The 51,445-nt window shown below is 42.2% G+C and overlaps 2 protein-coding genes across 14 annotated transcripts; one reads left to right on the top strand and one right to left on the bottom strand.

The window, feature by feature from the left end:
* The first annotated feature begins 20,064 nt into the window (after window positions 1-20,064).
* si:ch211-288g17.3 (RNA polymerase-associated protein CTR9 homolog) lies at window positions 20,065-30,458 on the top strand. Of its 8 annotated transcripts, XR_010014964.1 has the most exons (4): window positions 20,065-20,328; window positions 24,584-25,924; window positions 26,812-26,947; window positions 29,393-30,458. XR_010014964.1 is itself a non-coding variant. In XM_063010952.1 (3 exons), exons 2-3 carry the CDS (start codon window positions 24,652-24,654, stop codon window positions 26,826-26,828), a joined length of 1,209 nt encoding a protein of 402 aa, XP_062867022.1. In that variant the 5' UTR covers window positions 20,065-20,328; window positions 24,584-24,651; the 3' UTR covers window positions 26,829-26,900. The 8 variants fall into 8 exon arrangements, 7 of the variants coding, with proteins under 7 accessions (XP_062867022.1, XP_062867020.1, XP_062867021.1 ...); XM_063010952.1 differs by lacking the exon at window positions 29,393-30,458 and having other exon boundaries at window positions 24,584-25,843; window positions 26,812-26,900; XM_063010950.1 differs by lacking the exon at window positions 29,393-30,458 and having other exon boundaries at window positions 24,584-25,855; window positions 26,812-26,894.
* A 3,693-nt stretch (window positions 30,459-34,151) lies between these two features.
* On the bottom strand, window positions 34,152-47,607 carry vamp1a (vesicle associated membrane protein 1a). 6 transcript variants are annotated; one of them, XM_063010956.1, is made up of 9 exons: window positions 47,513-47,607; window positions 47,325-47,426; window positions 47,056-47,102; window positions 42,665-42,779; window positions 41,025-41,183; window positions 37,781-37,832; window positions 35,114-35,410; window positions 34,710-34,867; window positions 34,152-34,344 (listed from the first exon to the last, which is right to left on the bottom strand). In XM_063010956.1, coding segments are annotated over exons 3-7 (345 nt in total). In that variant the 5' UTR covers window positions 47,058-47,102; window positions 47,325-47,426; window positions 47,513-47,607; the 3' UTR covers window positions 34,152-34,344; window positions 34,710-34,867; window positions 35,114-35,393. The 6 variants fall into 6 exon arrangements, with proteins under 6 accessions (XP_062867026.1, XP_062867024.1, XP_062867027.1 ...); XM_063010954.1 differs by having other exon boundaries at window positions 34,710-35,410; XM_063010957.1 differs by having other exon boundaries at window positions 34,710-35,410; window positions 47,056-47,099.
* Window positions 47,608-51,445: the final 3,838 nt, after the last annotated feature.

Raw genomic sequence — 51,445 nt, 5'->3', positions numbered from 1 at the left:
AGCTTATCTCTCATTGCTGCCGCCACCCCGACATCAATCGAGAAGAGCCGAGGCTTTCACGCGACCCCTTTGGCATGCGTAGAGATCGCTTCTTTTCACCTGCCAGGTATGGCGTCTTACAGAGAGTAGTACTGTGTGAGGTGAGCCAGCTGCCCTTGTGCAGGCGCCTCGACCGGTCAGCAGAGGACGTAATTGCTCAAGCAACAAGGAACCACCTTGCTCAAGCAACAGCCAATCGGGTGTCTGTGTAGGTGCCCAGCTGGCTGATAGCAGAGCTGAGAATCGAACTTGAAAGCTCGCAATGGTGGGCTAGAATATTTTATTATTCGTTGTAAATGTCTTTTGGAGCAATACCTTTCAGCAGCATAATCTATTCTTACCTTTGGTTACTCCAGCCTCGCATCCAATGCTTCCAAGATGGACTCTGGTGCCACCGTGGCCCTGACCACGATACAGTAATGACTGATGAATAAAGCTTTCACTGCACCCTAAATACAAGACAGAGAGGAAATACAAAATGTTCCATATTCTACTAATATAACATATTAAGCAGCATAATGCAAAGGCCCCCTTCTCACACACACACACACAAACAAAACCAGACACATATACAACTGCCATAGCACTTGGCTGTCTCTGACGGCAGTGCCCTGGCAACTGATGGGCATTTTGCCAAACCAGGAATGTTGCCAGGCAGCAAGTTCCCATAGCAACTGGGCATTTTGGTGGTCTTGAAATAAGGTATGGGCAGAGGTTGACAACTGAGGTGAAAAAAAGAAACCAAAGACCACAACATACACAAGTATATTCTAATTTTCATTGTTAAGATGCGGTGGATTGTAGATAGAAGGATGATAATTTTGTTTATGTTTTAACATTAAAGTTAAAGGCATAACATTATGACCACCTTCCTAATATTGTGTTGGTCCCCCTTTTGCGGCCAAAACAGCCTGCGAGCAAATCATTTAACTCCTCTAAGTTGTGAGGAGTTACAGATGCTTGATTGGATTGAGATCTGGGGAATTTAGAGGCCAAGTCAACACCTCAAACTCGTTGTTGTGCTCCTCAAACCATTCCTGAACCATTTTTGCTTTGTGGCAGGGAGCATTATCCTGCTGAAAGAGGCCACAGCCATCAGGGAATACCGTTTCCATGAAAGGGTGAACATGGTCTGTAACAATGCTTAGGTAGGTGGTACGTGTCAAAGTAACATCCACATTGATGGCAGGACCCAAGGTTTCCCAGCAGAACATTACCATAGTGCATCCTGGTGCCATGTGTTCCCAGGTAAGCGACGCACACGCACCCGACCGTCCACGTGATTCATCAGACCAGGCCACCTTCTTCCATTGCTCCGTGGTCTAGTTCCGAAGCTCACATGCCCATTGTTGGCGCTTTATGTGGTGGACAGGGGTCAGCATGGGCACCCTGACTGGTCTGCAACTATGCAGCCCCAACACAACAAACTGTGATGCACTGTGTATTCTGACACCTTTCTATTAGAACCATCATTAATTTCCTCAGCAATTTAAGCTACAGTAGCTCATCTGTTGGATCGGACCACACGGGCCAGCCTTCGCTCCCCACGTGCATCATTGAGTCTTGGCTGCCCATGACCCTGTCGCCGGTTTACTGCTATTCCTTCCTTGGACCCCTTTTTATAGATACTGACCACTGCAGACCGGGAACACCCCACAAGAGCTGCTCAAATCCTTCTATCACATCAACTTTGAGGATAAAATAATCACTTGCTGCCTAATATATCCCACCCACTAACAGGTGCCGTGATGAAAAGATAATCAGTGTTATTCACTTTACCTTTCAGTGGTCATAATGTTATGCCTGGTCAGTGTATATATCTGTTAGCAACCAGCTAAAATGTTTTACAACCCTATAGCTAACCCACTGAGCTTTATCATATTGACAAACACAGGCTAGCAATAGTGTGGAGGCAAACTGAAGTGTTTGCAAAGGCTTAAATATTTAAAAAGCTCGTTTTTACATGTTAGCAAATAGAATTATGACCGTATCAGAACCTAGCTGCCAACATTAAAAGAAAAATATGACAAAAGGGTGGCATAACAGCTTTAACTAATATTCCTGTGTTATTTTGTGTTCACAAAAGCTTTCTTCCAAAGCAAGGGATCTTCTATATTAGATATTGGACAGGCTAATCAGACTGGATTCAACAAGCATGCTCACACTCTGTGTTGCTGGCACTGCCACAACCATGCCGCATTTACACGTGATCAGACTGATAATAAGATACACTATCTGACCAAAAGTGTTTGGACATTACATTTCAAAAACAAATTGTATTAGAATGGAGTGACATCTGTGTGATCTTTTTAGCTAGAACATGAGTCACTAGACTTGTCATGTCTGTGGGAATTTGTGCCCATTCAGTCAGCTTTGTATGGTTGGGCACTGATGTTGGTCGAGAAAGCCTTGATTGGTGTTTCAGTTCAGTGGGGCTGAGGTCAGGGCTCTGTGCAGGAGTTTCTTTGAACCAATCTTGCTTTGTGAGCTGCCTTGTTGCCTTATGTCTACCTGGGCAGCTGCCTAAGTAGAGAGGATTCTTCGACCTTATAAGGTAGATTATTTAGACGCACTACTTAGACAGCAATTATGGCGATTACGTCACCACAGTTTTCGCTTACTAAGCTAACACAGTTAGCCTGAAACCATTCAAACCAATGGGCTAAAGCGGCACAACCGAGAACAGTTGACAAGCATGAATTTGTAAATTAATTACAATTGTGCACCTTTATACAAATGAAAACTCAACGAGAATGTATTTACATTTAAAACGAACTCCGTTTGTTGCTCTTCATTCGTCCGCCATATTTGTAATTGTTTGTGAGAAGTTGTGCCGCACTGAATGCTGGGATTGCCTTCACTGCTAAGGAAGCATTGGATGCTCCCTTGTTATTCAGTCAGTTTATACCTTTGAAATAAGGCACCTCAGTAGGCAGCATTTTAAGGCATTGAAAAATTGAGACAGACTTCTTCTTAGGAGCACGGAGGATGATGTAAAATGTGTCTATGTAGAGAGCTCACTAGGTTTACAGACAGACCCTGAGTCATCAGATTCTCCTCTTCACCCTTGGGGTTCACTCTCTTGCTTTGTTTATGTACAACATAGATCCTACAAGAAAGCATGAAAAACCTCTGTTTTATCACCTCACAACCTCACTACAGTTCCTCAGGGAGCAGTACTTGGTCCACTCCTGTTTTCTTTACACATTAAATCAAATTGGTTTATGTTCCAGGAACACAGATGATGCACAACCTCTCATTCCCAGTCCACCTCCCATTTCAACAGTTGGTAATGTGAGCAGGCTGGGCGTCCCAAGGGAACCCAAGACTGTCGGAAGAGAAACTCTTTGTCGCGGTGTCGAACTTTCTCAAATAGGCCGCAGCAATCGCAAAGAACGAACACAGTTCTCTAGTCATGTGAACTGCACAGACAGTGATGGACTATACATGGATGGAATATATAGATGTGCAATTTCCCTTCAGGAATTTAATTTTATTTTTTTTAATTATCTATTTTGCCCACTTTTTCCCCCAATTTTTCTCCCCTATTCTAGTCATGTCCAGTTACCCTGATTGCGTCCTCTATACTGGTTCGACCCTTCACCACTGACTGAGGACGCCTCTCAACTGACATACTGACAACTGAGGGTCACACCCCCATTAGCATTATTCCCCAGCCCTGTGCAGGCGCCATCATTCAGCCAGCAGGGGCCGCAGTTGTACCAGTTATGAGGACCTAAGATCCGACTCTCTACCCTCTAACCCTGAACAACAGTCAATTGTTGTTCATGCTGCCGCCCAACCCAGTCGGGAGGGTAGAGTCGAGATTCGATGCGATGCACACAGAACTCCAACTCTGGTGCACTAGCGTACTTTACCGCTGCGCCACCTGAGCGGCAGGAATTTTATTTTGAGCGAAAACATGTCTTATTTGTGGTAAAACTGGGTGGGACAGAATATGGTTTGTGATCAAATTAGTTTTTTTCTACACACTCTGTAGATACTAGCCTGTAAAGTACGTTGTACTGCCGTGGCATTTGCTCTTTTCTTGCTTGGCGCCAGTTAAACTATGCAAACCAAACACGCACAGACAATGATGACACCATATGAATCTATAAATCTAATACACCTGGATCATACAGCCACTGAACTGTGGGCCAATTTCTGTGCACTACGGGGTGAGGTAGTTGGTTGTATGGTTTTGCATCATAGTAGCCCTGGAGTTAACTGTACGACCATCTAGCTTACTCTGCGGTGTTCTCACCACGACACGCCCTACCTGTGACTGACTCTTTTCAGACTTCATAAAAAAACCTTGATGGCCTCTTGTGTTTTTTGTGGGGTTCACATTTTGCACATAGCATTATCAGGGGAGAAACAGAAAGAACCTATTTTAGACTTTTGCAAAAAAAAAAAGACAATCAAGTGTGTAAAGTCATCCTACAATGTAGAATTAGGATTTTTTTTCACTAAAAAACGTTACCCATATGTAGGGCCCTATTAAATTCACAGAGAAAAGGGGCTTAATTTCACAGATCTCATTCTTAAAATCACAGATTTCACAGAATTTTACAGAAGTCATTAAATAACACTCATAAATTCAATGAGGGAACAAATAGAAGCTACTACACACAACACAGCCTACCTTAATGGTTAAATGTAAACCAAGAACATCCAGAGACGGTGCGAGGCTTAATGTTAGAAAATTCTCGCCTGTGTTTTGACACCCCCCCCCCCCCCCCCCCCTCCTGCGTCCACAGAATTGGTTACCCGAGTCGTCTTTTTAGCTGCTTTAGATTTCATCTTGGACATTTTGACTAATTGATTGCTAACTGAATTGCCGTAGGATTGCTAGGGCTGCCTCAATTGAATGCTACACAAATAAAAAATTTTAAATTGCTAAACAAAAACCAGAAATATTGAACTTCAGATCTGGGCTGCAGACAGGCCATTCAAACACATGCACTCTGTGTCTACAAAGGGCTACTCTTTTGTAGCCCATACAGAATCAGACTTGGCATTGCCTTGCTGAAAGTCACCCATGTTGTGGGCACTGATACACTCCCAACATACTTTTGCATGTTTTGCTGATAACAGTATGGATGGTCATTTTCATCATTGGCACAGATAACTTGATGTTGCTTTCTCCTGGAAACAAGATGAAACGTGGAGTCATCTGACCACAGCACACATTTTCTATCTATCTATCTATCTATCTATCTATCTATCTATCTATCTATCTATCTATCTATCTATCTATCTATCTATCTATCTATCTATCTATCTATCTATCTATCTATCTATCTATCTATCTATCTATCTATCTATCTATCTACCTACCTACCTAACAAATGTTCCAGTGTTTTTGGAAATGGGCTTTTATATGTTCCCAATGTAACATTAGGCTCCCTTTTTTTACCCATTTTTACCAAGAGTGGCAGTAATTCTGTAGCTGACCGTATAGTAGAGCAACTGGCAGAGCAGAATGCTTGCTTTGCGCAGTTCACTGATAAATGATAAACGACAAATGACCCCTGTCCCATCTTCCAGACTGTCTGTCATTCCAGCAGTGCCTGGATCCGCATTGCGCTGTCCTGCTCCAATAAGAGGAGAAAGAAGTCTATATTTGCAGCCTCGGGTTGTTTTGCCACACACACACACACACACGCGCACACACACACACACACACACACACACACACACACACACACACATTCAGACGGCAAGACCTACATACACCAAAAAGCAAGCATCCCCAGACATAGATCTTGGTGGTGTATGGTCGAAAAATGAGCATAATGTTTCATTTATTTGTCTTCATGGTTGCGATAGGTCCAGAGACTATACCAGGAATACTGATTGAAAGGAAATACACCCTGGACAGAGCGCCCATCTTCTAGACCTTCATCAGTGGTCACAGGACGCCGCCCACTGGGCGCTGTTGGCTGGATATGTTTTTGGTTGGTGGACTATTCTCAGTCCAGCAGTGACAGTGAGGTGTCTCTATCAGCATTGCTGTGTCATCCACTCATACCAGCACAACACACACTAACACACCACCACCATGTCAGTGTCACTGCAGTGCTGAGAATGACCCACCACCCAAATAATACCTGCTCTGTATTGGTCCTGGGAGAGTCCTGACCATTGAAGAACAGCATGAAAGGGGGCTAACAAAGCATGCAGAGACAAAGTACTCCTATATGGTAAGTGGAGCTGGTAAAATGGACAGTGAGTGTAGAAACAAGGAGGTGGTTTTAATGTTATGGCTGATCGGTGTATGTGCACAGTCAGAGTAAGACTGCAGAGTGGGCTAAAAATAAAATCGTTTGTTAAGAAGTTCACTGGGTTCATCTGGCATGCTTACTGTCTCTAAGAGCTGTCAAATTAAACACAACTGGAAGCTGCTGTAGTTAATCTGGTGCCACATTTTCAGAGGTGGTACAACTACACAAACTCTTTACTTAAGTACAAAATTCATCCAAAAATACTCTCTTGTGGTGGGCGTTCTAGCCCAAATCAATTATTATTGTAAGATGTTCGAACGGACAGTGAAAGCTTGTTCCACCACTTGGGTACTTGTACAGAAAAGAGCCGTGATGCCTGTCTTCCTTGAGTCCTGGGTGGAGGATCAAGATAAACGAGACTAGTGGTACAGAGTGGTATTTTTTGAGTTCTCTAAGGTAGCTTGGGGCTGGTTCATTTTTGGCTTTGTTGGCAAACGTCATTGTTTTAAACTGAATGCCAGCAGCTACATGTAGCCAGTGAAAGTAGAGAGAGTGTAGCAGTAGGGTAATGTGGCAGTGGTTAGGTTGGTTGAAAACCAGGCAGGCAGCTGCATTTTCAATAAGTACACGTCTCTACAAGCTTTAAACATGTGAATCTGGGCAGTTTATCCCATTTGTCATGGCAGATCCTCTCAAGGTCCATCAGATTGGATGGCGATCTGTAAACTGTCATCGTTGGATCGAAGTGGAGATCAGATGACGCTAAATCCAGACTATAAGCTCTCTACCTCTGAAAATGATTGGCTTAACATTTGGTTTTTGTATTTACGTAGTTATATTAAAAACTCCACTAGACCCCTGAAGGTGTGCTGTGGTATCTGACACCAAATGTCAGCAGCAGATCCTTTAACTCCTCTAAGTTGTGAGGTGGGGCCTCCATGGATCGGACTTGTTTGTCCAGCACATCCCACAGATGCTTGATTGGATTGAGATCTGGGGAATTTGGAGGCCAAGTCAACACCTCAGACTCAATGTTGTGCTCCTCAAACCATTCCTGAAGCATTTTTGCTTTGTGGCAGGGAGCATTATCCTGCTGAAAGAGGCCACAGCCATCAGGGAATATCGTTTCCATGAGAGGGTGTACATGGTCTGCAACAATGCTTAGGTAGGTGGTACGTGTCAAAGTAACATCCACATGGATGGCAGGACCCAAGATTTCCCAGCAGAACATAACCCAAAGCATCACACTGCCTCCGCCGGCTGGCCTTCTTCCCATAGTGCATCCTGGTGCCATGTGTTCCCCAGGTAAGCGACGTACACACACCCAGCCATCCACGTGATGTAAAAGAAAACGTGATTCATCAGACCAGGCCACCTTCTTCCATTGCTCTGTGGTCCAGTTCCGAAGCTCACGTGCCCATCGTTGGCACTTTCGGCGGTGAACCGGTGTCTGCATGGGCACCCTGACTGGTCTGCGACAATGCAGCCCCATACGCAACAAACTGTGATGCTCTGTGTATTCTGACACCTTTCTATCAGAACCAGCATTAACTTCTTCAGCGGTTTGAGCTACAGTAGCTCGTCTGTTGGATCGGACCACACGGGTCAGCCTTCGCTCCCCTCGTGCATCAGTGAGTCTTGGCCGCCCATGACCCTGTTGCCGGTTTACCACTGTTCCTTCCTTGGACCATTTTTGATAGATACTGACCATTGCAGACTGGGAACACCCCACAAGAGCTGCAGTTTTGGAGATGGTCTGACTCTGGCCTTGGCAAACTCACTCAAATTCCTACGCTTGTTCATTTTTCCTCCTTCTAACACATCAACTTTGAGGATAAAATGTTCACTTGCTGCCTAATATATCCCACCTACTAACAGGTGCCGTGATGAAGAGATAATCAGTGTTATTCACTTCACCTGTCAGTGGTCATAATGTTATGTCTGATCCGTGATTTTTGCATTTTGCACTAATTTCCTCATACAAAATGTTATATAAGACAAGGAGAACATAGGTGTGACTTCTTCAACATTAATAACTGCAACCGAACGCCAGCTTTTATTCTTTTTAAGAAATGATGTCCCACTTTGTTCTTTGCAGAACTGCTTCAAGTTATTTAGCCAAGATGGAGCCAAGTTCTTTTCACAGCAATGTAAGTATCATGCCTGAAGGATCATATCGTGAATAAGTATGACTCTGTGTCCCTGAGACCCTTATCCTGTGATGGATTGTGAGGTCACAGGTAAGGTCCTTGGGAACATGGTGTATACATGTAGCATCCACAAGTCCTCTGTTAATTTACCTTTGTTAAAACTGGAGATAAAAGGGCCGCTCAGGTGGCGCAGCCTGGGATCTCGAATACATCGTATCGAATCTCACCTCTGCCTTGCCGGCTGAAGGCTGAGCGGCCACATGAACAACGATTGGCCGGTTGTTCAGGTGGGCGGGACTAAGTCGGATATGGGTCTCTCTCTGTCAGAATGGTGCAATTACGACCTCTGCTGGCTGATTAGAGGCGCCTGCACAGAGATGGGGAAGGAGTGCTCTTAGGGTGTGTCTCTCCGTACACAACGCTAGGTGGCACAACACTCATCAATGTGTGGGTGATAAGATGCATGCGGCTTGCTGCCCACGTGTCGGAGGGGGCGTGGGTTAGCTTCGATCTCCTCGGTCAGAGCAGGGATCGGCATAGGCAGAGAGGAAGCGTGATGCAAATGGGCAATTGGACGCTCTAAAGAGGGAAAAAAAAGGGGAGAAAATGCATAAAAAAAAAAAAAACTGGAGATAAGAACAGTCATTGCGTGTATGTATTTTGACAATGTGTATAATATCAGAACTATTATTCTGAAATGCTGAAAACTGAGAATTGTGCACTGGGTGGCTCGGTGGGTAGCACAGTCACCTCTCAGCAAGAAGGTCCTGGGTTTGATTTACAGGTGGCGCGGTCCGGGTCCTTTCTGTGTAGAGTTTGCATGTTCTCCCCGTGTCTGTGTGGGTTTCCTCCAGATGCTCCGGTTTCCTCCCACAATCCAAAGACATGCACTCAGGTTAATTGGAGATACTAAAGGGCCACAATCATGCTGAAGGGCCACTTCTTGACTAATGTCATTGCATTACATGTTGTCTTACATGCTCTTTTACAGAATGAGCACAAGTTCACACATATTGTGGAAAGTCTTCCCAAAAACAATGGCCACACAGTATGAGATCAACCATAAATTATAGCCTATATTTTTGGAATGGACTGTGTAATAAGCATGTGGTCATGTGTCCAGAAACACTGATATTTATTTATTTTATTAGGATTTTAACATCATGTTTTACACACTTTGGTTACATTCATGACAGGACAGGTAGTTACTGGTTACACAAGATTCATTCATTGATGTATAGACATTAGACAAATATTCATGTAACTGACAATAATACATATGCCATAAGGTTATATAACCAAGGATCAGCTGCATTACCATTATCTGAATGCACTAAGGTTTGGTAATACAACAAAGCTAATACTACTGTCAGATTAAATGTTTAAGATTAAAGCTTTTAGTATTATTATGCTAGACTTTGCTTATGTTGTTGCAGGGGGCAGTTCCTGTTGGCTGGCTTTGTAACCTGACATTTCAAAATCAAAAGCCAGCTCAGGTACATGATCCCTATTCATATCATCTGGACTAGGGGTGTGCATCAGATCTGAGGAACCAAGCACCAACTTTTTATTAGGATGCATCTAATAATCATAGATTTTCTCAAACGTCGGCCAAATAAATCTGTGTCTTTTTCAACACTTGTTTGTTACATTCGTTACATTTGTTACAGGTATGTTGTGGCCGAGCTGCAGGCTACCAACCGCGTCCTCAGGTGGCGGATAGAGGAACAACCTTCAGATATGGAGGTTCACTGTGAAATAAGCAAAAATTTTACCTGAAGAATAAACAGTCGTGGACCAACGGTGGCAGAGCCAACTGAACGTGGGGGTGGTAGACGGGTGGTGCCGCCTACCGCTAGAAAATGCCCACATGTATTCTATGACGGTCTCTGTGCTCAAAGCTCTCACCTCTCTGTTGAGGTCACACGATAGGCGGTTTTCCTCATAGTTGGAAGCTTCCGGCAGACCTCTGCAGCCACAGTCAGCACAGGTCGTCTTGGATTCTAATCCTCGCCGTCAGGTTCCTGTTGATCGTGGCAAAGTCTTGTGGGCTGTGGATTACGCAACCATTTCCCACGTTAATCTTCTTCTGCGTTAATACTTGTAATACTGTTGTCGTCATCGATAATCGATGGACTACTATATCATATCATCATGTTACATTACTTTTCCATGTTTGAGCAGAAGTGTTAAGTTCATTTCTTTAAATCATTACCTAGCAAATAGCAGGGGCTATTTAAGGAAAGCATTGGTGATTGATTATATTACACTATTATATTATATTATTTTTAAACATTTGTTTCCAGTTTAATGTACGTAAATACCAAAGGTCTTACAATGAGTGATAGCAGAATTGCTGAATTGACTGGAGGAAGTTATATTGTGTTCAAGTGTTTTGTGTCCTATGTTAAAACATTACATTATAACATAACATTAAAACCACCTCCTTGTTTCTACACACATTGTCCATTTTATCGGCTTTACTTACCATATAGAAGCACTTTGTAGTCCATCTTTTACTCTGCATGCTTTGTTGGCCTCCTTTCATGCTATTCTTCAATGGTCAGGACTCTCACAGGACCACCACAGAGCAGGTATTATTTGGGTGGTGGATCATTCTCAGCACTGCAGTGACACTGACATGGTGGTGGTGTGTTAGTGTGTGTTGTGCTGGTATAAGTGGATCAGACACAGCAATGCTGATGGAGTTTTTAAACACCTCACTGTCACTGCTGGATTGAGAATAGTCCACCAACCAAAAATAAATCCAACAGTGCGCCGTGGGCAGCGCCCTGTGACCAATGATGAAGGTCTAGAAGATGACCAACTCAAACAGCAGCAATAGATGAGCGATCATCCTTGACTTTACATCTACAAGGTGGACCAACTATTTAGGAGTGTCTAATAGAGTGGACAGTGAGTGGACACGGTAGTGCTGCTGTGTCTGATCCACTCATACCAGCACAACACAACCTAACAAACCACCTAAATAATATCTGCTCTGTGGTGGTCCTGTGGGGGTCCTGACCATTGAAGAACAGCATAAAAGGGGGATAAAAAAGGATGCAGAGAAACAGATGGACTACAGTCAGTAATTGTAGAACTACAAAGGGCTCTGAAATGGTAAGTGGAGCTGATAAATTGGACAATGAGTGTAGAAACAAGGAGGTGGTTTTAATGTTATGGCTGATCAGTTTATTTTCACTATGGACAAGTACAAACCTTTTTCACAACCTATAAAAGGATTTCCAGTACTAATGGAACTCTATAATAGTGGGCAGAGCAGCACCATGGTAAAGCTAGTAATTATTTTACACTGAAATGATGAGAGACATTAACCCATTAATTAAGCTACATTAGATTAAAAATAGCGGTGTCTCTGCGTGTATTACATTTAATACTGTACAGACTTTTCTTTTCCAACATTCTTGTTCTAATGCTTTATAAGATTGTAAGAATCTCTCTAGATCCTCCAGGCTTTGTAGTTTAAGTACTTCGGGTCCTCTTCCATGCTGGTTCATTACCATTCCTGTTTAAAATTCTCTATTATTAATCTAACTATGGACAGGCGAGTAGCTATTTTACAAGATTAACTCATTAAAGATAATTAATTCTGATCAAGGTCACATTTTAAGTGCAAATGGATTCAAGTTAAAGAGCAGCAGCATGGATCAGAATTATGCACAAATGTCCGAGGTCAAGAGGAACCACGATTACAACGATGGTACTACCATTGAACTCTATTAGACAGGACTGCAGCAGTACATATAGCACTAAACAATAGAGGTAACAGCTTGCTGGAGATTGTGGAAGCACTGAGCAGCCATGACATTAAAACCACCTCCCTGTTTCTACACTCACTGTTTATTTTATCAGCTCCACTCACCATATAGAAGCACTTTGTAGTTCTACAATTACTGACTGTAGTCCATCTATTTCTTTACATACTTTTTTAGACTGCTTTCACAGGACCACCACAGAACAGGTATTATTTAGGTGGTGGATCATTCTCAGCACTGCAGTGGTGGTGTGTTAGTGTGTGTTGTGCTGGTTTGAGTGGATAAGACAGCAATGCTTCTGGAGTTTTTAAATACCGTGTCCACTCACTGTCCACTCTATAAGACACTCCTCCTTAGTTGGTCCACCTTGTAGATGTAAAGTCAGAGACGATCGCTCATCTATTGCTGCTGTTTGAGTTGGTCATCTTCTAGACCTTCATCAGTGGTCACAGGACGCTGCCCACGGGCCGCTGTTGACTGGATATTTTTGGTTGGTGGACTATTTACAGTCCAGCAGTGACGGTGAGGTGTTTAAAAAGTCAATTAGCACTGCTGTCTGATCCACTCATACCAGCACAACACACACTAACACACCACCACCATGTCAGTGTCACTGCAGTGCTGAGAATGATCCACCACCCAAATAATACCTACTCTGTAGTGCTCCTGGAAAAGTCCTGACCATTGAAGAACAGCATAAAAGGGGGCTAAGAAAGCATGTAGAGAAACAGATGGACGACAGTCAGTAATTGTAAAACTACAAAGTGCTTCTATATGGTAAGTGGAGCTGATAAAATAGACAGTGAGTGTAGAAACAAGGAAGTGGTTTTAATGTTATGGCTGATTGGTGTTTATGGTGATCACAAGGGAAGCATCTCTTTTGCTGGTCTAGTTCTGAGCCGAATATAAAAGGGGCGCAAAATGGTAGCACAGAATTGAAGACACCCTGGGACAGCAAAACAATTACTTCAAAACATTGAAGTAATTGTGTTAAAAGTTTACAGCATCAACATCATAACTCTGTTTGTCCTGTGTGGTTAAAAAAGTATGTTTATTGTCTGTTTTACCATCACTTTATTGTAGTCAAGGTTGTGGTCCATCACAGGGCACATGCACACACTTGTTTAATTTTAGTTGACCTAACTGCATGCCTATAGATATGTGGGGGGAAACCCACAAAATGCAAACTCCACAAAGGAAAGGACCAGACCCAGGCCCTTCTTACTGTGAGGTGACAGCGTTATTTAATGCACCACCGTGCTGTCTCGTTATGAATTCCAAACTCTTATCCAGACACTACATGGTGAGCACTGTTTTAATGCCTCTTCTATCAAAAAAAGTAACAGAAAAAGACAAAGAGAACAACAACCAATCAAACACTGCTTTCAGGTAAAATAGTGTAATGTCCTGTACAAAAAAAGCTAAACATAACAGAACAGTTTTTACTAGATTAAATGCACATTATAACCCTCAAGATAGAGTTACCATGTTGTAAGTGTTGGTCATGATCTTGCAGACTTTCCTGGACTAATACAAGTAGTGGGAATGGGCAACAAATAAATCTCTATGCATGGGCGGGCGGCACGGTGGCTCAATGGGTAGCACTGTCGCCTCACAGCAAGAAGGTCCTGGGTTCAATCCCCAGGTGGGGCAGTCCGGGTCCTTTCTGTGTGGAGTTTGTATGTTCTCCCCGTGTCTGCGTGGTTTTTTTTCCGGGACCTCCGGTTTCCTCCCACAGTCCAAAGACATGCAAATGAGGTGAATTGGAGACACCAAATTGTCCATGACTGTGTTCGATATAACCTTGTGAACTGAAGAACCTTGTGTAATTAATAACTAACGTTTCTGTCATGAATGTAACCAAAGTGTAAAACATGACGTTAAAATCCTAATAAACAAACAAACTATGCATGGGCATAAGGTGTGATGTTTCTGATGGAAAGTGCCCTTTTACTGTAATAATTAAAACAAAAGAAACAGAATATCTGACACTCGTAACAAAATGATTATTTACATGTAGTTAATAACTCACTCTCAGCCTATCTCAGCTTTTTAATGGGCTCAAGGCACACAGTAACACCCTGGACGGGGCGCCAGTCCATCGCAGAGCAGACACACATACACACACACACACACACACACATTCATACACACACTCATTCACCTATAGGGCAATTCAGTGTCTCCAATTAACCTGACTGCATGTTTTTGGACTGTGGGAGGAAACCACAGCTCACAGGGAGAACATGCAAACTCCGCACAAAAAGAACCCAGACCGCCCCACCTGGTGATTGGACTCAGGACCTTCTTCCTGTGAGGCGACAGTGCTATCCACTTAGCATTTAAAAATACAATAATCCAGCAAACTTCCAGCAAAGTCTTAATTTAGATTGCACAGCATGAGAAGCCATGTTACTGCTGCCACAGCATCTTGAATTGCATTTTTGTGCAGAACCATTGCTAAGTTCTTGAGCCCTTTTGTTTGTACTTCCAATAAGTGTTGCTTCTGGTTTTGAGTTTTGCCCAGATATAATGTATTAAGACTGGCATTTTTATGACCAGCAGTATCACACAACAATCAGAATAACCTGGCCAATTTGTATGAGTGTGTTTGCCCTCTGATGTACTGGCGACCTTAGCCCAGTGAATTGGACCCACCATGACCTGAAAAGAATAAAGCCGTGGTCAAACAGGCAATAAATGAATGGAAGTTTTGTACACAGACAGACGTTTTAGCACACGTGTCAAACTCAAGGCCTGCGGGCCAAATTCGGCCCGCCATGTCATTTTATGTGGCCCGCAAGTGCTTAAAAGACGTATGATTGTCTTAAAATACACTGTAAAATCGTACATAAACTGCATCTCCCACAATGCATGTCGATTTTGTGACCCGCAAAGTGACCGCATCCCACCACTAGATGACCGTGTTCCACATCAGCGTTTAACTGAAACGATTTTCCAACAAGTGATGTTGAAAAATGTTTACAAATAATCCCAACATGTACAAGAAGAGAAAATTGAAGCAGAAGGAGGAAATTTTATGAAAGATGGGAACGTGAATACAAGTTTGTGCTTCAAGAAGAAAACCCGGTACGTCTCTTGTGTTATGAGGCCGTGTCTGTGGTAAAGGAGTACAATATAAATGTAGATATGCAGTGTATCACAAAAGTGAGTGCACCCCTCACATTTCTGCAGATATTTAAGTATATCTTTTCATGGGACAACACTGACAAAATGACACTTTGACACAATGAAAAGTAGTCTGTGTGCAGCTTATATAACAGTGTAAATTTATTCTTCCCTCAAAATAACTCAATATACAGCCATTAATGTCTAAACCACCGGCAACAAAAGTGAGTACACCCCTTAGTGAAAGTTCCTGAAGTGTCAATATTTTGTGTGGCCACCATTATTTCCCAGAACTGCCTTAACTCTCCTGGGCATGGAGTTTACCAGAGCTTCACAGGTTGCCACTGGAATGCTTTTCCACTCCTCCATGACGACATCACGGAGCTGGCGGATATTCGAGACTTTGCGCTCCTCCACCTTCCGCTCGAGGATGCCCCAAAGATGTTCTATTGGGTTTAGGTCTGGAGACATGCTTGGCCAGTCCATCACCTTTACCCTCAGCCTCTTCAATAAAGCAGTGGTCGTCTTAGAGGCGTGTTTGGGGTCATTATCATGCTGGAACACTGCCCTGCGACCCAGTTTCCGGAGGGAGGGGATCATGCTCTGCTTCAGTATTTCACAGTACATATTGGAGTTTATGTGTCCGTCAATGAAATGTAACTCCCCAACACCTGCTGCACTCATGCAGCCCCAGACCATGGCATTCCCACCACCATGCTTGACTGTAGGCATGACACACTTATCTTTGTACTCCTCACCTGATTGCCGCCACACATGCTTGAGACCATCTGAACCAAACAAATTAATCTTGGTCTCATCAGACCATAGGACATGGTTCCAGTAATCCATGTCCTTTGTTGACATGTCTTCAGCAAACTGTTTGCGGGCTTTCTTGTGTAGAGACTTCAGAAGAGGCTTCCTTCTGGGGTGACAGCCATGCAGACCAATTTGATGTAGTGTGCACTTTCTCACAGCCTTGACTTCCTGGCACTGACTGAGACGTGGATCACCACCAAGAACTCAGCAACACCAGCAGCCTTATCCTCTGCCTACACCTTCTCTCATACACCGAGAGGATCTGGTAGGGGTGGTGGTACAGGTTTGCTCCTGACCAAGAAATGGCAATTCACTACTGTGAATGTTTCTCACCTTAACATTTCATCTTTCGAATTTCATGCTATTACTGTTACTTTTCCGATTACTCTTAATGTCATTGTTATTTACAGACCACCTGGCGCACTGGGAGACTTCATAGGAGAGCTGGATGTTCTTCTGAGTTTCTTCCCTTCAGATGGTACTCCTCTGACTGTTCTTGGTGACTTTAATCTCCCTTCACTTCAGTCCTCCTGTCTTCTTCCTCTTCTTTCATCTTTCGACCTCCTCTTTAATCACAGCCCTCCGACACACAAAGGAGGCAATCTTCTGGACCTGGTCTTCAGCCGTCCAGCTTCTGTTCTGGACCTCACTGTCACCCCACTGCACCTCTCTGACCATCACTTTGTGTCCTTCTCTCTCTGTCTCACAACTCTTCCTACCTCCAACCACACTTTCACCCTTACAACACGCCCCAATCTTCACTCTTTATCTTCCTCCCTGTTGATCTCCACCATCCTAACTTCACTACCTAACCCTGACATTCTTGCTACCCTTCCACTTAACTCTGCAACTAATACTCTACTTTCTTCTCTTTCAACATCTCTCGATCAGCTCTGTCCTCCTACCCTCAAACGAGGAAAACCTTCTCACCCTGCTCCTTGGCTTTCAGACGCATTGCGCAGCAACAGAAGAGAATTGAGGGCAGCTGAGAGAAAGTGGAGGAAATCTAAGCTTGGTGTTGATCTCCACTCCTACCACGATCTGCTGTCCAGGTTCTCATCTGATGTGACTGCTGCAAAAACATCTTTTTACAAAGCCAAGCTTGAACAATCTGCTGCTGACCCACGTAAGCTTCATGCTATCTTTTCCTCTCTTCTGAACCCTCCTCCTCCTCCCCCTTCTGCCTCTCTCACTGCTACTGACTTTGCAACATTCTTCCAGGACAAGATTGACAAAATCAATCAATCCTTGTCTCCGACTGACCCACTTTCAACTGACCCTCAACCCACCAACACACTCACCAGCTTCACCCCACTCACCATGGATGAGGTTACACAGCTCCTCTCATCCAGCAATCCCACTACATGCACACTTGACCCTATACCATCCACCATCCTCAAAGACCTCTCGCAGGACCTAATCCCCTCCATCACACCCATCATCAACCACTCCCTGACATCAGGTGTTGTCCCTACTGCTTTTAAGAAGGCTCAGGTCATTCCCCTTCTTAAGAAACCTACACTAGACACTATAGACATTAACAACTACAGACCTGTCTCACTCCTCTCTTTTCTATCCAAAATTCTTGAACGTGCTGTCTATAACCAACTATCTGCCTTTCTTACTCAGAATGATCTCCACGATCCGTACCAGTCTGGCTTCAAGGCAGCACATTCTACAGAAACAGCACTTGTAGCTGTTACTGAGAAGCTTCATGCAGCCAAAGCAGCCAAACTGTCAACTGTTCTTATTCTTCTTGACCTTTCTGCAGCCTTCGACACAGTGAATCACGGCATTCTCCTGACCACTCTCTCCAACCTTGGAGTAACAGGTTCAGCATGGCAATGGATGGCCTCCTACCTGGAAGGGCGCTCCTACCAAGTGTCATGGAGGGGATCCATATCTACCCCATGCACTCTCTCAACCGGTGTTCCTCAGGGCTCTGTACTTGGCCCACTTCTCTTCTCTATCTACACCCGCTCTCTGGGTAAGGTCATAGCCTCCCATGGCTTCTCCTACCACTCCTATGCAGATGACACTCAGCTTGTTCTGTCATTTCCTTCTTCAGACACGCAAGTCTCAGCTCGCATCTCAGCATGTCTGCGAGATATCTCACAATGGATGTCAGCTCATCATCTAAAACTTAATCCCAGCAAGACAGAGATGTTGCTCATTCCTGGAGATCTGTCTCCAACCCAGGACCTAGTCATTTCTCTGGATGACTTCCAGATTAGACCATCTGATAAGGTAAGAAGTCTTGGTGTTGTCCTGGATAACCAGCTGACCTTCTCTCCTTATATAGCCAACATGACGAGATCGTGCCGGTTCCTCCTGTACAACATCAGGAAGATTCGGCCATTTCTCTCCAGAGAAGCTACCCAGATTCTGGTGCAATCACTTGTAATCTCTCGGTTGGACTACTGCAACTCCCTCCTGGCAGGAGCTCCCATGGTCACTATTAAACCCTTACAGCTCATTCAAAATGCAGCTGCCTGTCTGGTCTTTAACCAACCTAAACACTGCCACATCACCCCACTGCTGCGTTCTCTTCACTGGCTTCCTGTAGCTGCACGCATTCAGTTTAAAACACTGACGCTCGCCTACAAAGCCAAAAATGGACCAGCCCCAAGCTACCTTCGGGGTCTAATCAAACCCCGCTCTGTACCACGCAACCTCCGAGCCTCTAGTCTAGCTCGACTTGAGCCTCCATCCAGGACTAAAGGAAGACAAGCATCAAGGCTGTTCTCTGTTCTAGCGCCCAAATGGTGGAACGAACTTCCTCTGTCTGTCCGAACAGCTGAGTCTCTTGCTGTCTTTAAAAAACTATTAAAAACTCACCTTTTTACTAAACACTTAGGCTGATTTGTACTTATTTACTAACACTTTATTCCAATCTTTTCCATTTAAAAAAAAAAAAAAAAAAAAAAGGCACTTTGGTTCTAACAGGTTTTAGCAGAGTTGTGTTCTTCGACTGTTGTCTATCTAAACTTAAGGAATGAAATGTTCACTATGGAAGCACTTCTGTAAGTCGCTCTGGATAAGAGCGTCTGCTAAATGCTGAAAATGTAAATGTGTGCGGCGTATGGTCTGAGCACTGACAGGCTGACCCCCCACCTTTTCAATCTCTGCAGCAATGCTGACAGCACTCCTGCGCCTATCTTTCAAAGACAGCAGTTGGATGTGATGCTGAGCACGTGCACTTAGCTTCTTTGGACGACCAACGCGAGGTCTGTTCTGAGTGGACCCTGCTCTTTTAAAACGCTGGATGATCTTGGCCACTGTGCTGCAGCTCAGTTTCAGGGTGTTGGCAATCTTCTTGTAGCCTTGGCCATCTTCATGTAGCGCAACAATTCGTCTTTTAAGATCCTCAGAGAGTTCTTTGCCATGAGGTGCCATGTTGGAACTTTCAGTGACCAGTATGAGAGAGTGTGAGAGCTGTACTACTAAATTGAACACACCTGCTCCCTATGCACACCTGAGACATAGTAACACTAACGAGTCACATGACATTTTGGAGGGAAAATGACAAGCAGTGCTCAATTTGGACATTTAAGGGGTGTAGTCTCTTAGGGGTGTACTCACTTTTGTTGCCGGTGGTTTAGACATTAATGGCTGTATATTGAGTTATTTTGAGGGAAGAATAAATTTACACTGTTATATAAGCTGCACACAGACTACTTTTCATTGTGTCAAAGTGTCATTTTGTCAGTGTTGTCCCATGAAAAGATATACTTAAATATCTGCAGAAATGTGAGGGGTGTACTCACTTTTGTGATACACTGTACATTATAAATATACAGTATAAGTTTTACATTTTGACAACAAAAACAGAATTTAGCCTCCAGAAAAACAACACATTGTCCAAGACTTAAAAGGCGGACTGCAATCACAGCAGGATACGTTACAATCGGCCCTTTGAGGGCCACCATGATGCAGATGTGGCCCTCAGTGAGAATGAGTTCGATACCCCTGTTTTAGCATGACACTCATAGCTGCTAGTGCATCTAATCACCCACGAGAACAGGGGGCGACATGTTCACCCAAACCGCACAGCTACACAGAGGCGAAAGGAACCGGAAGAGACGCTCGCATTCAAATAATCACAACAGCCCGCTCGCTCCGTACTGCTGTCTGCAGAAATTATTGTTGAATGCATGAGAGAAAACTGCACATTTCTGCTCAGAAAAGGTAACTAAGTAAGTAGCTTTATTTTAAAAATATTGTGGTATTTAATAGTGAATTGCTAGCGGACCGTTTTCTTCGAAGAAAAGTTATATTAGTTCGCTACCGTTGAATAAGCTAGCCAGCATGCTAACTGCAGTTCTTTCATTAACTGAAACTACGGCCGTTATTTACTGGAGCTGGGTGAATAAGTCATGTATTATAAATATGTTAAGAATTAATGTTTTCGCTATTTATTAAGCCTTTTTATTATTTTTTTAATTTAATAAAGTAATTTAGCACCACAAAAAACTGGTATATAAAATACCGCGCGCAGTGTTTTCCACTACTGTATTTACACAGACGTGCATATATCGTATATCATATATTATATTATATATATATATATATATATATATATATATATATATATATATATATATATATATATATAATTATAATTTAAAAATTATATATATAACAATATTATTATATATAAATAATATATGTATAAATTTAAGGAATATCAACTAAACAAAAAAAATACATAAATATGTATTTATAAATAGTTTTGTTTTTGTTAATTTAATATATATTTATAAATGTATATTATATATATTATATATAAAAATATTATATATATTTATAAATGTAAGAAATATAAACTAAACAAAAAAAACTAAACAACAATAATACATAAATATGTATACATAAATTATGTTTTTTGTTTTTGTTAATTTACTGTGTGTGTGTGTGTATATATATATATATATATATATATATATATATATATATATATATACAGTGTATCACAAAAGTGAGTACACCCCTCACATTTCTGCAGATATTTAAGTATATCTTTTCATGGGACAACACTGACAAAATGACACTTTGACACAATGAAAAGTAGTCTGTGTGCAGCTTATATAACAGTGTAAATTTATTCTTCCCTCAGAATAACTCAATATACAGCCATTAATGTCTAAACCACCGGCAACAAAAGTGAGTACACCCCTAAGAGACTACACCCCTAAATGTCCAAATTGAGCACTGCTTGTCATTTTCCCTCCAAAATGTCATGTGACTCGTTAGTGTTACTAGGTCTCAGGTGTGCATAGGGAGCAGGTGTGTTCAATTTAGTAGTACAGCTCTCACACTCTCTCATACTGGTCACTGAAAGTTCCAACATGGCACCTCATGGCAAAGAACTCTCTGAGGATCTTAAAAGACGAATTGTTGCACTACATGAAGATGGCCAAGGCTACAAGAAGATTGCCAACACCCTGAAACTGAGCTGCAGCACAGTGGCCAAGATCATCCAGCGTTTTAAAAGAGCAGGGTCCACTCAGAACAGACCTCGCGTTGGTCGTCCAAAGAAGCTGAGTGCACGTGCTCAGCATCACATCCAACTGCTGTCTTTGAAAGATAGGTGCAGGAGTGCTGTCAGCATTGCTGCAGAGATTAAAAAGGTGGGGGGTCAGCCTGTCAGTGCTCAGACCATACGCCGCACACTACATCAAATTGGTCTGCATGGCTGTCACCCCAGAAGGAAGCCTTTTCTGAAGTCTCTACACAAGAAAGCCCGCAAACAGTTTGCTGAAGACATGTCAACAAAGGACATGGATTACTGGAACCATGTCCTATGGTCTGATGAGACCAAGATTAATTTGTTTGGTTCAGATGGTCTCAAGCATGAGTGGCGGCAATCAGGTGAGGAGTACAAAGATAAGTGTGTCATGCCTACAGTCAAGCATGGTGGTGGGAATGCCATGGTCTGGGGCTGCATGAGTGCAGCAGGTGTTGGGGAGTTACATTTCATTGAGGGACACATGAACTCCAATATGTACTGTGAAATACTGAAGCAGAGCATGATCCCCTCCCTCCGGAAACTGGGTCGCAGGGCAGTGTTCCAGCATGATAATGACCCCAAACACACCTCTAAGACGACCACTGCTTTATTGAAGAGGCTGAGGGTAAAGGTGATGGACTGGCCAAGCATGTCTCCAGACCTAAACCCAATAGAACATCTTTGGGGCATCCTCAAGCGGAAGGTGGAGGAGCGCAAAGTCTCGAATATCCGCCAGCTCCGTGATGTCGTCATGGAGGAGTGGAAAAGCATTCCAGTGGCAACCTGTGAAGCTCTGGTAAACTCCATGCCCAGGAGAGTTAAGGCAGTTCTGGGAAATAATGGTGGCCACACAAAATATTGACACTTCAGGAACTTTCACTAAGGGGTGTACTCACTTTTGTTGCCGGTGGTTTAGACATTAATGGCTGTATATTGAGTTATTTTGAGGGAAGAATAAATTTACACTGTTATATAAGCTGCACACAGACTACTTTTCATTGTGTCAAAGTGTCATTTTGTCAGTGTTGTCCCATGAAAAGATATACTTAAATATCTGCAGAAATGTGAGGGGTGTACTCACTTTTGTGATACACTGTGTATATATATAATGTACAAATTTGAGGAGTATCAAGTAAACCAGGGCGACACGGTGGCTAAGTGGGTAAGTTCCTCCCACAGTCCACAGACATGCATGTGAGGTGAATTGGAGACACTAAATTGTCCATGACTGTGTTCAATATAACCTTGTGAACTGATGAATCTTGTGTAATGAGTAACTACCGTTCCTGTCATGAATGTAACCAAAGTGTAAAAAACATGACATTAAAATCCTAATAAACAAACAATCAAGTAAACCAAAAAACTAAAATTTTAAATTTATATATAACATACTATTATTATATATAAATAATATATGTATACATTTAAGGAATATCAACTAAACCAAAAAACTAAACTATATGAACTGCTATTAGTTTTTTGGTGTTCTCTCTCTCTCTCTCTCTCTCTCTCTCTCTCTCTCTCTCTCTCTCTCTCTCTCTCTCTCTCTCTCTCTATGTATTTAAATTTAAGTAATATATAACAAAACCAAAATAACAGTTCGTATACGTATTTATGCATTATTTTTGTTGAGTTTATTTGGTTTAGTTAATATTCCTTAAATTTCTTAATATAGAAAATAATAAAATAAATGATTTCTATATAACATAATATATTATATATACTGTACGTATGTGTAAAGCAGTCGCAAACAGTGTGCGTGGTATTTTATATGCCATTTATATATATGTATATTTATATACACACACAGATAGATAGATAGATAGATAGATAGATAGATAGATAGATAGATAGATAGATAGATAGATTTTTTTCACACTTTTTTTTAAACTCTATTTCTCTAAGAACTCTAAGAATTTCAAAAACAAATTACATCACTTCTCTACATAATCACCTTTCGATGCATTATTCCCAGCGTCGTACCATCTTTTTTAATGCCATCAGCAAGAAATGTTTTCAGTTGAGCACGTAGCCACTAATGCACCACTTCCTTCACATAGTCACATGAAAATCTTCTTCCTCTTAAAGCTTCTTTGAGCGCCCAAAAAGGTGGAAATCAGATGGCGCAAAATCCGGACTATAAGCTCTCTCTCAGACACGACCAGTTACTACTCCTCCTACCCTCATCGTTTCCATTCAAAATATAAAATCAGTATTGCTCCCTCTCACCATAAAAGGTGTGCATGGTGATAAATATCGAAAAAGTCATCTTAATTTATTGATACTTACAAGCAATTTTAATAAGATACATTTTGACCATTATGTCCATGTGCTCTATTAGACTCAGTACTTTGTGAAACATTATTTGACTTCTTCTAAGCAATTTCACTAAGTTTCTGACACCTCTTGTGTCAAACCTTCACTTATTCTTTTCCTGCAAAAGGTTTGATGGCTTTTGTGCTACTTCTATAAAGAAATTCTATAAATAAAAAAGATTTACTGTGTGGTATAAATCTAGAGACTCAGAAGGTTACTTCAGATTATTACAGGACTGATTCCTTAACCAAGCTTTGATTGACCTGGAAAGTTTAAATTTACCACAGAAGGTAAATTTGCTTAGGTGGTGGTGGCGGTGGTGGGGCTTGTACCGGCAACCTGCTAATTACTAGTCCAGTACCTTAACCACTAATATACCTCTGCCCAGCGAATGCTATGTAAAACTCTCAATGTTAATTAACATGCATTAACTTTTCAATAAAGAATCTGTTTTTCTTGTACCATAGGCTAACAATAAAACATAAGTCAGAATGAAATAGTTTCTGTGGCAGCCTCATGGTTTGTAAACAAGTAAAAAAATTGCGGTGGGGGCATTTAGGATTTCTATATTTAGAAATTATTGTTAAATTCTTAATATGAGCTCTTTTTTGTTTACAGATCCTAACAGTTGGAAAAGGCGAGCCTGGGTGAAGGTCCCAGACCCTCAGTAAGCCTAAAATTACATCATGATGGAAGCCGAACAGAAGGACGATTCTGACAACACTCTGTCTAACAGAAATTCCAGTCCTGGCAAACGTGGCCGCGGTAGACCTCGCGGGTCTTTTAAGAAAAATGTCGTTTTTGTAAAAGAGGTTGACAATAATGTCAGAACATCGAAAAAAGTGGATTTCTTTTCACCTGAACTATTGATAAGACCGAAACACAGGAAGCGTGGCCGTCCTAAAAAGATAAGGATTCCGGGAAGGCCGAGGAAGATCCCCCTTACGCCAGAAGAAGAAGCAGAGAGAATGTCACGATTAGGAAGGAAACGAAAGCTCTCAAAGCCTCTTGGAAGACCACGCATCCATCCAGTCGTAATCAAGTCAAAGATGAAAAGGGGTAGAGGCAGACCACGCAAAACTGAATCCAGCGAAAGAGTTTCCACACACAACAGTTCAGATGACGATAAACCGACCAGCCTACAGAAGGCCACTAAGCCTGGTGAAGACGCGCCTCGAAAGAGAGGACGGCCGCATGGTTCGTTTAAGAAGAAGCGAGGAAGGCCTCAAGGTTTCAGTCCAGCAAAACGATTGATCGATGGGGTCCCTGTAAAAAGAGGACGACCCCCAGGATCCGGAGTCAAGCTACAACCCAGGCAGGATGCAAGCGAAACCCCTCGAAAAAGAGGAAGACCCCCAGGCTCTGGAAACAAGCTGAAGAGTTTACCCGAATTAGTAGACGGGACTCCTAGAAAGAGAGGACGCCCACCAGGATCTGGTAATAAGGTCAAGGTTGCAAAGCAGACAACAAACGGAGTTCCTAGAAAAAGAGGGCGTCCTCCAGGTTCCGGAATTAAAGTTCAAGTCAAATCACAGGACTCAAACGGAGCTCCTCGAAAAAGAGGCCGACCACCAGGATCAGCAAAAGCCAAGCCTGCTGAGAGCGTGAGTGAAATCGAACACGCCGAGCTCAGTAGCAGCAGCAGTGTCGTCTCCGTTAGCGCCCAGCCTCGCAAGAGGGGCCGTCCCAAAAAGGTCAGCCACCACAAAGCCTCGAAATCGGAAGAGGACAGTGAGGTGAACGATGCCCCCTCTCCTAAACGAGCCCGTAGCTCTTCTGCCTCGGAGACGGAAGCAGATGCCGAAGACCAAAACTCCAGCGAGAATGAAGCTGACCACGGCGAGGAGACTTTGGACGATGAGGAGGTGTTAGATGAGGGTGAGAAACATGGTAAACAAGCTTTAGTTAAGGATGTTCATGAGAGTAACAGCAGGAAGAATGCTTTCTCGAGGGTTGGAGGTAAATCCCAAAAAAAGAAGTAAAATATTGCTTGAGTCAGAGCACAGAATATTTTTGAACATGTTTTTAATCGAATTCTTACAAGTTGATTGCCATCTGCTTAAGGTTCTGTCACAAGTTAACAGCACAGTTATCCCCTGTACTTTTGTGTTGCTTTTTTTGTATTTTGTTTTTAATTGAATGACGTTTTCATTATTTGAATGTAAACCCTAAGTATGTGCAAATACAGATCCAGTCCCATTCTGAAATAAATGTAATAGTGGTAAACCTTAGGCACTTACCTGAGTACATACAGGCTGATTGCATGGATACTTTTAAGCTGTTTATTAAAATAAGCATTTTATTATTAAACCTTTTTTTTCAGTGAAGAAGACTTTTTGACACCTAATACAAGACTTCAGACACAATTCACTTGTTTTGTAACTTTTCAGCTGATAGGGCATATGAACAGCATGATCTAGATCTATAGGAGGTGATGTTCTTTATACACTAGTGTGAATTGATTAAAATAAAGTGAAACCTAAACGCTTAAAAAAAGGACGATTATTGCTTTATACCTGTTTTTAAAATTAAAAAAAGCATTTGGCCAAAAGATGTTACAGGTCCCATCACAATACAGCACTGCTGTGACTGTTATGCTACAATTTTAGCTTGTAATAATCGAATACCTTTAATTTGCTTACAATTAATACTCAGCTCCCACTTTGCTTGGATACATTTTGTGCAGTTCAGATTTAAAGTATCCAAAATAAGCTACTCAAATCTGACATTTAATGAATATGTACTATGGACTTAATAGTAGTACTAAAACGTTTGTGTTATCTCAACTCAGGTGTCGTCTGAACTTGACTCAACTGTATTTAAATCCTTTCAGTTTCTGTTTTCAGGTCTATTCTATAGGTAGCGCTGTCGCCTCACAGCAAGAAGGTCCGGGTCCTTTCTGTGTGGAGTTTGCATGTTCTCCCGTTGTCTGCGTGGGTTTCCTCCGGGAGCTCCGGTTTTCCTGCAAAGCATGCAAGCGAGGTGAATTGAAGATACAAAATTGTCAATATTTGTGTTCGGTATAACTTTGTGAACTGACGAATCTTGTGTAACGAATAACTACCGTTTCTGTGACGTTAAAATCCTAATAAACAAACAATAAACAGACTATTCTATAGGTTATAAGCATCCCGGATTTATTTAAATACGTTTAAATAGCTTTAGGCATGTCAGTGGATCTGATCAGGACATTCCAGCAGTCTTGAATCCTTGAGAGTTCTCAAAAGCAGTAGGTAATACAGCAAAAGCAGTAATACAAAAGCAGTAGGTTAAGAAATGTTCATAAATAATTGACAAACTGACAATTGGGCGTGAGCTGTCAAATTCAAATTGAGATCAAAACCACGACACGTTACCATTAAGGCAACAAAGCTGAGGGTGTACCGAAAACATGCCCACATGCATCTAAAGAGGATCTGATTTTGCTGGAGACTTAGATTTTGCCTTTTTAGCTTTATCTTGCTGGTGCTGATGTTAATCTTGGCTTATTTTGTTTGCATTGAAATTATCGTGGATATGTTGGTGCAACATCTACCAACGGGGATCTGTTGGTATTTCGACACAGTGTTAAGGTAGGACAGGATAATGTTAGCTAATGTTAATTCTGTACTGGAATAGCTGACGTTAGATTAGTCAACATTAGGTTAGCATTTCTAGATAGTCCCTTGACAAAAAGCTCAAAAGGGACTGCAGACGGTTGTTTTTTCGTATGTACGTTTTGAATATTATGTAGCTGTGGGCATTGCATTTACGTTTGATTTAACCTGACCTAGACTACAGTACGTCCATGTCTAACATTCATGTTTGTAAAAAGACAGACAGACAGACAAATCAACTTGGCAAAGCAGTTGTAGTTAATTGGTGTTTAAAGTGGCTTCCCTCTTCTCCTTTCTTTCTGATCTGCCATGTACAGTACAGTTAGAATTTTGTAGTGGCTTGCTTGTACTCAATTGTGTGTTTGTAAGGCTGATTCTGGTATACGAGTATTTCTCCTAAATATTGGTTTAACGTTTCCGTTTGTTAAAGGTAACACGGTAATTGTATGTAATATCGATCTATAAAATGCCTGTGATGTTGCATTTCATGATTGTGTGATTTCTGCATGAATTAACAACACTTGCCCTGATTTATGGTGTCCAAAATGAAAACGTTCCATGAACAGGATTTTACAGTGTATGTTTCCCCCCCCCCATGTGAATAGAAAACGTTTAGAGTTTGTTAAGAGTCTATTTTTTTACACCACCTCTTAGTTAGATTTTAGATATTTAATCGTTCTGGGCTACAATTCTTCACAAATCCCTCAGACAAGCCGACTACTGAAAATGCAAATCATCAAACGGTTATCAGCCATAACATTAAAACCACCTCCTTGTTTCTACACACACTGTCCATTTTATCAGCTCCACTTACCATATAGAAGCACTTTGTAGTTCTACAATTACTGACTGTAGTCCATCTAGTTCTCTGCATGCTTTTGTTAGCCTCCTTTCATGCTGTTCTTCAATGGTCAGGACCACTACAGAGCAGGTATTATTTAGGTGGTGGATCATTCTCAGCACTGCAGTGACACTGACATGGTGGTGGTGTGTTAGTGTGTGTTGTGCTCGTATGAGTGGATCAGACACAGCAGCGCAGCTGGAGTTTTTAAATACTGTGTCCACTCCTACTTAGTTCCACCTTGTAGATGTAAAGTCAGAGACGATCACTCATCTATTGCTGCTGTTTGAGTTGGTCATCTTTGAGATCTTCATCAGTCGTCACAGGACGCTGCCCACGGGGCGCTGTTGGCTGGATATTCTTGGTAGTGACGGTGAGGTGTTTAAAAACTGATCCACTCATACCAGCACAACACACACTAACACACCACCACCATGTCAGTGTCACTGCCGTGCTGAGAATGATCCACCACCTAAATAATACCTGCTATGTGGTGGTCCTGGGAGAGTCCTAATTATTGAAAAGCATGCAGAGACACAGATGGACTACAGTCAGTAATTGTAGAACTACAAAGTGCTCCTATATGGTAAGTGGAGCTGATAAAATGGACAGTGAGTGTAGAAACAAGAAATATCTGATAATTAGATAACACGGTCACAAAAATCAGCCGACGTTTAAAGAGAGAGTATTTCAAAGCTCTTCTTGTAATCAAAATGTCATTTTTACCTCTGTGTAGCTGTAAAACTTTAGCTTGTACCCACGAAATGTAATGTTTGCTGTAAAACTGTGGCTGGCATTTCAGTTAAAAAATCCCTACTGATATAGATACTGTCACAACTGTTTTCTTTTGTCTTTTTATACCTGCTTGTGGATTTAAAATGACTAAAGCAGCAAGGTTATTAAATTCTCTCTAGGTGTGGGGTTCTCCCTATACCTGAATTGTCTCTGTCATTTTAAATACTTATCAAAATTATTCAATACATTTAACAGATGGGAGACGGGGCCGGAAAACTCCGAGTTGCCCAACGGCTACTTGAGTGCTATAATCAAGACCTTGCCATACACAGATTGTTAAAGTGCAAACATGGAACAGCCTACATGTGTGAGATTTTTCAGTCTGCAACTAGTGATTGTTGGATATGCTATTGCTATGTTAGTTTAAGTACATGGTTGTAAAGTTGTTTTGCTCTTTCCTTTTTTTAAATCGAAGCAGTGAATGTGTACGTCCCTGGTAGAAACCATATACAGTCCGCTCCAAAAGTATTGGACGTAATGTAACACCAGTCAGTCACCCTTAAATGGACGAAAGCGAAGTGAAAGCTAAATCTCAATTACTCAATTATCATCGAGTAACCTGATTACTGATGAATTGGCCTCGTCGTTTCAATACTTCTGGAGCCGGCTGTATATAAACTACCTGTTTTCCACCTTTGATTACTGACCTGCTCTTTTTTGCTTAGTGTAGATGTATTAATATACAGGAAGTACTTAGACTCGTCTTCCGCTGTAGCATATTGACCTTTTAATGTTCGGATTAGGCATAATTCTGTATGCATAATCATTAGATGCTATTTGATGTGAGTACTTGTGTATCTGTTTCGACCTTAATAAAATGCTATGTTCAACCATGTTCTCTTCTTTGACTCTTCTCTGTAATGGGAACTGGGGGGGGGGTGGAATTTAATTCCTGTTGTTTCTAGAATATTCTAAGACATTTAACCCTCCCCCCCTGGCTAAGTGGGTAGCACTGTCGCCTCACAGCAAGAAGGTCCTGGATTCGATCCCCAGGTGGGGGCGGTCTGGGTCCTTTCTGTGTGGAGTTTGCATGTTCTCCCCGTGTCTGCGTGGGTTTTCTCCGGGTGCTCCGGTTTCCTCCCACAGTCCAAAGACATGCAAGTGAGGTGAATTGGAGATACTAAATTGTCCATGACTGTGTTTAATGTAACCTTGTGAACTGATGAACCTTGTGTAATGAGTGACTACCGTTCCTGTCATGAATGTAACCTAAAGTGTAAAACATGACGTTAAAATCCTAATAAACAAACCCTCCCCCCACTTCCCTTGTGTACACTGTGTATTATGTATGTATTGACTTGGTCTGTTAATATACCTGAGAAAATCTGATAACATACAATTACAATACACAGTACAGTATACACTGACCAGGAATAGCATTATGACCACTCAAGGGTGAAGTGAATAACACTGATTATCTCATCACGGCACCTGTAAATGGGTGGGATATACAGGGTGTCCCAAAATGAACTGACATTTTAAATTTGCCGCCATTTTTTCACAGCAAAACCAGAGTTAGAGGTTTTTAATTGCTGTCATTAGTAAACGTTGAGGTTAAATCATGAAAAGGTACACAATCGAACAACGCGTAGAAATTCACTTTAAAATGGTGATGTGAATTGGCCGCCAAGATCATGTGACTTGACGCCGTTAGACTTCTTTCTTTGGGGTTATCTTAAGGATAAAGTGTACACCAGCAAACCACAATCCATTGAGGACCTCAAAGAAGAAATTTGACACAACATTGCTGAAATTTCTCAGCAATTATGTCAACGTGTCATGGAAAATTTCATCAAAACACTGAACATGTGCTGCCACGGTCGAGGTGGTGTTGTTTCATACGTAAACTCCATGTCTTCACTTTCAAATAAAGCAAAAACATTATTAATGTTCAAATAAAAAATGTGTTTATTAAAAAATTAAAATGTCAGTTCATTTTGGGACACCCTGTATTAAGCAGCATGTGAACATTTCATCCTCAAAGTTGATGTGTTAGAAGCAGGAAAAATGGACGAGCGTAAGGATTTGAGTGAGTCAAAGGGCCAAATTGTGATGGCTAGACGACTGGGTCAGAGCATCTCCATACCTGCAGCTCTTGTGGGGTGTTCCCGGTGTGCAGTGGTCAGTATATATCAAAAGTGGTCCAGTGAAGGAACAGTGGGCGGCCGAGGCTCATCGATGCACGTGGGGAGCGAAGGCTGGCCCGTGTGGTCCGATCCAACAGACGAGCTACTGTAGCTCAAATTGCTGAAGAAGTTAATGCTGGTTCTGATAGAAAGGTGTCAGAATACACAGTGCATCACAGGTTGTTGCGTATGGGGCTGCAAAGGGGTCCAATAAGCTTGTGGTCAAATGTTCACATACTTCTGTCTTTACCACACCCTCTCTAATTAGCAGGCTGGATTGTTTAAGCTACACCCATTGCTAACAGGTGCAGCACATTAAGCAAACAGCCATGCTGATTTCACAGTGAGGTACGAGGCAGCAGTACAAGTAATACGTACTAAAGATCTCAGTAACTTTTCACATGATGCTGTTTGCTGCGGATAAGTTTGGTCTATGACTTGCCGGTTGATTTGCCAGCAAGTTTAGGATGAATTGGAATAACCTGTGAACCAGGCTGGCAACATATATTGAAACATGCAACACAAACCAGGTACAACAATCTAAACTCTCACATATTCGGCTGCACACGTCAAACACCGCAATCGCCTCACAGCAAGAAGGTCCTGGGTTCGATCCCCAGGTGGGGCGGTCCGGGTCCTTTCTGTGTGGAGTTTGCATGTTCTCCCCATGTGTGCGTGGGTTTCCTCCGGGTGCTCCGGTTTCCTCCCACAGTCCAAAAACATGCAGTCAGGTTAATTAGAGACACTGAATTGCCCTGTAGGTGAATGGGTGTGTGTATGTGTGTGTGTCTGCCCTGCGATGGACTGGCGCCCCATCCAGGGTGTTACTGTGTGCCTTGCGCCTATTGAAAAGCTGGCATAGGCTCCAGCACCCTTCCCCCCGCGACCCTAACTGGATAAGCGGTTAAGACAGTGAGTGAGTGAGTGTTTTAACTACACCCAATGCTAACAGGTATACAGTTTTATTGTTCTACTACTCCATTGGTCAGGCATAGCCAATCATGTCTGTATGTAGATGCACGCCTGCAGATAGCACTACTGAGGATTCAAACCCTGGACACCAGTGATAGCGGGCTAGCACAGTTTACCAAGCTAAGTGAATAAGCAAACACCACGGCTTTAATCATATAAAGTCATTTATATGCTTCTAAATTTGTGGCAAGGGGAATGTTCAGCTTAAGTGTTCTCCAGTGCACATAGTGGCCCATTAAGACATGGATGGTTTAATGGGTTTGGTGCACAGAGCCCGAACATTCATCATGAATAATATTCATTCATCCAACATCCTGACAAATGCTTCTGAATGGGCACAAATTCCCACAAAATTGGGGAGGGATTTGTAACAGAATGTTGAACAAGCACATGATCAGATGTCCTTATACTCTGGTCATATAGTGTGTGTGTGAATCTTTTTAGTCATGCTTATACTAAATTAATACTATATTAATTAGAAGTCTTTAAAAGAAATGATCATTGTAGGCTTGCTTGTCTAATCATCTGTGGGTAGCATGGCATAGGCGCTACCTTCATCCTGGTCAGGATCACAGTAGTTCCAGTGCAAGACAGGGACACATCATGTACAGGTAGTCTATTAATTGCAGGAAAACTCACAGGGCAGAAGTCAATGCACCTTTGGGAGTTTTAAGGCAACCCAATATGCTAGAGAAAACCAATATGGGCACAAGGAGAAGATCCAAAATTCCTCTGACAGAAGTTAACAGCTCTGACAAAAGTCATTGTCCTATAAATTGTCTGGAAATGCTAACCAGGTGGATAATTAGGACCACTGCAGTAACACTGACATGGTGGTGGTGTGTTAGTGTGTGTTGTGCTGGTACGAGTGGACAAAACTCAGCAATGCTGATGGAGTTTTTAAAAACCTCACTGTCACGGCTGGACTGAGAATAGTCCACCAACCAAAAATATCCAGCCAACAGCGCCCCATGGGCAGCGTCCTGTGACCACTGATGAAGGTCTAGAAAATGACCGACTCAAACAGCAGCAATAGATGAGCGATCGTCTCTGACTTTACATCCACAAGGTGGACCAACTAGGTAGGCGTGTCTAATAGAGTGGACAGTGAGTGGACACGGTATTTAAAAACTCCAGCAGCGCTGCTGTGTCTGATCCACTCATACCAGCACAACACACACTAACACACCACCACCATGTCAGTGTCACTGCAGTGCTGAGAATGATCCACCACCTTAATAATACCTGTTCTGTGGTGGTCCTGACCATTGAAGAACAGGGTGAAAGCAGGCAAAAAAGTATGTAGAGAAATATATGGACAACAGTCAGTAATTGTAGAACTACAAAGTGCTTCTATATGGTAAGTGGAGCTGATAAAATGGACAGTGAGTGTAGAAACAAGGAGGTGGTTGTAATGTTATGGCTGATCGGTATCAGGGTGGCATGGTGGTTTGCACTGTTGCCTTCCGGCAAAAAGGTCCTGGGTTCGATTCTCAGGTTGTGTATCCTTTCTGTGTGGAGTTTGCATGGTTTCCCCGTGTCTGTGTGGGTTTCCTCCGGGAGCTCCGGTTTCCTCACACAGTCCAAAGACATGTAGGTTAGATAAACTGGAGTCACAAAATCGCCTTTGAGGAGGTTGTGTAGCCTAACTTAAGTGCTTTATCCTGCTCAGGGTTGCAGCAGGTTTGGTTACACCGTGAAACACCACTGTAAGGATGGACAAAACCCCACCTTCCTCAGACACAGCCATCATGTCTGTGTAGACATCCAGTCGGCCAATAGCACTGCACAAATAGCGTAATCAGCTTTATTTGAATTTAAATGAAAAAAGAAACCAGACTTTATTCAGACGTTGGCACAGGTGGCAAACATATTTTAATACTTTACTAGAATCAGCATTTGATGGGCAAACTGACATGCTGTTAAATATGAAACGATGCACACGAACCAGCTGTCTGTCATGAGATGTTTTAATATTATGAAAATACATAAGCTTGCATAGAATTTGCCCCTGCAAAAGTGCCGAATGAAGGATGCTGCATGACATTCCTGGAGAAATATAGCATAAATCTAGCTGACTAACATTCTTTAAGAAGGTTGCAAGAAGGTTATAATACTGGGTGCAAGAAACATCGGTTAGCAATATACATCTGCGAATATCTTCTGCGGCGGATAGGATCAGCAATACATATAACGGCATATTTACAGAACGTACAATTAAAGTATCTACTTAGACTAATAGTTTAGCGGCATTAAACAAACTGGAACTAGCGTGAGAATGCATGGAACATTTTCAAACTGTAATCCTCAAGTCGCCCTTACTTTATAACATTCATATCTACACATTCTCTATTTATCCTAGCAACACTGCTTAAAAATCTATTCTTTTTATTATGATAAGGGAATAAACATACTTATCTGTATTTTACTGTACAGCTCACTGTTCTCGACTTTGCATAGTTCACTTATCAGGACCGACTTTCAGAAAATAAACTGCATCCAATCTTTCTCCTATCTACATTAACTATGCACTGAGAACGTTTTCCTCCAAAAGCTTTGGGAATACCGTCACCTCCAAAACGAGGCCAAACATGGAATAGGAAAACACATGTAGGTATTAATGTGAGATTATATTGAGAGAAGACAAGTTCTTAATTTCATCATTCTTTTAAATGCTACAAACTACTAAACGCAATTAAATTCTGACACAATAAATGCATTCCAGTATTTAATTAAGTAGTAATACTCATTTTTTTCTTTTTTTTTTACAAGCCTGGATTACACTTAAACTCATATAACAGATCAACCCTTCAGTTACCTTTTTTTATTTTCTCGGCAAGGATGTGACTGACATTTCTTGAAAGAGTGATGATGAAGCACAAAGAGAGAATGAGAACGCAATAACAAATAAGCCACAGAGGTCGTGTAGCATAAAGATGGAAGCACGGAGGAGGCACTGCACAGACGGCTACAAACGTGCTGTAGTTGGCAAAAATGCATTGGTTAGGAGGAAGGGGTGAGGTATGAGGTGTGGTGGAAGTCACACGAGTCATCTGCTTTCCTGGCAGAATGGTACGCGCTGGTACGCAGCAGCCAGATCAGTGGTAGAAGTACACTGGAAGAAAAAGAAGGAGAATACATCAATTAAAAAACATTAATCAAACGAATATAAATGAAATACAGCTTAGTGGTTAGGTTTGTTTTAGCCCAAAATAGCTTCACATGCCAGAAAGCTCCGCCTGGACCCGAGCATAGCAGGTCACCCTTTTAGCCCCCATGAACGTAATGGGGATTTTAAACACTTGAAACATTCAAAAAAAAAAATTCAATTGTGACAAGCATTAATAAAACAAACTGCTTGTTTTTAGCATTAAAAAACGCTTCCTCTCTATTGATGTTAACCTCCACCCTGGTTGAGGAGAGCTGAGACTGACACGCCCCCTCCGACACGTGTGTAGTACCCGACTGCATCTTTTCACCTGCACAAGGCGAGTTCATATGCGGATCAGCTTTGTGTACGGGGAGCCACACCCTGATCAACGTATTATCCCTCGACTCTGTGCAGGCGCCATCAATCAGCCAGCAGGGGTTCGTGATCGCATCAGTCATGAGGCCCCGTCCGGCACCTTCCCCCTTCAAAAACAGCCAACGTTGTTCGTGTAGGCGAACCAACGAAATGTCAGCTCTGGTGTGCTAGTGTGTTTTACCGCTGTGCCACCTGAGCGCCCGGATTCAATCAAAATTAAAGTCTTATGAAATGTTACTTGAGGCTTTGTACATCTGGATCCTGATGTTTTTTGCTCATTCCTTTTGGCAAAATTGCTTAAGCTTTGTCATATTTGATGAATACTCCTGGTGAACTACAGTCTTACAAACTAGTAACAAATATTCTTAATTGAACTTAGACTTGGTCATTATAACACATTGTGGTTCTTGGTTTAGAATCAGTCCAGTGTAGCATTGGCAGACCCCAAATGCCATTTCATTTTTTGCCTTTACACCGTTTACTAAATCCCACATTTGTGCGGTGTGGAATATGAAGACCAATAGTTTTTGTACCAAAAACAATTGTGAGATCACGCTCTATCGTTTTACTAGAAAACCTAGCTCACATCTGACATGTAAACTAATTCCAAAAGTGTACAGAGTGGTTGGGATTGGTGCTCTGTCCGAAACCAAACTTGTCTTTATGTACCTCACTTTTGTGCACAGGGGCAGGGTCCTGCTTGAACAAAACAGGGCTCCTTCCCGAACAGTTGCAATAAGTGTGGCTGTATAACATCTATTATAAAATGGATAGTTCCGGTCCTAAAATCTGATTGGCTGAGCCGCGTTCGAAGCCGTTGTAAAATCCCTGATAAACGCACACCTAGGACCACCTCACATCATTCCATATTAATACGCCACTGAAAAGAAAACGTTAATGTTATGTTCGCCCTCATGTTGCCTAGCAACACTGTTAATCGAACTACCTGGCGTCGAGGAAGAATGCTTTATTGTAAGTTTAAACACAATAAATACATTTATGAATTAAACATTGTTGTATTTATTGTATTTTATGTTGACCACCGTTTTATAAAAGCAAGAAGCCACTCGAGACCGTGCGTTACTGCTATGATTTTATCACGGGGAAAGAAGTTTTAGGCCAAAAACGTCATCCCCGTGCTAAAATCACAGTAACGCACGGCCTCTCGTGGCTTATTGCTTTAGTGTAACTTGATTTGACATCAGCAAAAAATTTTTTTGGTTGAGTGCGTAGTCACTGATGCACTGCTGCTTTCACATCATCATCACATGAAAATCTTCCTTTCCTTGAAGCTTCTTTGAATGTCCAAAAAGATGGAAATCAGATGGCGCTAAATCCGGATTATAAGCTCTCTCTTAGTCTTTCAGACACGATCGATTACTACTCCTCCCGTCCTCACTGTTTCCAATGAAAATATAAAAGTGCAGAAACTTTTTGAAGATCCTTAGTTTTAGTTTAGATTTAAGATAAATTCTACTTATTCGTATTACGTTTGCCTTAAAACTTAAATTGAGTTAGTCTGGTGCTACATCAAAGTAACATGGCCATATGGATCTGGTGCATCAAATTTACATTAACAAGGACCAGGCACTGCAGAAGGCTATGCACCTGGTTTGATAATTCACTGGATTTTCCAGTGAAGTCAATGGCACACACAAAAATAACAAATATCATTCAAAAACATGTTCTTTACTTTTACTAGCAAATTTGTCACAAGCAGCATTTGAAGAGATATGCAACCTTTAAAGCAGGGGTTCTTAACCTGTAGCCAGTGGGCCATTTTCGGCAGACAGAACATAGAGGTGCGGCTCACACTGCTATACTGTAGTCTTACTGTTCCTTACATTAATACATTATTGCATGCGTGTGGCCTTTTAGACTGGCTGTTCGCCACTGCTGCAGATTGTTGTGGTGAAATGATCATTCTGGAGCAGTGCATAGATATGGGTGTTTACTCACTGAATGCAGCGCCGACCAGAAGGACCCCCATAATTCCCATAATGATCATCATCTGAGGAAAAGAGAATAAAAATATTTACATAATTTACCTTCAGTTTACAGTTGGACTGCCAATACACAGGTGGTTTACAGCGTTAATGAATGGCTGATTTAATGACGTAAATAAATCATACATTGAAAAACAAATCATTAGTGCTATATAATTATTTACAGTGTGTCCCAATTATTGACGGGTCTGCATTCAACAACCTGTTTTGGATCACTGTCTTGCTGAAACCGGTTTCGTTTAAAGTCATATAGCACTTTGTGTCATCATGATGCCATGTATTCTAAAAGAAAGTTGCTATGGCGTTTGGAGTTAAAGCATCACATATCCTCAGGGGCGTAACTACCATGGCAAATGGGGGCCCTCCACGACATGAACTAACCCCCCCCCCCATGTCTGCACTCGCCAGGTCGTTATTAATATATTACAATATTTTTGTTAAGTAAAATATATATGAAATTTGTTGGGGGGGGGCAATCTTTTTGTACTGGGGCCCATGAGCGCCTAGTTACGCCACTGCAAATCCTCCACTATATTTAGCAGGATTGTTTTTCATTTTCAGTTTCATTAACTGCTATATCCTGGTCATCGACGCAGCGTATCCGGTTCCATTGAGAGGGACAGGGTGCCAATCCAATGCAGGGCTTCAACCATCCCCTTTCCCTTAGACACAGCTGGATCATGTCTGTGTAGATGCTCAGCTGGCCGGATTGTAGCGTTGATAGGCTAGTGTAATAGACTGCTGCACTACTCGAGAGCCAGTGAGAATTACATTTTTTTCTAACGATGCCAGGCTGCTCCTGTTAGGGGTCACCAAAGTGGATAATGAAACCATGTGTGCCCACCACATTTGTGAGCCCAGCCGGGGATTCAAACCCTGGAACACTAAGATTAACTGTTTTTTTTTTAATGCATTTTTCTCCCAATTTTTTTGGCTTCCTTTCTACTGGTGCTCACCCCCGCCCCTGATTGAGGAGAGCAAACTGACACACGCCCCCCTCCGACACGTGAGCAGTAGCCGAATGCATCTTTTCATTTGCCAATCAGCCTTGTGCACGGGGAGCCACACCCTGATCAGCATTATTCCTCTACTCTGTGCAGACGCCATCAGTTAGCCAGCAGAGGTCGTAATTGCACCAGTTATGGGTTCCCTATCCGGCTCCCTCCTGGATGAACAGCAGCCAAATGTTGTTCATATAGCCGCCCAGCCCAGCCGGATGGCAGTGCTGAGATTCGATACAATGTATTCGAAATCTCAGCTCTGGTGTGCTAGCGTATTATACCAGTGTGCCACCTGAGTGGCAGATTTACTCCTTTTAATCTCATCTGATCATAATACACAGTTCCAATGAAGCTCCAGTAGCGTCCAGCAAATTCTGGGCATTTATGTCTTTCAAACAGTTTTTGGAAATTGTAATTGTAAATCACTTAGGATTTCTCCAGTCGTATTCCTTAGAGATAATTTTGCCTCTTTTACAAGCGTCCTCACTGTGTGTAGAGGCGAAATAAACCTGTATCGTCTTTTAGGGCAGATTAATTGTGGCTCTGGTGGATATGGGCATTTATTTGTGTAGCTATTGTAATAACTGTTGCCTGATTTCTGAAGATCAAACACAGTTTGTGTATTTTCTATAGTTTTTTAATTGAATACAATTTTACATTACTTAAATTATATAAAACATTGATTAATTTATTAATTAATACTAAAATCCTGTCTCTGTGTTAGCTCATCTGGTCTTATATCACTTATTTCTTTGTTTTCGCAGAAGTGGTCTGTTACATCACAAGCTACAGCTGGATTTTCATCCTGTTTTGCTGTAATCCAGATTGAGGTTAGACCCACAATCATCCTGCCTTTATCCTGGGTTATGACTGAATGTGAGGTTGGTCAGCCATCTGGGCAAAGCTGCAGTGGGGGATGGAAAGACACGAGCAGTAGAGAAAGAGAGAGAGAGAGACGGAGAGAGGTAGGTTTTAAATTTATGCTAAGTGTTGTATTGACTGAGCTGGACAAAGGAATAAAATTGTAATATCCAGAGTGAACTGGCTGAATGGAGCTCAGCCAGATAGACCATCACTGCCTGTGTGCACAGTGACTCATGATGGCTGCAATGTCAGAGACTGCTCAGTCTTAGCGAATTTTCATGAGAACTTACGACTTATTTATATATTTAAAGTAGATATATTCATTTATATTTGTCACTCTTCCACCAGCCCGGTGATTTATAGGGTTATTTTGAAATGTACAGAGAGTCAGCGATGTCTTGTAGAGCGGCGCCAACGGCAAAAACCCTCAGTTCTATTAATGAAACGACTTGATGACGCAGGCAGAAAAAGAAGAGATTGCTTGTGTGCACAAAAAAGTCCCTGAATGATGGATACCGGTCTTTTCCGAAGGGAGACATTTGAAGATCTTATTTGAGATCTTATTAAACTAGATATGCACTCGTATTTCTAGTTTAATGTCTCTATTGTGCATTAGCCGATTAATTGGACAGTTCTTTTGGAACACCTAATATTTATCTATATGATATCTTAAATTATATAGGACGACATGCATTTTCTCCCAGTCTAGTCAAATTAAATGACCAAGGTGTATCTCCTCCACTGCTGCTGACCCCCACCCTGCCGAGAAGGGCTGTACCTAACACACGCCCTCAGACACATGTCTTTGTAGCAGTTCGGGGCAGGTTAACACAGGGCACAGTATTGCATCTCTGTGCAGGCACCACTGACTAGCTAGCAAAGGCCTCAATCGCATCAGGAATCGGGAATCCCTTCAGTTCGTCGTGTAGGTGCAGGACGGCTGGTCGCAGTTTGAGATCTCAGCAGTGGCGGGCTAGCTTGTTTTACTGCTGTGCTGCCCTCTTTGTGTCGTCCTAATTAAATTAATCCAACAGTCCTTTAGGCCACCCAAGCAGGATGGCTTTCCTATGAGTCTGGTTTATTTAAAGCTTTCTTCAATATAAAATTGAGGGACATTGACCTTGCCATAGGCTTACTCATAAAGGGTATTACTGTGTGACTATGTCCATTTGTAAAAAGTGCTATACAAAGATAATCAGACTTTACTTGACAAATTTTAACTAGCACAGTCAAAAAGTCACCCAGTCACAAAAGTACCTGTTCTACAGAAATCTTAAGCACTTGCTAAGCCTAAAAATACCATACATGAGTACAGTGATACACTTTACACACCTTTGCATTCTTCCACCAGTACTTGTTCTTTAGCTTAGCTGCACTGCTCTCGAACTGTGAAGCTCCAGCTTGCAGCGCGTCAGCACGGTCGTCGAGCTCTGACAGCTTCTGATCCCTCTCCAGGACTTTGTCAACATTCACTCGCATGATATCCACCACCTGGAGGGGTTATTAAAGGCAGGCTCATTAATGACATACTTATCCAAACTTCAGATTACGTGTGACATAAATAAGCTGCATTTTAAGTAGAAGCATGGTAAAGATTGTATAAAGACAGCATTAGGTTAAAATTTTCATTTTTTATGTAAAACGTGAAGGATGGCACGGTGGCTCGGTGGGTAGCACTGTCGCCACACAGCAAGAAGGCCCTGGGTTCGATCCCAGGCGGGGCGGCCCGGGTCCTTTCTGTGCTGAGTTTGCATGTTCTCCCCATGTCTGCGTGAGTTTCCTCCGGGAGCTCCGGTTTCCTCCCACAGTCCAAAAACATGCAGTCAGGTTAATTGGAGACACTGAATTGCCCTATAGGTGAATGGGTGTGTGTATGTGTGTGTGTGTGTGTGTATGTGTGTCTGCCCTGTGATGGACTGGCACCCCGTCCAGGGTGTTACTGTGTGCCTTGCGCCCATTGAAAAGCTGGAATAGCCCCCCCCCCCACACACACACACACCCCACACAGTGAGTGAGTGTAAAACGTGATCGAATGATAATACCTCTTTATAGAAATTAATCAAACCATACAAATCGGCAAAAAGACAATCAGGTCTATATTTTACTATCTGCAAATGTTCGACTATTTTTAATATAATAACAGTGGTAAGTCACGCTAGCACACTAATGCTGGGATCCAAGGTTTGAATCACAAATAGTGGAGCTATCGGCCGGTCGGGCATGTACATAGACGTGATTGGCTGTGTCTGGGTGGGTTCCCTTTATGTATCAGTACTATGCAGAGAGAGAACAGTCATTGACTCGACTCCCATGAATCAATCTTGAGCATATTTATTATTAATATTATTAAGTGCAGTCAAGTACTATGAAGTATTGTAAAAGTAAAACTAATGTCATGCCTATTAGTTCCCTTACACCTTAGGGAAACCAGCACCACAGTATGAATACCACTGATCTAGAGTCAAGGACAATTCCTGAGTAGATGGGGGATGGGGTGGTGTTAGTGGCATCTTTAATGCTTCAGCTTCTTGCTGTTTTGCTGTGCTTGTTACAATTATAGAAACGACTTCTGCATTGTTTATCCAACAGACTGATTGGAGTGGTGACAAAATTAACAGTAAATAAAAATCAATCTGCCTTTGTTTACAAGTAAAGTGCATTTCATTTGACTGTGTTGTGGCATAGCCACAAAAACAAGGCCAGATGGTTAATATTGTGCTATTTGGCTGTTTGATGCAGGTCTGATATAAATAGATCAATAATTGCACTGGGGTACAGATAATAGCAGATGCTGTGGCTACAATCTGCTGACTTATTTCTGTTATGAATTATAGTAAGTCCCTGTTTAATCCTTGTACACAGATTATCTTAAACAGTCGGTTTATGTATGGGATCACATATCTGTCAAAATGCTTTGTCATCATAACTACTACTACAAAGGTGCAGCTACCAAACATTTTTACTTCACCAACCTCATCCACTTGGGCCTGTGTTTGTTGGAGGCGGCGGTTGCTGGAGGTGTTTGGGGGTGGTCCTCCTGGTCCTCCCTCCCCCTCTGGGGCTCCGGCAGCAGCATCTGGGGCAGACCTGTAAAGAGGTCAGGTGATGTGAACTAAATACAAATGATTGATTACGTTCCTAAGTGCACAGCTGACTCTCTGGATTGGTCGTCATGTTTTAATGAATTATTTAGAATGTTTGCTGTCTAATGACCACAACAGATTTGATCAAGACAACTAAAGATTACAAAATGAAAATAATGATTAAAAAAAAAAAATACTTCATTAAAAAATACAAGTTTTAAATGCAGACATCCCAAGTCTCTCGGAAGTTCCGGGAGTCTCCCGCATATACATAGCGGCTCCCTGATGCCCACAAGTCAGATAAAATCTCCCGGAATCTACGTAGAATGAGCGGCCAAGAGCGACACAAACGCGCACGCATATTAAATCCGTTATCTGATATACAATCTAGCGCACTGTGTAGGGAACATAAATCAATTGTCTAATATACTGTCTACTGCACTATGTAGGGAACATAAAGCCGTTATCTGATATACAATCTAGCGCACTGTGTAGGGAACATAAATCAATTGTCTAATATACTGTCTACTGCACTATGTAGGGAACATAAAGCCGTTATCTGATATACAATCTAGCGCACTGTGTAGGGAACATAAATCAATTGTCTAATATACTGTCTACTGCACTATGTAGGGAACATAAAGCCGTTATCTGATATACAATCTAGCGCACTGTGTAGGGAACATAAATCAATTGTCTAATATACTGTCTAGTGCACTATGTAGGGAACATAAATCCATTATCTGATATACAATCTAGCGCACTATGTAGGGAACATAATTAATTATGTAGTACACTATCTAGTGCACTGAGTAAGGAACACAAATCATCATCTAGTTATACTTTCTAGTGCACTATGTAGTGAACATGAACGCGTTATCTAATTCACTATCTAGTGCACTACGTAGGGAACATAAATTCATATCTAAAACACTATCTAGTGCACTATGTAGTACACATTAATGTGTTTGTGACGTGAACAGTTAGCTTAGTAGCTCAGTTAGCAGCTCCTAAAAGTTCTGTTATCACCCATATCCTTTGGTGTGTGCGAGAGGTTTTTTAGCTTTTGGGTTTGTTTTTTTTGGGCTTGGGGGGTCGAGGTCCGGGTCCGGGGGTACCTCCCTGAAATGAGTTTTTGCAACTTGGGATGTCTGTAAATGGGTAATCAGCTTGTCATACTAGTTGGTTGGAATGACAAGAATAGATAAGATGGGGTTACGTTAATTTAATGTATTACTTAAGCAGTGGCGGCTGCTGGTCTTTCAAAGAGGGGAAGCTCATTGTCGAACTAACGAAACGATATTAAACTCGAACAAGGAAATGTTGAAATTATGTTAAACTGAAACAAATACTATGAGTGTGTTTTATTTACACAATGAACAGTGGAAATGGTCAAGTAATTTCACCAAGCAAATACCAAGAAATGGGTTGCAGTTTGTCTTTCGACTTCACTCGCAAAATCCGTGATGGGACTGAAGCTCCCAGTGATTAAGTGACGTGTAGATCTCAAAATAGCTGTCGATCAAAACGGGATTTGGTTTATTCCACCAGGGTGTCACATGCTTACACATTCACACCTCACTGTCATGTTTCTAGAGTTGGGAAGTATCATTATGAACACTAGGAGAACATACCAAATTCCATAGTAATTGGAATTATTAGGCCAAATATTAATGTAACAAATTTAAATGGTGCTTGATACAAAGTGCGTAGCAACATCAGTTGTGGAAACCTAGGTCCAATTCTCGCCTTTCGATCACTGTCTCCAAGTTTTTGTGTCCATTGAGGTTTCTTCTGGGTACTCTAGTTTCTTTTCACCTTTCAAAAACATGCAACATGGACTGGCCACTGTCAAGTGCCCCTAGAAGTGAGTGACTGAGTGAGTAAGTAAGTGAACGGATAATTTAGTGGTGCCCTTTGATGGCCTGGTGCCCAGTGTTTCCGGGTAGTGTCTGATTCACTGTGGCTGTAAACAGGATAAACAGTTTGTGACAATTAATGAATAGACAAACATGATAACTTATTTTAAAGGGACGATTGTATTGCAACTGGATTTACTTTGTGCACATGCCAGAACAGGAATCGCTTAAATCATGGTTTAAAAACGCTTGGCACATAGAATTGATTTTATATACGTTAGCTATGGGTGTGGCTGAAACACCTGAACTCAATTAGGAGAGGTGTCCACATACTTTTGAGCATATACAGTATAGAGTATATCTAACAAACCATGTGATAAATTTGCTGCTAATTTCACAATGTGAATATATGACCAAAAGAATGTGGACACCTGAGCATGCACTGTTTGCAGATAAAACAGCCTCCTTCTCATGGCAGGGCTGTATTCCAAATTTGAAATGTTTCTGTGGGTGCGTATTCAGACCAACGCGACAATCCACGCCGATGTTCCAATTCATCCCAAAGATGGATCTCGGAGCTCAGGGCAGGCCGATTCAAACCAAACTTGATGAGCCATTTCATGGGCCTCACTTTGTGCACATGCCAGAACAGGAATCGCCTTTTTAAAACGCTTGGCACATAGAACTGATTTTATATAGGTTAGCTATGGGTGTGGCTGAAACACCTGAACTCAATTAGGAGAGGTGTCCACATACTTTTGAGCATATACAGTATGAAGGTTATGGCACAACATTGCTGTCGTATCTAACAAACCATGTGATAAATTTGCTGCAAATTTCACAATGTATGACCAAAAGAATGTGGACACCTGAGCATGCACATTAATATGGAGCTTCCCCCTCCCTGTTTTCAGCTAAAACTGTCTCTTTTCTCTGTTTCTGTGGATCCACGTCGATGTTCCAATTCATCCCAAAGATGGATCTCAGAGCTCAGGGCAGGCCGATTCAAACCAAACTTGATGAGCCATTTCATGGGCCTCACTTTGTGCACATGCCAGAACAAAAAAAAGTGCCTTTTTTTAAATGCTTGGCACATAGAATTGATTACATATAGGTTAGTCATGGGTGCGGGTATGGGATTAATGTAGTATTTAGCAAACCATGAGATGGCTTTGCTGCTAATTTCACAATGTAAATATATATCCAAAAGAATGTGGACACCTGAGCATGCACATTAATATGGAGCTTTCCTCCTGTTTGCAGATAAAATGACCTCCTTCTCATGGCAGGGCTGTATTCAAAATTTTGAAATGTTTCTGTGGGTGCCTATTCAGCCCAAAGCAACAATCCACGCTGATGTTCCAATTCATCTCAAAGATGGATCTTAGCACCCAGACTTGATGAAGCATTTCATGGGCCTCACTTTGTACACATGCCAGAACAGGAATCGCCTTTTTAAAACGCTTGGCACATAGAACTGATTTTATATAGGTTAGCTATGGGTGTGGCTGAAACACCTGAACTCAATTAGGAGAGGTGTCCACATACTTTTGAGCATATACAGTATGAAGGTTATGGCACAACATTGCTGTCGTATCTAACAAACCATGTGATAAATTTGCTGATAATTTCACAATGTGAATATATGACCAAAAGAATGTGGACACCTGAGCATGCACATTAATATGGAGCTTCCCCCTCCCTGTTTGCAGCTAAAACTGTCTCTAATGTACACAGGGTGTACACACGATTTTACAATGTTTCTGTGGATCCACGTCGATGTTCCAATTCATCCCAAAGATGGATCTCAGAGCTCAGGGCAGGCCGATTCAAACCAAACTTGATGAAGCATTTCACTTTGTGCACATGCCAGAACAGGGAATCACCTTTTCAAGATGCTTGGCACATAGAATTGATTACATATAGGTTAGCTATGGGTGTGGATGAAACACCTGAACTCAGTTAAGAGAAGTGTCCACATACTTTTGACCACATCAGTCACAACCAACGCCGTTCTCCTCTACCTTATAATAAACGCGCTTCAGTCAATATGTGAAACTGACAGTAAACACGGTTTCTGTCATGATTAACGTGCGCATTCGTTTTACCAATGTTCACATTATGCTGACAGATACAAAATAAAACCACAAGCTACAAAATAACATTATTTTACAATATGAAAGACTTCATAATTTATAATTTGCACCTTGTATTATCATAGCAGCTAGCGGTTGAATATGCTGTCAACTGCGGAACTCACAGGCGTCTAACGCTGCGGCTAACTCGTGAAAGGAATTCGAAAATAAGAGGAAAAAAACACATTTTCTCCACAAATTAAGTCGAAAAGAAATAAACCACGTCGTGTATATTAAAAAAGCGAACTATGTTAGGTGTGAACGGTAGAATATTGCGCATACTTACATTTCGACGGTTGGAGCGACGAGAAAAGCCGAAGTCGTGAGAGACTGCTGTTCGTGTGTTCGTGTGTGCGCGTGAGGGAGAAAGAAGCAGAGAGGCAGATTATCGTCCTGTCACAACAGTATTAGCATCTCAATGAATTAAAACGCGAAGAAAAACAGTTTAAACCCAACAAATTCGCTCAAAACAGCTAAAAAACAATTCAATACTCTGGTTGAAAATGAAATATGTCGTGTAATGTGTAAATGTATTAAATATAAATGCGTCATTACGGAAGAATTGTACCGCAGAAAGAGCTTCTGTCCTGCGGTGCTGCTTTAGCCTTTTAGCTTCGTTGACAATTTTACCTCAGCTGGTCTTCGTGTTTTCAGGTACTGTAATAAAAGCAGCTTTTTGAATAAAATATAAATGGTGTTCGAGTGAAAGCGTAAACACTGTTTTAATCCGACATGGGACTGACCAAAATATCAACGCGAAGGCGTCTCTCTCTCTCTCTCTCTCTCTCTCTCAGTAAGTGGCTGATTCACGGGACAGCACTACAGCACTGCGCAAAAACTCCTCCACGCAGCCTGTATCACAGTGCACGAGCGGAACGGACACGCCAGCGGTGCGGCGTTTAACCCCCAGCCGTTTTCACCTAAATATTAAACGATTCTCACTACCTTCCTAATCCAAAAACCTGAGTCGTGACCCCTATAGCTATAACGACCTCCACTCATGGCTGGATTACTGACCGGGCCAGTGGGGCCAGCGCCCAGGGGCCCTTGAGGTCAGGGGGCCCCGGGGGGGCCCTGGCCCAAAACATTTTGCGATGCCTATCAACATTTATGATACAATATATTTTTATTTCCGAGGGCCCTCCATTTTAAGGATCCTCTGACTATTAGGGACTTTGACCCCAGGGCCTCTTGGGGGCCCTAGCCATGCTTTTGGGGCCCCTAGCAATGCTTTTGGGGGCCCTAGCCATGCTTTTGGGCCCTAGCCATGCTTTTGGGCCCCTTATGAAAATGGATGAGGCGTTGTGGCACTGCTCTGACTTCGACTTCTGGCTATTAGGGGTCCTAGGAAAGAGGGGGGCATATTTTTAGAGGGCCCTGGTTATGAAAGCCCCTACCAGGGGGCCCTAGAGAAGAGCAGGGCATACCATTAGAGGGCCCTTGATCACGAGAACTGCCTGAACTCACTGTCACTTGCCCAGGGGCCCAGACTATCCTTAATCCGTCCTTGCCTCCACTCCAACAGGATTTTGCACTGTCTCTGTGGGAACGTGTGCACATGTCCAGTCGAGAGTATTCATGAGGTCGGGCACTGGATATGTTAGGCGTTGATGGTCCGATTCATTTCGACCAGGTCTCGGGCCTTGCTTTGTTCACAATAGCACAGTCAAGCTGGAACAAACAAAGGGCCTTCCCCAAACTGATCATTGAACTTAATATTTAGGAGGCATGTCTACATACTTTCTTTCATCGTTCCTCCTGGCATCTTGATCAGACAGTTTAAGTTGCTGTTACAGATTGAGTGTGTATGTGTCCAGTCGAGACTATTCATGAGGTCGGGTACTGGATACTGGGCCTTCCCCAAACTGCCCACTGAATTTAATTTTAGGAGGCATGTCCACATACATTTCTTTTACCGTTCCTCCTGGCGTCTTGATCAGACAGTACGAGTTGCTGTTACAGCAGCCAGAAGTCATCATCATCTGCCCTCCCCTCTCGCGCGTTGTGTATAATGTAGTGCACTTCTGTGCCACACCAGCGCCATCCTGTTATGTTTCAAGTGAAAATAGTCATTAATATTTAGTCGGTAGTCATTAATATGAAAGTGGCACCGCCCTTGCAGCTATACCCACCTCCACTCTGATGGGTAGGCTTAAGCAAAGTTTGGAGTCTGGTGGTGGGAACGTGTGCACGTGTCCAGTCGAGAGTATTCATGAGGTCAGGCACTGGATATGTTTCTGGATAAGAAGGCATGGGCAGCAATAGACGCTGATGATGGTCCAACTCATTTCGACCAGGTCTCGGGCCTTGCTTTGTTCACAATAGCACAGTCAAGCTGGAACAAACAAAGGGCCTTCCCCAAACTGATCATTGAACTTAATATTTAGGAGGCATGTCTACATACTTTCTTTCATCGTTCCTCCTGGCATCTTGATCAGACAGTATGAGTTGCTGTTACAGCAGCCAGGAGAAGTCATCACATGCCCTCCCCTCTCTCAGACTCGCGAGTTGTGTCTGCTGAGCGCCCCGCCAGGCCAGTGGCACAGTGTGGTTTACGCCAAAGTCTGGAGTGTGGCGTTGGGGATTTGTGCCTGATCACATTCATGATGGATGAGAACTCAACCCCCCATCGCACTGCCCTCCCTATTTCATATATACTGTATATATATGAAATTTGTTGAGGGAGCCCATGAGCTCCTAGTTATGCCACTGAGTAAGACTCACTGCGGTCAGTTTAGCTGCTGCCCACCAGTGACAACCACTTTAGGCAATGAGCTATACACCAATGTTTTAAACTCTAAAAAATTCTGCTTGCAGAAAACTAAAGTTTTCCAATCAACTAGATGTCTGTCTGTTCATCACAAGCCTGGACCAGGAATAGCAGCTATTGTATGCCAAGGAAAAGCTCTCCAAATTCACTTTAGCTGCAAGAGCCAATACAGCACTTTAATTAAATAATTTCTTCTTTAAATAAAATTAATTTCATTGCATACTGTTATCTCAATGTCATACAATGCCATGCATAATAATTTCTCCTTGTATCTGATGGCAGAATGTATTATTTTTGAAGTGATGCAGTTTTGGGAAGTCAGCGCCACTCATTGAATGTTGTTTTAAGAGGCAGAGTTGTCTGTGCATATTGCAAATCAACTGGTTCACCAAATGTAATTGGCGGCACGGTGGCTAAGTGGGTAGCACTGTCGCCTCACAGCAAGAAGGTCCTGGGTTCGATCCCCAGGTGGGGCGGTCTGGGTCCTTTCTGTGTGGAGTTTGCATGTTCTCCCCGTGCCTGCGTGGGTTTACTCCGGGTGCTCCGGTTTCCTCCCACAGTCCAAAAACATGCAGGTGAGGTGAATTGGAGATACTGAGATTGTCCATGACTGTGTTCGATATAACCTTGTGTGAAGATAAACTACCGTTTCCTGTCATGAATGTAACCAAAAGTGTAAAACATGACGTTAAACTCCTAATAAAACAAAACAAAAACCAAATGTAATTGATACTCCAGTTTAGCTAAATGAAGCATTTTTGAAATATTTGTCTTGTAAGGATTATAAAACCATGTCTAAATATTTAGGACTCCAACAAACCACAGGAATAGCTACTTTCTCTCTTTGTACAACCTCAAATCAGAAAAAGTTGGGATGGCATGAAGTTTCTTACATTTACTTTGACTTTTATTTGATTGCTGACAGGATGAACCTGAGATATTTCATGTTTTATCTGCTCAACTTCATTTAATTTATTAATGAACCTCCCTGCATTTCAGGTCTGCAACACATTCCAAAAAAAGTTAGGACAGTAAAGCATTTACAACTTTGTAATGATGTCATTACTTTTCACCACACTTAAAAGACATTTTGGCACAGAGGAGACCAAGTGATTTAGTGTTTCAGCTTTTATTTTGTCTCATTCTTCCTGCAAACACGTCTTAAGATGTGCAACAGTATGGGGTCGTTGTTGTCACATTTTTCCTTCAAAAATTCTCTATTGGGGACAGGTCAGGACTGCAGGCAGGCCAGTGCAGTACCCGTACCCTCTTCTTCCGCAGCCATGCCTTTGTAATGTGTGCAGCATGTGGTTTTGCATTGTCTTGTTGAGAAATGCATGGTGTCCCTGAAAAGGATGACGTCTTAAAGGCAGCACATGTTGCTCTAAGATCTCGATGTGCTTTTCTGCATTAATGCTGCCATCACAGAAGTGTAAATGACCTTTTCCAAGGGCACTGACACAGCCCCATACCATGACACACCCTGGCTTTTGGACTTGTTCCTGATAACAGTCTGGCTGGTCCTTTTCGTCTTTGGTCCGGAGCACACTGCGTCTATTTTTTCCAAAAAAAAGACCTGGAATGCTGATTCATCTGACCACAATATGCATTTCCACTGTGTGATGGTCCATCCTAGATGCCTCTAAGCCCCAAGAAGTCGCAGCTGCTTCTGGACATGGTTAACATAAGGTTTATTTTTTGCACAGTAAAGTTTTAAGTGGTATTTGTGCATGTAACTCTGTATTGTTGTGCTTGACAAAGCTTCAGCTTCAGCTTGCGCCCTTGGCCTTTACGCATTGAAATTCCTCCTGATTCCTTGAATTGTTTAATGATATTATGCACTGTAGAGGGAGAAAAATGCAAATCCCTTCCAATCTTTCTTTGATGTACTGTACATTGTTTTTAA

The sequence above is a fragment of the Trichomycterus rosablanca genome, chromosome 2 (genome assembly GCF_030014385.1).
Source record: "Trichomycterus rosablanca isolate fTriRos1 chromosome 2, fTriRos1.hap1, whole genome shotgun sequence".
Classification (NCBI taxonomy): Eukaryota; Metazoa; Chordata; class Actinopteri; order Siluriformes; family Trichomycteridae; genus Trichomycterus; species Trichomycterus rosablanca.
Note: the sequence above shows the minus strand (reverse complement) of the source record. Positions and strands in the feature narration are given on the sequence as shown.

Bases quoted from the DNA above. Each gene is read 5' to 3' on its own strand.
- vamp1a (XM_063010954.1), bottom strand. The intron at 41,184-42,664 runs GTTGGTGAAGTA...TAACCCCTCCAG, and splicing joins CACAGGCCCAAGTGGATGAG to GTGGTGGATATCATGCGAGT. The intron at 37,833-41,024 runs GTGTGTAAAGTG...TCTTTTCCTCAG, and splicing joins ACTGGTGGAAGAATGCAAAG to ATGATGATCATTATGGGAAT.
- si:ch211-288g17.3 (XM_063010947.1), top strand. From the start codon at position 24,652: ATGATGGAAGCCGAACAGAAGGACGATTCTGACAACACTCTGTCTAAC.